Here is a 71,548-nt window from a genome sequence, read left to right on the forward strand (position 1 = left end):
GACAGTTATGAGGCCAACCATAAAAGGCCAGAAAGTGGGTGGTACCCTAACTCCTGGAAATCCCCACCCCTTCTCCAAGATAGTTAGAATATTCCTCCCACTTGTTAGCCTATGAAATTATCCAGCCCATAAAAACTACCCCGCCCCACTTCAGGTCGCTCTTGCCTTCTGAGATGGCCCACACTCTGTCTGTGGAGTGTGCATCTCTCTAAATAAACCTGCTTTCACTTTGCTATGGCTTGCTCTTGTATTCTTTCCTACACGAAGCCAAGGACCCTCACTTGGCAGCCCGTCCCAGGGACTCACCAGAGACCTGGGACATGACCGTCCTCTTGTGCCCCATTTTCCCTACAACACTATTATCAGCTACTCAGAAAGCCGAGAATCAGGAATTCCCTGGTGGTCCAGTGGTTAGGACTCCGTGCTTTCACTGCTGAGTGCGTGGGTTCAAAATCCTGCAAGCTGCAGGGCGCGGCCAAAAAAAAAAAAGCTGAGAGTCATCCCTTTCCCTCACCTCCTCCACACTCAATAGTACTTATTATGGAGTACTATTGGTTTTAACTCTAAAATTTATCTTGAATTTGTCTGCATCTCTCTGTCTCCACTATCACTAACTTATGCCAAACCACCACTGTGTCTTGTCTGAATTATTATAATAGTTTCCCAATCGTCTCTCTGCTTCCACTTTTGCCCCTTTATAATTCCTTCTCCACACAAGTAGGTAGAGTCGTCTTTCAAAAAAAAGTAAATCACATCCTTTTATCACCCTGCATAGAACATTTTCCACTGCATTTCAAATAAAATTCAAACTTCTTGCCATGACTAACAAGGCCCTTGCTGGTGTCACCCACCTCATCTCCTGTAGCTCTTTCCATCTCATACTAAGTTCTGTTTCCCTGGCCTTTGTGCCTGTTGTTCCTTTTCTTGGAACCATTTTCCTTGTCCTCCATCTCCTCCTTAAGAGCACAGCTTAAATGTTATATCCACAGAGGCGCTTTCCATGACCATCCTATTAAAAACTCTTCCTCCCTCCCCTGTTATCCTCAGTCACATTGTAAGCCCTGTGAAAGCAGAACCTTTGTCTGTCATGTTAGCTCCCCAGTGCTTAGTGCAGTGCCTGGCACACATTCAGCACTCAATCAATATTTGGTTAATGAATGAATGAATGAGTGAGGCAGTTTCTCTGAGGATCTGAGTACCTCAGTGTGGGGACTGAGATTGGTGTGAAGGACAAAATGCACTGGACAATTAAGGAGATGATTTTATTCAGGATAGTACAATAGAGAAACTGTACACTATGGAGAAATGTCTCAAAGAATATGAAGGGAGACTGGGATTCTATGGAGGCAAGTAGACAAGGGTAGATAGATGGTCTGGGAGCTTTATGGAGTGATGAGGAATGAGAGAGACAGGTCTTATCTGAGTCACTGAAGAAAGGTGGAGCTGAGCCTTATCTTGGACTACACAGGAGCAGGGGAGTCCTTTGCCCTTTCTCAGAGCACAAAAGAGAGGGAGAATTTTTGGACCATGCTGCTTTCCGGGAACATCGGGATCCGATAAGTTTCAATATTGTCACTGGTTATCTCAGTTTCAGTATAGGGGTTTAGTCTGAAGATTTCAATCTGAAAAAATCAGTTCAGGGGTCTAGTCCAGGCAGTCACTCTGCACACCTATATTTGGGTTCAATCTGAACAACACGAGTGGACCACCTAGGGCTATCATTGCATATAAGTCAATCTGGAATCTTAGCCCGAGGGACTCAAAGTTGGGACCTCAGTTTGGCAGATCAGTTTCAGGGAACTCTATCTGGGAATTATAATCTGGAGAACTCAATGTGGACTCATCAACTGGGGTACTCAGGCTACCAGGCACAGCCAAGGGGCTCACTCTGGATGTGAGAGACTGGTGCTCCATCTAGCAGTTTATTCTGATGTTACTCTGATGTACTCTGAGATTCATTTTGGTGGGGGGCTCAGTGTGGCCTCAGTATGGGGATCTGAAACTTCATTCTGTATACTAAATCTCTTGTACACAACCTGGGGAACTTCTTCAGGGAGCTCAGGCAGGGTATTTGTTCTGGGGACATCATTTTGGGGGTTTGACCTAGAAACTGTTTGGTCACCTACCTTATGGTTGCCTGTCTAGGGGCTCAGGCACTGCTAACTTAGTATCAGGGATCAGTCTCACGTACTGGTCACTCAGGAGCTCTATCTGGATCATTCACTGTTGGGTGCTCAGCATGAGGATTTGGGTTTAGAGTGCTGACTCACTGTGGCTCAGACATCACCCTCCCACCCCCACCCAGGAGGGCTCAGCATCTCATCAAAGATGTGATTGCAAGCAACAGAAAACCACCTTATAAGGATGACTTGAACAAGACAAAAGTCTTTATTTCTCTCAGGTAAAAACAGTCCCAAGGAACTGCCCCTCTATTCCATTTAAATCTCCTTGCCCAAAGCGTGTATCACATGGCTGTAGCCAGTTGCAAGGAAGACTAGGAAATGTAGTCTTTTAGCTGGACTTTTGCCCACTCAGCTAAAAACATGGATTCTGTTCCAAAGGAGGAAAGGGAGAGTGTAAATTGGAGTGTTAAGCTAGCAGTCTTGCTACACAGGTGTCTCATCCTGGGTTTCTCAGTCTGAGCCCCTGGTTCTGTGGATATAGTTTTGGGTACTAATTCTGGGGGTATGAATTTAGAGGCTAAGAGATTGGAAGTTCATTCTGGGGAATCAGTTTCAAGATCACAGTTGGGGGACCTTGGTCTAGAAACTTACTCTAAAGGCTTCCGTTCAATTTTGAGTCTGTAGGCAATATGGTAGATTCAGTCTATAGAATCCCATTCTTGGTTTTCATTTTATAAGGGGCTTAGTCTGGGGGTGCTCAGACTGGGGGTCATTCTAGTATTTTAGTATGAGAGTTCAGGGTCTTCCCTGGTGGTCCAGTGGTTAAGATTCCATACTTCCACTGCAGTGGGCGCGGGTTTGATCCCTGGTTGGGGAACTAAGATCTCGCATGCCGTGCTGTGCAGCCAAAAAAAAAAGAAAAAATAGAGTTCAGTCTAGGAGTCTGATTCTTGGGGTTCTATCTGGGGACTCAGTGCAGGGTCTGTCTGAGCTTCTGTATCACCAGTCTGGTGCTTCATTCTGGGCTTTGGGTTTGTTTTGTGGGCCCAGAGGTTGGAGGTTCAATCTAAGGAAACCAGCTCAGTTTTGGGGATTAGCCTTCAGTCATCACTTTTAAGATTCAGGGTAGGGTCTTCAGTCTGGATTGCTAGGACTCCCTCTCTGGATACTTGTCTGAGGATTCATTTTTTAGCATATGTCTTGAAAGCTCAGACATTGGTAGTTCAGTCTGGGGGCTGTGTGGGAGCTTTCTTGGGGGGTCAGTTAAGAGGAGCTCATTCTGGGGCACTTAGACTGGGCGCTCAGTTTTGGCAGCTAATTCTGTGAACATAAGCCTAAAGTTTTCAGAGTGGGAGATCCATCTGGCAGCCTTTGGGGTCCACCTGGGTTGCTCCCTCTTCCATACAAACCTGAGGACTCAGACTGGGTTATTAGTTTGAGGCTGAGACCCTGGAAGCTCATCTGGGAGCATGCTGGCTTCTGATCTCAATCTGTAGACTTATTCTGAAAATGGGAGTTGTGGGTCTCAGACACTGGCAGCTCAGTCTGGAGCAATTAACCTCACAGTCTCATGCCTGGGAGCTTGTGTTAGTTCTGAGAAGCAGACATTAAGATTGGATTAGTGTCACAAAAGTGAGCAACAATTTTATCAGGGGAAATGCCAATGAGAGAAAATGGGGTGGGTGCCATGGAAGGCTGGGAGAGCCATTGGAACATAACGCAGTCTGACCCAGACTAAGGTGAGAAAGAGGGAAGGTTGAGTGAAAGTGTCCTAGACTGCTGTGCAGTGCAAGGGAGTTTTGGCAAGGCTGTGTGGGATTCCTTGAACCAAAGTCACCCAAGTATCCCTGCCACACTCAGTCATTGGCTGGGAGTAGCTCGTGGGAAGTATGGTCTCTGCACAAATGAGGGGAATTCAGAACACAGCAGCTGGGGCTCTTGATCAATTATGCATCCTGAAGTTTAAAGTCTATGAGATGCATTCTCATGACTACCATGGGATGCATACTGGTTGTTCTCTCTGGGGATTCTCTCTAGGGCTCATTCTGGGCGTGTTATTTGGGACCTCAGACATTAGGTTTTCAGTCTGAGGGAATCTGTTTCAGAAAGAGGGCTCAGTCTGTATTTTCAGTGGGGGCATATCTGTGGCCTCAGTGTGTGAGGGGTCCTTCTGGGAACTCAGTTTGGGCTCACTTCCAAGATACCAGCCCCATTCTCCTTCAAGGAGTTAAGCTTGAGGTCTTAGTCCTATGGCTCTGCCTAGAGGTTCATTATGGGGAACCTGACTTTGAGGGTTTAAATGTTGACAGTTCACTCTTGAGACACCTGAGGATTCAATATGGGAGCCTGATTTTTGGTCTAAGATATGACTGAGTCTCTCACCAAGTGAATGCTAGGCTCAAGGCTCTGTCTGGGTGGCGGGTCTGGCCAAGTTCGGGAGGCTCAGATACTGGGGGCTCAGTCTGGGGTATTTTAGCCTGAGGAGTCATGTGTAGGGTATCTCAATGTGATGACCTTACCTGGGGATTTCTGTCTGGTGGGCTCTGTCTTGGAATCCTAAGAGGGGTCCTAGTCTGAAAAGTTTCATCTGGAAGCACCCTCTGCATTTACACCCTAGCAGTTCAGTTTGGCAGTTCAACCTTCATTTCAATCTTGGAGCTGTGCCTGAGGTCTCATGCTGGGGATTGAATTTTGGTTTAGGTTTTGGGAGTTCAGTCTTTGACACATCAATCTGATCATCTTCATCTGAAGGTCTAAGCTAGCCTGAAATGTTCCCTCTAGAGTAGGGTCTAGGAGTATTTAACCTGGGATTCATGGATTTATAAAGTGTCATGCATAGAATTTGGAGTGTCTGTGTATTTGGATGCTAGAAAAATACATCTTATTTTCACCAACCTCCGCTGAAACTTGACATTTCTTTCAATAATGAAAGTAGGCAACCAACCACAGTAGTATTAGCAGTACATATGACTTTGTCACCAATACACAGATATTTCTCATAGAAGATCTCTTAAAGTATTGTTTACATTCATCCTTAATTTGAAATCACAGTAGTCACTTAACCTGTTCATGAAACTGTGCAACTCAGGTTGGGACTTGAACCCTCGTGCCAGGACTCGAACTCAGACAAAACCTACAGTCTTTTAATTGAGATCACACACCTGGTCTCAGGACTTATTGAAGCTCAGGTTCTTTATGTCTTATCACAGAAAGAATTCAGTGAGAGACAAAGTGATAGGTAAGAAGTAGATTTATTTAGAGAGGTACACATTCCATAGACAGAATGCAGTCTGTCTCAAAAGGGGGAATGGCCTTGGGAGAAACACACACCACAGACAGAGTGTAGGCCATCTCAGAAGGCAAGAGGCCCTGAAATATGGGGTGGTTAGTTTTTAAAAAAATATTTATCTATTTATTTATTTTATTTTGGCTGCCCCGGGTCTTAGTTGCGGCACGTGGGATCTTCGCTGTGGCATGCGGGCTCTTAGTTGCAGCATGCATGCGGGATCTAGTTCCCTGACCAGGCCCCCTGCACTGGGAGCACGGAATCTTACCCACTGGACCACTGGGGAAGTCCCCCACGTGGTTAGTTCTTATGGGCTGGGTAATTTCATAGGCTAATGAGCAGGCGGATTAGTCTAACTATTTTTGGGGGAAGGGGGCGGAGATTTCCAGGAATTGGGCCACCGCCCACTTTTTGGCCTTTTAGGGTTGGCCTCAGAACTATCATGGCACTGTATTACAATGAGTGTATAATGAGGCTCAAGGTCTACTGGAAGTCGAATATTCTGCCATCTTGGACCTAATTGGTTCTAACCGGTTTATGTTATGTCCTCAACTGCTGTCATTCTTTTAAAGGTTGTGCCCTTCCCTCTTCCCTCCTGTTTCATTAGTAGATCGTGGTATTTAATGCATTAATAAAGAAATATGTATACTGGGAATTCCCTGGCAGTCCAGTGGTTAGGACTCAGTGCTTTCAATGCCAGGTCCTGGGCTCGATCCCTGGTTGGGGAACTAGGATCCCACAAGATGCACGGCATGGCCAGAAAAAAATGTATATTACAATTAATTTTTATATAATTTTGCTATTTTAATATAATTGGTTTCCTTTGTAATTCTATATTTTAGTTTATGTACTTAAAAACATTATTCTGGCAAGAGGTATATTGGCTTCACCAGATTGCTAGATGGGTTCAAGTCACAGAAAAGGTGAAATCTTAGTACACTCAGCTTTGCACTTCAGTCTCAAGATGAAATCTCAGGGTTCATTCAGCGGCCTTGGTTTGTTGGAGCCCAGAATTGGGCTCCCTGTGTGGGAATTTCCAGCAGGCCCATCGTGATATTGTGATTTATAATAAGAAATACAAATTGGGTCTTCAACCCATTCCTGACACAGAGCTCCTACAACCTTTGGAATTTCCTCTGAGATGAGGGTGATAAAAAGTGTCTTTTGTTACGTTAATGAAGAGACGTTTGGAAAGCCCCTAGGTAACCAAGTATGGGGGCTGGTTATCTGTGGCGCCAACCACGGGGATTAGAGGTTTGGCACTTTCAGTCCCTCCCCTCCACCTCTAGGAGGGGAGAGGTGCTGGAGTTTGAGTTCAATCACTAATGACCAATAATCTAATCAATCGTGCCTCTGTACCGAAGCCTCCATAAAACCCCAAAAGAACAGATTCTGAGAGTTTCAAAGTTGATGAACACGCAGAGATGCGAGGAGAGTGGCATTCTCAGAGAGCTTGGAAGCCCCTTGACCCTTCCCACATAGCTTGTCCTATGAATCTCTTCCATCTGGCTGTTCCTGAGTTATATCCTTTTTATAATAAACTGATAATCTAGTAAGTAAAATGTTTCTTTGAGCTCTGTGAGCCGCTTTAGTGAGGGGGGGGCATAGGAACTCTGACCTGTGGGCCTGTGGGTCAGAAGCACAGGTGACAACCTGGACTTGGTGATTGGCGTCTGTGGTGGGGGCAGTCTTGTGTGACTGAGCCCTTAACCTGTGGAATCTGACTCTATCTCCAGGTAGATAGTATCAGAACTGAGTTGAATTGTAGGACACCCAGCTGATATTGAAGAATTGCTTGGTGGTGTGGGAAAACTCAAGACACACACACTGCAACTGGTAACCGGAATCTTACCTACTCTCTCCCCGTACGTAACTCTGAGGTCCTGGGAACTCACGCGCAAGTGCTTAATCTCAGTTTCTTCGTCTGGGCTTCTTTGAACTCAATTTAAATTGCTGAGTCTGCAGGAATGAGTCTCTAGAGCCCCGTAGGAGTTTATGCCTCCTGAGATTATCAGTCTGGGAATGCTCATGATTATCATCACACACCACGTTGTTCCCTGCTTCTGTTTCTTTGTATAGATTGTTTCCTCAGCATGAAAGGCTCTTTCTCTCTTTAGAAACACACCCTCACCCTCATCTACACAAACTCCTCATCACCCAGCAAAATTCCTCTCAAACTTTAAGTCTGAGGCATTATCTCTCAGAGGCTTGCCATAATCCCCAAGGCTGTCTCAGGAAAACCCTCTGCTGGACTCCCATGGGCTCCTGTGGTCCTTTCTCCTCTAGCATTGCACAGAGATGGATTTATCATAGAACTAATAATGTTTAAGCCTCCGCACCTCACACTTACACAGACCACTTCCAAGTCCCTGGGTGTTGAGCATTGTCAATTTGAGAAGTACTTAAGATTTGTCACTGCACAAGAACAGGCAAAATACCATGAAATTTTACAGCTCACATGTAAAAGAAACTAAATAGAAGTTTTCCCAAATTTAACAACAATCTTAAATTTTGTGTTACTAATAACAAGCTGTGAAGTTGAAATTTTTCTAAACAACCAATAACAAAATATTTTGATCAACCGAATGGAATTGAATTCAATTGAATTCTTTTTATTCTCTCTTGAAAATGTTATTATAAAATAATTGCCATTTACTTACAGGAGGATATCAAAGTGTTTGCAGCCAAAAAAAGAGGAAAAATTAGTAGAGAGATTAGTCAGTCAATTAATAAATATATTTTATTTCTCTAGTTTTGAGGATGTTTGTGGCATTTGTCAGTTTATTTTATTTTATTTTATTTTATTTATTTATTTATTTATTTTGCCGTACGCGGGCCTCTCACTGTTGCGGCCTCTCCCGTTGCGGAGCACAGGCTCCGGACGCGCAGGCTCAGTGGCCATGGCTCACAGGCCCAGCCGCTCCGCGGCGTGTGGGATCTTCCTGGACCGGGGCACGAACCCGCGTCTCCTGCATCGGCAGGTGGACTCTCAACCACTGCGCCACCAGGGAAGCCCTGTCAGTTTTTTTTTTTTAATTGGAATTTGTAAATTTAAAAATTTCTTTTATAAATCTAAAGCAATACTCACTTTCATTCCTACATTTGTACTGTTTTTCTTAAAGACTGCTTGCAAAATTCTATCTGCCTCAGGCCTTTCAAAAATCTGCATTCACCCTGAGCACTGATCATACTCTATGGTCCTTGGAAAATCTTGCATGCCAGACTGTAAGCTCCTTGAGCATCTGACCAAACCCCATGACCCAGCAGCACTAAGCACAGGGCCAGACACAGAAGTATCATGGACTTGTCCAAAGTTTGCAACCTTTGCTGTGAGAGGGAATCACCTATAATACTTTTCTAAAAACAGCTTTATTGAGATATTATTTATATACCATAAGCTTCACCCATTTAAAATGTACAATTAAATAGTTTTTAGTATATTTTCAGAGTTGTGAAACTATATTAGTTTGCTAGGGCTGCCATAACAAAATACTACAGACTGGTGGCTTTAATAACAAAACTTTATTTTCTCGAAGCTCTAGAAGCTAGAAGTTTGAGATCAAGGTGTTGGCAGGTTTGGTTTCTTCTGAGGCCTTTTTCCTCGTCTTGCAGATGTGTGTTCATATGGTCATCTCTCTGTGCATGCGTCTGGTTTCTCTGGCTTAATCTCCTCTTTTTTTTGGCCACGCTATGCGTCTTGTGGGATCTTAGTTCCCTGACCAGGGATTGAACCCCCTGTGTCCCCTGCAGTAGAAGCACGGAGTCCTAACCACTGGGCCGTAATCTCCTCTTCTTATAAGGACACCAATCATATTGGACTAGGGTGCACCCACATGGCCTCATTTTACCTTAATTACCTCTTTAAAGGCTTTGCCTCCAAATACAACCACATTCTGGGGGTTAGGGCTTCAAGTATGAATGGGGGTTGGGGGTGGGACACAACTCAGGCCCTAACAGCGGATGTCACCACATCTAATTTTAGAACATTTTCATTGCCCGTAAAAGAAACCCTATACTCATTAGGAGTCAGGCCACATTTCCCCCCTTCCTCTATCCTTAGGCAACCATTAATCTATTTTCTGTCTCCATAGATTTGCTTGTTCTGTACACTTAATATAAACGATACCATGCAATATATGGGCTTTTTTGACTAGTTGATAGTGATGTCACCTCTTTCATTCCTGATTTCAGTAATTTGAATCTTCTCTATTTTTTACTTAGTTAATGTAGCAAAAAGTTTGTCAATTTTGTTGATCTTTCTTAAAAAGACTGAGTTTTGGTTTTACTGATTTTCTCTGTTGTTTTTCTATTTTCTGTTACATTTATTTCCTCTCCAATTTTTATTATTTCCTTCCTTCTGCTTGCTTTGGGATTACTCTGTTCTTTTTTTTCTAGTTTCCTAAGGGGGAAGGTCAGGTTATTCATTTGAGATCTTCTTTTTTTAATAGGGACGTTTACAGCTATAAAATTCCATTTAAGCATTGCTTTGGCTGCACTGCATAAATTTTGGTGTGCTGTGCTTTAGCTTTCAAGTCATTTCAAGATGTCTTCTTATTTCTCTTGTGATTTTTTTCTTTGACCCATTTGTTATTTAGAAGTGTTTTAATATCCACATATTTGTGAATTTCACAAATGTCTTTCCGTTATTGACTTCTAATTTCACTCCACTGTGGTCAGAGAACGTACTTTGTATGATTTCAATCCTTTTAAATCTATCGAGGCCTGCTTTAGACTTAACATATGGTCTGTCCTGGAAAATGCTCCACGTGCACTTCAGAAAAATGTGTATTCTGCTGTTATTGGGTGGAGTGTTCTATAGATGTTAGGATGCATTATTAAATGCAGATTTTTAGGCAATGCTACATGAGGTTGCTTCTTCTGTCCTAGGGCCTGAAGTGTGCCTCTTTAATAAGTTCCCCACATCTTTTCTGCGCAGTACCCATGGGTCCGGAACTCATGGCCTCAGCCGCCCTCCCCTCCTGGCTTCCTTAGATTTAATTATTACATGTGAGTGGCTGCGGTGGTGTCATCGATTGCTCGACAGACTTTTCTATTGCTCTAGTCTTGCTGCCAGGTCTGCGGAAAGGCGAATCTGCGTTCTCAGGCTGGGCTTCCGACTCCTTCTGCCTGGGCGGTGCTACGCAGGTATTGGCCCGCCTGGAAGTCACATGCTCCGCGGCCGGATGATGGCGGGCGCTGCTGAAGATTCGCGAGCGCTCTTCGGGGTTGCTGTCCGCGCGGCGCTGGAGGCCTGGCCCGCCTTGCAGGTGAGCGGGGCCGCGGCTGGGACAAAGGTTAAAGACCGGGGCAGAACAGGAGTTGGCCCGGCGAGCCGCCCGAGGCTTGATTGGGCGGTGCAAGCAGCGGCCTCCTGCGCCCCCGTAGTCCGGCTCCCAGGCTGACGTGGTGGGCTTGGGCCTGTGTTCGCAGATCGCTGTGGAGAACGGCTTCGGGGGTGTGCACAGCCAGGAGAAGGCTGAGTGGCTGGGGGGTGCAGTGGAGGAGTACTTCTTCCGCAATGGTGAGTGAATGTGAGGCGCTAGGACGTGTCTCTGTGGGGGCGTGGGAAGGAGGAGGCCGATCCTAGTGAGTCGGTACTTCCTCTTGAGCAATTGACGGTTAGTACCTGAGGGCGAGGTGGAATGAATGCAGGTTTTGGAGTCAGAATCCTGAGTTCGAATGCCTTACGGGCCGTGCCATTGACTCAGGGTATCAGGCTGGACAAGTCGGTTTACTCCCCTGAGACTCAGTTTCATAATTTGTAAAATGGATATAAAAGTACCCACCAGCGCAGTCCAATAGAAATACAATGCTAGTCGCATCACGTAATTTAAAATTTTTCAGCAGCCACTTTAATAAAGTAAAAAGAAGCAGGTGAAATTCATATTATTCAACTCAACATATCCAAAATACTTCAACATGTAGTCAGTATAAAACATTATTAATGAGATGTTTTACATTTTTTTTAGCATTACGTTTTCAAAATCTGGTGGGTATTTTTCAGTTTTAGCACATCTCATGTTTTTGGCCTAGCCACACTTTAAGTGCTCAATAACCACATTTGACTATTTGGACAGCAGAGATCTACATCTTTGGTGTGTTTTGAGGGTCGTTAAGAATAAGGGGCCCTGCAGGGAGTCTTTTGCGAAGTATGATTTTTACAGAATTTTTCATATAGTTTTTTAGTCTTGGAGATGACATTAGGCAGTGTCCTTTCTCTCAAGGAAGTTTACCATCTAGTGAGGGATCCAGATAAGTAAATAGGCGTTTACACATAGGGTGATAGGTGTTCTAGTAAAGAGGGGCTCGGTGCTTGGGAAGGAGGCGTCTTTTGGAGATCGTTAGGGGGTGGTGGTGATTGGGCTGAATCTTAAGGGATGAGAAGGAGTTAACTAGGTGGGGGAGGCAGAGAGAGCAGCACTCAAAAATAAGTCCTGTGGTATGAGGAGATGATGTGTTATATTTGGAAAGTGGTGGGGAGCTCAGTGTTAGAGTAACGGTGTGTGTGTGCTTGTGGGTGTGTGGAAGGGAGGAGTGGTGGAGAATGGGGGTTGGAGAGGACCCTGGAAAGGGGTGAGACATGGAAGGTCTTATGGGCCTTTGATTTTTGTCCTTTAAGCTAGTGTTTGCCAAAATGCATGCTTTGGAAGACTAGTTCTGTTAGATGTTCAGCGAAGAAAAACCTTCTCCAGTCAAATTATATAAGAAAAGCTCTTTTCTTCAGTTCTTACTTAAGAGTCACAGTAATCATTAACATATTAAAGGCTTGGATAAGGTTAAGAATCACCAAAAAGAAACCTGTTTACCTTTGGTTCCCATTAGTTTTCTGTGAATAGCTTCCCTTAAAACCCAGCAGGACAGTTATTTCTCAGAAGCAGAACATGGAACACTGCAGTAGGTGATTAAAAATTCATGAGCAGGATCTAAAACGATGGGGTTTTCTGGCTAGAAAGTAGTCAGTGTGGAGCATGGACTGGAGAGGGAAAGACTGATGAGAAAGCTGTTTCTGTCCAGAAAATGATGAGGCCTGAACTAGCGCAGTGGCAATAGTCATGGAAAAGAAGGGGTGGCCCTAAGGAAGTTGTTTGGCTGTAGAGGACGAGGGGAAGGGAGGCAGGTTTCAGGTTTGAGTCGCTGGGTGGCTTAGGTACCTTTCATGGAATAGAAGAACGCTGGGGAATGAGAAGTAGGTTTGCAGGGTAAGGTGATGAATCTGGCTTTGGATATGGAGGGTCTGAGGCACCTGTGAAACAGGTGGCGAGTAGTCTGGGTTGGAGACAGATTTGGGGGATATTAGAGTGTTAGGGAAAGCCAAGGGGGTGAATGAGCTCTCCCAGAGGGAAGAGAGAGCAAGGAGCTTTGTGGAAGACTTTCTTGAGTTATTCTCTAATTCAGAAAAAGTAGAGCATGGGCCTATAAGGTAACTGAAGCCAACAGTCTTAGCCAAAGTAACACAATAGGATGTCAGGTCAAGGCTGTGATTTCATCGTGGCAAGTACTTACATCCATTTCTTCTTACCTATGCCATTGGTCTATGGCCTCCTGTGTCGGTGGAACCACAGCTGGGAAGTCTCTACATTTCAAAAACTTCAGCCCTTGAGTGATGGAGGTGAACATGGATTATGGGTCTCCCCTGTGCTAGGCATTGTTTGGGTGACTTCTCCTAACAGACCTTCAAGGAGGTTACTATTAACGTCACTTTGCAGATGAGAAAACTGAGGCTTGGAGATGAGTACGTCACATGCTCAAGGTCACACAGAGAGGAGGCTGGTTAAAATAGGCCAGATGAAAGGGGGCGAGTGTGGCTGGAATGCTGCAGGAAGAGAGGGCTTAGTAGAATGCAGGAGATTGGAAATTAGGTATTTTATTTAGTGTTTGGTTTTTTTCTTTTTAAAAATCATGTTAAAACCCAGAAAGGAGAGCACTTTAGCAAATAAAAGCCTCACTGAACCTTTACCCATCAACCAGATGAGGATCCACTAAGCAGGTATTGAAGGGTAGTGGGCAGGGGTGATGAAGTTGGCTGGTCTTTGATCAGGGGACCCTATCCTTTCCTACTCAGCTGACTTGGAGCTAGATGAGGTGGAGGACTTCCTCGGGGAGCTAATGACAAACGAGTTTGATACGGTTGTGGAGGATGGGAGTCTGCCCCAGGTGAGCATATCGTGGATACAACTGCTGTCTCCCTGCCTGCAGCCTTTCTTCTCCCTAGCTGTCTGTTTTAGACCAATACTCTTGGCTGTAACCATTCTTTTCTTGAGTCCTGTGCAAGAATGTTCTATGACTCCCTATTGCCTGAGTCTAGTCTTCCCAGGCTTTTCAAATCTTGCCTCTTTTATTTCTCTCTATACATCATTCTCAACTAGGTCTGTTCGTCACCCCCATCTCAAGGGCACATCAGGCCAGGTACATTTCCACCCCTGCTCTGGTTAACATGACTGCCCCTGCTGGGATTGCCTTCCCTTTTTACATCTTCCATCTTTCAAACCCAGTTCTAGTGCCTTCCCTGCTAGGAGGCCCTCCTTCAATGCTTCAGACCCTTACTGAGCCCTTCATATGTGGTTGCTTCATTAGTGAACTCCTTGGGGAGGAAAGGGCCCCATTCTCTTCTGGAAAATTCCAGACCCCTGCCCACTCTTGCTGCAAACACGTGCTGGTTGTATTGTAGGTTCTCTAGAAAATCCAAGCTGGTTGAATGTTTTCTTGGTAGGTGAGCCAGCAGCTACAGACCATGTTCCACCACTTCCAGAGGGGTGATAGGGCTGCTCTGAAGGAGATGGCCTCTCTCATCACCCAAAGAAAGTGCAAGGTCACAGCCACCGCACTGACGACAGCCAGAGAGACTGATGAGGATGATGATGCAAACAGCGTGGAGGAGATGGAGGTGAAGGGGGTGCCTCTTGGGTGTGGAGATGCAGATATTTTCAGTCTTTTGGAAGATCAGCTAGTTTCACAGGGGAGTGATGGGGGTGGTGGTGATGGTGGTGGTGGTTGTATTATCCAGAGAGGGCAGGAAACTTTCCTAAGGTCTCACAGCCAGTCCTGGCAAAGCTGGGAGAGCCTGGGTCTCCATTGGCCACAGTTGGGAGGTGTTGTCTTTAGCTCTCTCTTGTATTTCTCCTCCAGGTCGCAGCTACGAATGATGGGGCAGCTACAGATGGGGTCTGCCCCCAGCCTGGTCCAGACTCCCAGACTATTAAGGAAGAGGAGATAGTGGAGGATGGCTGGACCATTGTCCGGAGAAGGAAATGAGTGGGGCTGGAAATAGTCTGGGTCCTTGTTTGCTAGTTGTTTGGGGCTTGTCTGTAGGGGTTTTTTGGAGGGTCATGGACCTCTGGACTGGTTACCCCATCTCCACCCTCTCCCATTCCCCTGTCCAGCTCCTTCCAGGGGAAGAAGAGCCCAAGGGTCTTTGGCCTTGGGGTGGTCTGAGTGATGAGGCCTGGTTTCCCAGCAAAGTGCCACTTGGGTGCAGTCAGTGTGAAGAGGGAGGGATAAGTGGGTATGGGAGTGACTAGAGGAAACACTAAACGCTGGCTGGTAGTAGGCAGGTGGATGTGTGAAGGGAGAGGACCAACAGGAGAACCATCATTCCCGCTGGGTAAGGAATGTTGAGATGAGCTTTGCTCATGGAAGAGAGGTTAGTTGATGATGTGAACGGAAGTAGCTGTGGTAACCTCTCCCTCGCTTCCCCCTGCCCCCACACAGAGCAGCTCTGTGCCCCTGCCCAGAAATTGGAACCTCCCAGGAACATTTCCTTCCTGCAGCCCAGTGTCCAGCCCTGGGCTCCTTCAGGATGTCTTAAGACCTTGTCTAGGCAGTGAGCTCGGGGGACCTGGGCTTTGTTTTCTGTCTCCTTCAACCTCTTTTCAAACTCCTCATCCCATTGAAGTCCAGGGATGAGGCTTAAGACCTCAATAAATAATACCTTATTGTTTACTTCGTGGCTTGACCTGTGAGTAGTCTTGGAATCAGCCTCCTGGGAGCTGAGCTTCGGAGCTCAGCAAGGGAACAGTTTCTGGGCCCACCCCAGCAGCCTGGTACTTTGGACAAACAAACAGATGGACAAATGGAGCACAGCAGCGCTCTGAACGTTTCCGTAAGCCTGAAATAAACTGTATTTTTCTTTAAAAAACAAAACAGAGTATTCATTGTCCTCCCCCCCCTGTTCCCCTGTCCTGCCCGGTGGCCCTGCCATGGGTCTGGACGATAAAATACTGGGTAGCCTGGGGCCAGGTAGAAGCTGTAAGCCGTGGGAGAGGCAGGAGGTCACCACCCCATGTAGCATCATACACGTGAAGACACTGGTTGAGGGGGCAGGGGTGGGCCAGGACCATGGGGTCAGTGGCAGAGCTGGCACTTGAATCCAGACCTCCTGCCTCTGGTGCTCTGGGGGGAATTGGGTGGAGGCAGGATCTGTAGGGTATTGAGGGGTTGGGGGGAAATGGCCTAATTCAGGCAGGTCTAGCAACAGCTCCCACCCTCCCTGGAGGACAGGGTTTAAAAAAAATTAACATCACTGTAGGAATATTTGTTTTAAAAGCCCAGGTTTTGTGAAAAGGTGAATTAAAAAACCCAAGACCCAGCATTCAGGATTGAAAGTGCCCATGATGGGAGTTCAAGTATTGACTGAGCTGGGAGAGAGTGGGCTGGGGCCCTCAATTGGACATGGGCAGCTAGAGTGTGGGGCAGGGGGCCCCAGTTACCCACAAACCCTCTAGGTCTTGTCTCGGGTCTGGGGGGCTTCGGAGGGTTCCGCCGTGGCTCCTGAAGCTGCCACTGGTGCCTCCTCCATCTCTCTGTCCTCAGACAGTGTGGGCCCTGGGCAGAACGTGTCCCCACGGCCTGCCCGGCCGAGCACAGCCATCCAGCGCCGCTGCAGCTCCTCTGTCTCGGGACTGAAGTACCAGCTCAGGTGGCTCTGGGTGATCTTGAAGACATGCCGTCTGTCAGGCCGTTCCCCAGCCTCTGGAGGCCCCACCTCAAAGCCAATGAGGGGCAGGCTGCGCTGGGCTTTCACATCCTGGGGAACAGGGACAAAGCCAGGGATCACCTAGGGGTCGGGCCTCTCACTGGTTTTTGTATCTGCTAAATCCCTCTTTTTCTTCCCCTGCTCAAGAACCTTACGTGGCTTCACTGAGCAACAGGAAAATGTCTGAACTGGGGCTAGAACGCAGGCTGGTTCAAATACCTCTTTCCTTCCACACCCCAAACCAGGTGGGCTAGTCTCTTTAGCATATAATGTTTTCCGGCCTTTGGGCCGTTGCCCCCCATCTACATCTTCCCCACTCCAAATTGGATTAAGCAGTGCCTTGTCTCCACTACAGCTTCCTCCAAGAAGCTAGCTCCCCCCACAAGTCACCGACTTTTCTCTACATAAGCTGACCTACAGTCACTCCTTGTCTCTAGCCAGTCTTTGTCTCACAGGGATGGGGGCTTCTGATTTCTCCTTAGGTTCACCCTATCCTCCATGGTCAAGGAGAGGTGAAGGACTGAGGTGAAAGGAGGGCAGCCTGGTTTTGCCAGGTGGCTGAAAGGACCCAAAGGAGTAGTATACACACCTGAGGGGCTCCGTAGATGTACAGCACCAAGGGTTCGTTCTCAGGGACCACAAACCATGCCTTGTGCCAGCCTTTCCCGCCCTTCTCCATGTAGTGCAGGAAGCTGCAGATGACGCTGTTCTCCGCAGCCACTGAGGCCTGTTTCTGTGGCCAGAGACATGGGGGGCATCAATGTTGATAGGAGGCCTAGGCTGGCTCCTCTTGGCTTCAACACCCCCTCAGCACAGGGATTGCTATTTCCATGTCTCAGAGGAGGACGCTGAAGCTCAGGTGGCGGGAGTGATTTGCCCGTTGTCACTCAGTGAGTCAGAGTCGAGATTCAAAGCCAGGCTTCTCTGCCAGATTTGGGCCATGGCTGCTGCCTCTAAGAGTTGGTGGGAGGGGTGTGTAGCTCTCAGTGGGGGCACCTAAATGCCAGTCAGGCATTCTTCCATCAGTCCATTTATTCCTCAAGTCATTTATGCATTTACACTTCATCTTTTTTTTCATCTTTCATCACATGCATTCCCTACACTCAGCGAGAAGCAACCTAGCGTTGTGGTTAAGGGGTTGGGTGGGTGGGTAAGGCAGTCAGTCCCAGAATCCCAGCCCTAGATGGAAATATATTGAGTTGGAAGCAGAGCATACAGGGCTGTTGTAAGGATTAAATGAATTAATACATGCAAAGCGCTCAGAAGAGTGCCTGGCACAGTTAGCTTTCTTTAAGCATTAAATAAAATAAACACCTCAATTTAAAAAACAAAAGCAAAAGCGTGTGTATGTGCACGCATCTAGAAAGATAGGAAGCACAAGTGTTAATGGTGGTAATCTCTGGGTCAAAGGAATACGGTGTTTTTGTTATTTTTGTTGATATTGTCTAACTTTCTTCAGTGCATATATCCTACTCTGTAATAAGAAAGCAGTCACTCACTGTGTAACATGGGCAGATAACCTCCCAGGGCCTCAGTTTCCTCATTTGTAAAACAGGAATAGGAATAGCATTGATAGGTAAGTTACTGTGAAGAATAAAGCACTTAAATAAAAATTACTCTTTCATTCACTCATACTCACTTTACTCGCTCCAAGCCTGGGTCACTTGTTCAGTAGATACACACGGTACTACGATTTCAGAGGTGCCCAGGCCTCAGCCACCACTGCATGGGTGGCTGGGGCCCATGTGGTCAGTGTGGGTGGGTTAGTTGGGGGGTTGGCTCTTACCTCCAGGATGGACCTCCGGCGCTGGGGTGTATGCTGGCTGCAGGCTGGGCTGCTCCCGGGCACACCATGCAAGGCCACGTAGCAGTCAGTGCACACACGGTTGGAGCGGTTGTTGTCGTAGACAAGGCGGGCCCGGAACTCGGAGCACTTCCCACAAACCACCTGGGGTGGCAAGTGGGTAAGAACAGCCTGATTCCAGCGGGCCTTCCCCTTCAGTGTACCAACTCCCACAGCAGACTCACAGCCTCCCCCCACTTAGTGCCCATTTAGAAGTGGGCCTTTGGGCTGCCAGCCCGTCCCCTCCCTAGCTCTGCCCCTGCCTCCCAACACTCACATGCCCGCAGGCCTTGCAGTGGTGCCTGCGTTTGGTGATGGAATTGAAGGGCTCCTGGCAGCGCATGCACATGGTGACTTCCTTTTCCCGGATGGGCGTAGGTGCCCGCTTCCCAAGATCCACATTCTGGAGAGAGGGCCAGGTCTCAGGTCAGAGACAGCTACTCCCCAGTCCAGTCCATCCAGCCCTTGCCCCTGCCCCTGCCCCTGCTCCGAGGCTCGGATCATCACTGGGAGGCAGCAGATACATTCAGAAGACCTGCCTTTGAGTCCTGGCTCTGCTGTACCTCACTGTGCGACTGACGACCAGTCACGTCTACTTTCTGAGCATTGTTTGCCCAATGATTTCTCTGTGGCCCTACCAAAAGAAGACCGTGCTCCTGAGGTCATGCACTGCCTCTCTGGGCTTTACCCTCTGGGAAGGGGAGAGGAGCATCACAAGGTAAGGTGGGCACCTGGAGGCCCGGAGGGGGTCCCGGTGCAGGAGGAGGGGGTGGGGACTCTTACCGGAGAGTTGGGGGGTGTGTCTTCATCTTCCCTGTTTGTGGAGTTCAACAGTTTGAAGGTCTCCAGCGTCTGTTCATGCTTTAGGAGGGTAGAGTTGATGGCCTGGGAGGAGGTGTAAGAAATAAGAGGTCAGAACACCTCAAAACCCACCCATTTCCACCCTTACCTCACCTTCCTATAACCTAGCTTGGAGTCAGAAAAGCTGGGTTCTAGTCCCAGCTCTACCCCTTGCCAGGTGTATGACCTTGGGCAAGTCCCTTCCCAAAATCCAGGTCTCAGTTCTTATATTTGTGAAGTGGGGGAGGGGGATCAGCGGCTGAAAAACCACAGAAGGCCTTCCTGGCTATTACTATCTGGGATTAAGGTTTTACAGGGCTTAACTCACTGGGGTTACACCCTCAGAGGAGCCAGCTTTCTAAAGGAAAGAATTGGTCAGTTTCTGCTTAACCTCTGGACCTCAGTTTGCTTATCTGTAAAATGGGGATGATAAAGTTTATTGGAAGGCAGGTGTCCAGGCCCATTCTGGTGAGATGTGAATTTTAGGGGAGAGCCCACCACCCCCTTGAAGACCTGTTAATACTCTTCCAGCCCCCTACCACAAAGCCTTCTTGGATGTTACCTGGACCCAGTCTTTCTTCTCCTCCTCAGTCCTTGGGTAGGGAAGGTGGTGGGGGCGGGGGGAAAGAAAGATGTTGGGTTAGGCAGGCCAACCAAAAGCAATTGTAGTGGTAAAGAGCAGGTGTTTGGGGGTTGGAAAGACCTGAGTATGACCCTCCGTTCCTTCACTTATCACTTGTGACCTTAGGCAAGTCATATAACCTATCTGCGTTTATTCAACAGTTATTAATACTCTCCAGAGCCTGTGCTAGGAACTTGGGCCTCAGAGAGGACCCTACCATCAAGGAAGGAGCTCACGGTCTAGAGGGGGAGACAGGGACAATACAGGGGGATCAGTGCTGTGACAGAAGGAAAATGGGGCTGAGGTGATCTGTAAAGCGCCCAGCACAATCCTTGATACACTAGGTGCTCAATCAGTGTGAGCTGCTTTTTGTTTAAGCTTTAAATAGTATGTTACTATCCATCAAAGTTTATATGGCTGCTTCATATTGTTCCATAGAGATATCTAATTTCTCTACATAATTTCCCTCATGAACTGTATTTACTGCTTTTGTCTTAAAGTGTCCATATATGTATGCATCTATTTTTGGACTCTGTTCAGTCTGTCTAATTTATATCCTTCTGCCATAAAACACTTTTTAGTAGTTTTTTGCTAAGTCTTGAAATCTGGTAATGTAAATCTTCAAACTTTGTCATCAAGATTGGTCCGGCTGTGCTAGGTTCGTTGCATTTCCATATATATTTAGAATCAATATGTCAACTTTTACACACAAAAAAATCTACTGAAATTTTGATTGGAACTGAAGCTGTAGATCCATTTGAGATCGTCATAGTCCTAGCAATACTGAATACTTCAGTACATGAAATGATAAATCTCTCATTTATTTAGTTCCTTTTAAATGTCTCTCAGCAAAATTTTATGGCTTTCAGGGTAGAGGTCTTGAAACTATTTCATTAAATTTGTTTCTAGGTATTTGATACTTTTGATATGATTGTAAAGAACATTATTTTTCTAATTTTATTTTCTAATTGTTGCTAGTATGTAGAAATACAATTAATTTTTATATCAACCATATATCTGGTGATCTTGATAAAGTCATTAGATATAGTACTTATTAAATTGGTTTGGATTTAAAAAAAAAAAAAAGGCAGGCTCCCACATGCCACGGAGCAACTAAAAATCAGACGAGGCCAGGCAGGGGTCAGCCAAGAAGCTGGTCCTACTCCTAGTGAGCAGTTGATGGGCCTGCACCAGGGTGGAGGCCTTGGAGACTGCAGGGCAGACCAGAGAGTTGGGGAAGGAAGGCAAAAATATATACTGCTTCCTAAGTCAGTGGTTCTAAACCCTGGTGCACACATTAAAATCATCTGGGGAGCTTTTAAAACTCCCCATGTTCAGGCTATACCCCAGACATATTAAACCAAAGTCTCCAGGGGTGGGTCCCAGACATCAGTATTTTTTAAAAGCTCCTCAGCTGATTCCTATGTCACCAAAGTTGAGAATCAGTTGTCTAAATGGTGGGCATATGGGTATTTGTTGTATTTCTACTTTTCTGGATATTTGAAAATTTTCATTAAAAACAACTTTTTAAAGGGCAGTAAAAGCAACTGCACAGCAAATGCTCCATGCCTTCCCTCTGCCACGAGGAGGAAACCCTACACTGCTCGGTGCACCCTTTTGGGCCCAGCATCCCTCTGCAGCCCCCTCCTTCCCAGCCTCCCGGCAGACGTGGCTTATCACTTAGGCTCTGCTGAGGCCTGACTGGGCCCCACACCTGCCCTCCCCTGGAAGTGCCTGTTGTCGCCTTTGTTCTCACTTTCCTGGCCACAGGCCTCTGAGATGCTCTCTCAGTCTCTCAGAGCATCAAACCTAACTCCCTTCTCTCATCTTCCAGGAGGACACCCTCTAGCGCGCATTCATCTCTCTCTCCCGTCTCCACACAGTTCCAGCAATGAGGGTTCTGACTCTCATTTCTTAATTCCTTGCAGCCTGTCAGAAGCAGATCATCTACCCATGTGCATCCACTCGCTGGCCCTGATCATGGCCTCGATACCCTATCACCTGGGCCCTCAGAAGGCAATTCCCGCTCTGCTGCTTTTTAGCTGTGGGATCTTGGGCAAGGTGCATAACTCTTCTGTGCCTCAGTTTCCTCATCTGTAAAGTGAGGTTGATGGTAACAGTGGCTACTTCAAGGATTGTTTTAAGAATTTGACTAGTCAATTTAAACTTAAATTGTTTAAGTTAAAATTAACTTAAAAACTGCCTGGCAGGGACTTCCCCGGTGGCACAGTGGTTAAGAATCCGCCTGCCAATGCAGAGGACACAGGTTCGAGCCCTGGTCCGGGAAGGTCCCACATGCCGCGGAGCAGCTAAGCCCGTGCGCCACAACTACTGAGCCTGCTCTCTAGAGCCTGTGAGCCACAACTACTGAGCCCGTGTGCCACAACTACTGGAGCCCGTGCACCTAGAGCCTGTGCTCTGCAACAAGAGAAGCCACAGCAATGAGAAGCCTGTGCACTGCAACGAAGACCCAACACAGACATAAATAAATAAATAAATAAATAAATAAAAATCAAAACAAAACAAAAACTGTGCCTGGCATAACAGCAAGTCTTCATTAAATGTGAACTACTATTATAATCATTCAAGTAGAGAATGGATATGAAGGCCCCTTTGTTAAATAGCTAGGCATTATTTTAAAATTTGTTATTATTTTTTTATTATGAAAAGTTTCAAGCATACAGAAAAGTAGATAGGATAACACAAGTACATTAAATATATACCCACTATACAGATGCAAATTTTAAAAATATTTTGCTATATTTATTTCATATATATGTATATATTAATATATATTTATATATGTAGATATGTGTGTATATGTCTATATTTTTTGGTTGATAAATCATTTAAAAATAAGTTACAGATATCATGATACTAAATCATCAGCATGCATCACCAAAAAACGAGGCCATTCTCCTATATCCTCCTATACCATTATCACACCTGAGAAAGTTAGCAATAATTCCCTGATAGCGGATGCCCAGTTCACAGTTAGGGTTTTCCCTATTGTCTTGCAAGTGTCTTTTAGGGCTATTTTTCTCAAACCAGACTCCTATCATGGACCAAGCATTGCATTTGGTTGTTATTTCTCTTAAATCTCTGAACCTACAATAAACTATTTGTGCTGTTGTTATTTATGTTTGGTTTACTATCTCATTCTTCCTTCTCCTCTAACAAAGCCCATCAGAAGAGCAAGCATCTTTGGGGAAAGGTACCCACCCTTTCTCTGGAACAATCTCTCCTCTAGGGAGGTAGCCTCTGCCCTGGCACTAGGCCTAGAATGCCTCAGGATATCTGAAGGGAAGAGGGGGCTGGAGGGAAGATACAGGCAAGGGCAAGTACCTGGCCTGGAGCTCCAGGGAGCGCTGCTTTCCTGACACCAGGAAGGTCCGAGGCAGATTGAGGTTGGAGCTTTCCTTTAGCTGAATGGAGAGAGAAAGGGGCTTGGTGAGGCCTACTGAGCTCTACAGGGCCCTCGCCCTCTGCACATATGCCCACACTTGGGGTCAAAGTCAGAACGTCTTTGTTCCTCCCAGCACCAAGGCCCCACTCCAGGTCCCCATTTCCCACCTCCTGGCGCTCACCTCCATGCCATCTACATCGATGCGTGCCCGCACGCTAAACTTCTGGCCAAGGAGCCGCAGCCTGGGCACACAGTAAAGGAGGCGGTCGTTGAACTAGGAAGGAAGAGGTTTCAGATGTATGTGTGGAGGACCCACAAGGGGTGTGGCCCAGCTCCCTTCCCATATTACTCCCGAAGCTTTACTGCTAGGGACTCAAGGCAACAGGTGGAGAAAACACAGTCCAGACTGGGCACAAAGGTTGCAAGGAAAGAGCCTAGGCATGGGAGTCCCTTCCTAGTTGGGTGGCCTTGGGCAAGTCACTTCTCTCTAAGTCTTAGTTACATTATCTGTAAAGTAGAGAGAAAAAAATTCCCGGTAAACGTAGTGAAAAGACAATGAGTTAGTAGAGGAAAGAACGGAGAGCAGGAAGTATAGCCTTGAGTGAGTACCAGGTCAGTGTGGCGGGCGGGGGTGGGGGGCATGCACCCCTACCCGTGGCACTTACTAGGATGAGGTATCGGTCTTGAGTGGTCCCGTTCTTTGCTGACAGCTTAAGGATGTGGCCTTCTTTTATGAGCTCTTTAGTGGGGCTGACAATGTCTTCCTCACCCCCTAGCAGCTCATATACCTTCAGCAGCTTGTGCATTCGCTCCTGGCAGGAGACAGTGAATAAAAGGCAGGGCTTGGGGTGCTGGCCTCCCCTCAGATGTCCACAAGTCGCAAGCCCCCCACCCCGGAATGGAGATCGAGATAGGTGGCTTGACCAAGGAAGGGCAGGGGTTAGAAGGACCACTCACCATTTTGCGGATGGCAGCATTAGAGTGCTCTGCTGCTGTGGCTATCAGCTCCAGAGACTCTGCGGGCGGAGTGGGAGGTCAGATGGGGGGGTGGCTAGCAGAGAAAAGCCTCTTGGGAGCTTCTCTGCTCCCTGACTACCTCCTCCTGGCCTGACCACACCCTCCCCATTCCAGAAAGTGCCAGCCTCAAAGATGTCCATAGCAACAGCACTTAAAATCAGAAACTGACTCAATGAATGCCACAATAGCAGAATCACAGGACATGAAATAGCTGGCAGCCAATAAAACGCAAGCTTAAGATTATTATTACCATTAAAAAAAACAACAATAATAGGTACACATGTAACTGGAAGGAAATATACCCATGTTTAACAAGTTGTCTCTGGATGATGGGACTATGGGTGATTTTTATTGTCTTCTTTTTTCATATTTTTGACAGAGAACACGTATTACTCTTATAATTAGAAAAAAGTCAGATAAAGAAGCAAAGAGATGATCCTGTTCTTTGTCTCAATAATTCTGATTATAGGAATCTATACTAAGAAAATACACGTTTTATGTACAAATACACTTTCATTGCAGTGGTGTTTACAACAGTGTCAAACCAGAAACAACCCAGTTAAATAAATGTGCATTCATATAATGCAATACTAAACAACCTTTGCAAATGATGCTTTGGTAGGGTTTTTCATAATCTGTGAAATGCTCAGGGTATTTTAAGAAAAGGAAAGGATACAAACTTGTATATACCGAATGCTCTCAATTTCACAAATATACGTGTATAAAAAACACCAGGAAGAAAATATGTCAAAATGTTCCTCACGCTTATTCTCTGGAGTCTCGTATCATAGGTGATTTTCTTCCCTGCCTCTTTCAGCTTTCCTGTATTTCCATATTTCCTATTGTGACCAGGTATCAGAAAAAAAACGAAATAAGTCCCTATGCATCTCCACACACTAACAAATCTTGCCCATGCTTGAGGCCCAGCTGCACTGCACCCCTCTCTTGTCTGCACGGTGCTGTATTTTCCCACTCAGAAAACATGCCTGTAATGGAGGAGCACAGGTGCTTCTGAAGAGGGTCCACATGCTTGGCAAACCAAGTGTTATTTTCCTAGGGGAAGAAGACCAAGGAAAATGACCATGGAAAATGACCTCCATGACCAAGTCTTAGTGCTCAAGATCTGTGGCCCCTAACCCAGTTCAGGCCTTTCAGGTGCCAGTCTCCAAGCTCCCAGCCCTTTTCCATCCTAGCTGCCAGAGGGAGCGTTCTCACATACAGCTTGCTGTCACTCCTCTGTTCAAATCTGTCAGTGGTTTCCCTTTGCCTGCAGGGTAAAGACTCAGTCCTTTAGCCTGGCATTCAAGGCCCTTGGTGATCTGGCTTCTGTTGACCTCTCCAGCTTTCTCCACTTGCACCTCTCTAAACATGTCCTGTCTTGCTTCACCTGGCCAACTCAGTCTTCTGAATTCAGCTCACCTCCTCCGATAAGCCTGCCCTGAGCTCCCAGGCTGGATTAGGAGGATACTGTCTGGGTTTCCACCTTCCCCTTTGCTCCTCTCTGTCCCACCAGTCACACTACGTATTCATTGTGTATTTATATATCTGCATCCCTCAGCAGACTAGGAGCTCCCTAGGATGGGGCCAAGGTCCCACCATCCTCTCCTGGGCTCCTGAACAGATGCTTTGCATGCCATCATTCAATTGTCACAACAACCCTATGTGCCCTGTTTGTCCAATGAGGAAACTGAGACTCAGAGAGAAGAGGTGCCGGCCCTAGGCTACCTGCCTGGGAGGCAGCAGAGCTGACATCAGAGCTGCCTTTTCTCCCACACATTCTGCATCTCCCCCACCCCAGGGCAAGGGGCATGCTGGGTCGTGGAGGTAGGCAGTGCCCCGGGAAGGGTACAGGAAGAAGACCCTGGCAAGCTGTGGGCATATAAGTTCAGGCCTGTGGAGGCCGCTGGACTCAGACTGCTTTGCTATCAAAGCGTATTGTGTGAGGTACAGACTGGCATTTCCAGGGGTCCAGTGCGTGTAGGCTCTGTCTGGGGATTCGGTGTGGGGATTTCAGTCCAGGATTTCATTTGGGGGCTCAGGCTAGGGAGTGTGCTTTGGGGAGCTTTGTGTAGGAGCTTGGTCTGGAAGCTCTGGTGGGCCTGGTCTGGGCTTGGCAGTCTGGGATCTTGGTTTGAGTTCAGTCTTGGGCTCGGGGTAGGCTGCTTAGGCCAGGAGTTCCAGCTGGCCTGGTTTGGGGAGTCTACGGTCCAGGCTGCAGAGTTCAGTCTGGGAAGTAGAAAGTGGGGGAGTCAGTCTGGGGAACCAGGATCCAGTGGGGGCTCAACCCTGGAGGTACTTTCTGGGGCTCTACCTGGGGATTTTAGTCTTGAGGAGTAAAACAAAATTAGGGAGGTCAGCTTAAGATCTTGGGCTGGGGAGCTCAGTGAGCACATCTCAGGCTGGCTGTCATTCAGAGATTTTCATTCTGAGCAGCTCAGAAAACTGGACTCGGAAGTTCTTTCTGGGGGGTTCATCTTTGAGCTCAGTGTGGGGAGCTCAGCTGGCCAAGCTCAAGCTCTGAAGTTCATTCTAGGGACTCAGATAGGGCTGAGATTGGTATAAAACAGGAACCTAAGTTAGGTGAACTCAATCTGGGGGCTGATTTTAGGGGCATTCAGTATGGAGGGCATTCAGTAATAAAAACAACTAACATTTATTGAGTCTTTACCATGTACCAGGTACTGTGCTAATAGCTTCACCTGGATCATCTCATTTATCCTCAAAACAATTCTGTGAGGTAGGTATCATCATCATCTGGAGAGTCATTCTTTTGGGGTCAAGCTAGAAGTCTCAGTCTGAGCGACAGTAAATGGGGGGGGGTGTAATCTAGGGTGCTCAGTTTGGCAATACCTGTTTATAAAATGGTGGCTAAGGAGATGAGACTGGGATGCTCTTTTGGGGGAATCTCCCTCTGGGACCTCAGGCCGAGGGCTGTGACTGGGAACCCACGCTCAGCGCCCCGGGTGGGGAGAGCATTTTGGAAACTCAGTCTGGGGATGTTAGTTTGGGGAAACCAGTGTGGGGGATCTATAACTGGGACCTCAAACTGGGTTCAGCCTGAGGGCTCAGGTTGGAGATGTCAGTCTATGGGACTCATCCCGGCTAGTCAGTCTGGAAGGCTTTTTCTAGAGGTTTAGGTTTTATAGTTCATCCTGATACCTCAGTGGGGATTCTCATTCGGGGAAAGGACTAAGGCACTTAGTCTGCAGAGGTCTGTTTGTAGAGTTCGGCTATCAAATTTTCTAGTGTTCTAGCTCGCTCTAGAAGTCCAGGCTTGGTAGCAAAGTGCCCCATCTGGTGGGGTGGAAGGGGCTCAGTTTAGGAAGTGGACACAGCAGTGGACACAACTGTCTGCTCCTGACCCTTGTGGCTTCCAGGACCCCACGTTTTCTTGGTTTTCCTCCTACCTTTAGGGCTCTTCCTTCTAAGTCTCCTGTGCTGATTCCACCTCCCTCAGCTTTGTCCTTGGCCCCCTTTTCTTCTCCATTTACACTTAATCCCTTGGTGACTACGGCCAGCCTCATGGCTTTGCATACTATCCCTGTGCTAGTGACATCCAAATCTCTCTCCCTGGGATTCTAGGCTCATCTAACTCCAAATCAAAGTCCTACACTCATCTCAGGAACCATCACCACCAGCCAAAAATATGCATGCAAGTCATTCTTGACTCTTTCTCCCAAGCCCCACACCCATTCACCCTAGTTCTTTCAGTGCTACTTTCAAATATAATATATTCTGAATCCAACCATTTCTCACTACTTCCAGTGCTACCATTCTCATCAAGCCAACCTTTCCCACTTAGATTATTGCAAAAGGCTTCGAACTGGTCTCTCGGCTCCCTTTCTAGCTCCTCAAGTGATCCTAATCAAAACCTTGCCATGGCTACCCGCTGCACTCAGAATAAAATCCATCTCCTCATCTTGGCCTTCCAAGTCTTGCTCCTGTCTCCAGCCCTATTTCTTCCACCATTCTACCTTCACTGGTCATGCTCAGGTCACACTGGTCCTCTTGTTGGTCCAGAGATATGCAAGCTGCCGCCCCCTGCCCCACTCCCACCCCCCTTAGGAACTCTGCACCTGCTGTTGCCTCTGCTTGGAACGTGCTCCTCCCTACTCAGCACGTGGCTCCCTTCTTCCTATTCAGATTTGACTCAAGTATCCTCTATTCTGAGAGGCCACCCAATCTAAAGTTGACCCCCCAGTCACTGTCACATTACCCTCTTATTCTCTGAATCACACATAGCACCTATCTAATGTTCTCCAGTGTATTTATGACTTTTGTCTACTGTCTATCTCCCCGAGTAGAATACACACTCCCTGAGATCAAGGACCTTGTCTGTCTTGTTCACCTCCATGTCCCCTGTGCCTAGGACAATGCACAGAACACCGAGGTGCTCAGTAAATAGCTGTTATATTAATGAAGGAATGAATGGAAGTAACAGCCTGGGGAGAGAAAGTTGGGGAGACTCTGGGCAGCACTCTCTGGGGTGTGACCTTGAGGAGTGGGTCTCATACTGAAGAAATCAGAATGAAACACTTTTCTAGTGGTTCAATGTGTGAGTACTTGTCTAAGGAGGTGGTATCTCAGCCTAGAGATCCAAATCTGGGAGGCAGAAAATATGGAGTCCAGTCTGAGGTGCTCAGTTCTGGAGAGGTGATTCTGTGGGGTTCTGATCAGACATGGGGGTTCTTTTGGCAGGGTCATTCTGGGTAGTGGCTGGTGGATACGGAGTGAAGCTCTAATGTGGAGGATGGAAAGTCAGGGGCTTGATGAGACAAGCCTCTTTCTGGGGAGCTCAGCTGTGGAGATTCAGTAAAGAGGACTTGGCCTGAGAGGGTCAGTCTGGGCTCTTAGCCTGGTGGCTCAGTCCCTGGGGGTTTAGACTCAGTTTCACTTTGCACTTGGGACAACTTCATTTGAGGACAAGTCAAAGGGTCAGCCTTGGGGTCTCAACCTAGGAAACAGATGGCTCCCTTTAGGGGATCTTTCTGGGTATGCCCCTCAAACTCTGGAGTTCCAGTTGGGAACTTCAGACTGGGGGGGACTCCTGAATGTTCTCTCTGGGTGCTCAGGTAGAGATCTCAACCTGGAGGTTCATCCTGGGGTCTCATTCCAGACCCGCAAGGTGGGCCTTTCAGCTTGGAGGTCCTATTCTGAGATCTCAATTACGTGGCAATGGAAGGCTGACCCTGTGAGTTAAGTCTTGGGGTGGGGGGGGCAGGGCCCGTTGTGTGCACTCACTTTGGGCATCCTTGCTGTCCGGGGAGCCATGGGGCAGCTTTAACAGATAGTCCTTGAGAAGCAGCTCATAACGGGGGATGCGCTGCACAGGCTCCAGCATGTGGTGCTGCAAGGTCAGGTTGCCACAGGCTTCCTCCTTCTGTGACAGGCAGAAGCAGGAGGGTTCAGGTCTGGCCAAAGACCCCTGACTGGGTCCCTGCAGACCTGTCCCCCCCAGTCGGCCCCATCCAGCTTCACTGCTTACCTGCACCTCATGGATGATCACTTTAAACTGGGTAGAGCGCTCTGTCCAGGTGTTGACCAGCTCCACGGCCCGGTCGAAGTTCTTCACATACTCGCCGTACATCTTGAGGAAGGGTGCCAGCTTCTGCAGGATGTCTCCAATGCGTGGGTAGCGGTCCCTAGGGGGAAACAGGGGCTGATGTGGTCCTGCTGATCCTTGTCCCCCACAATGCCCCCACCCTGTAGGCCGGTCTTATCTCAGTCCTGGAAATCTACCTCTCAGCCAGTCTGCTCCTTTGGAAATGCTACTTATACTATACACAAAGTAGGCCAAAAGGCTCAGTTTGACCTGAGACCACAGCCTGGGCTGCCACCCACCCCAACTCTGCCCTGCCTTGAGCACAGGGGATGACACGTCCTGGAATACCCGCTCTGACCTTACTGCAAGGGCCACTTCATACACTGCTTTTTGATTCTGTGCCCAGCCTTGTGCTGGGTGATTCTGGGGACACAAATGAGTCACACTTAGCTGAGCCCTGAGAGGGTCACTGTCAGGTAGGGGAGGGCAAAGTAACCAGGCCTGGTTGCACTCCTCAGGAGTCACAGTCTACTGGAGGACACAGAGGACCAAACCTGGTCCCAGCCTTCATTGGTCACAGTCTGCTGGGGGAGACACGAGAACCAGCCCTGGTTCAGCCCTCAGGGGTCACAGTAGTTGGGGAGATGTAGGAAGTGACTTCATGCCAGCCGTCTGTGGTCACACAGACACGCTTTATCCTGTGGGTGTGGGGAGCATGGAGATGATTTAATCAGGAAGTGACATGGTCTGATTGTTGTTCAGAAAGACCATTATGGCAGGTGGTATAGACGCTAAAGGATGAATTGGAAGAGGAGAGCTTGGAAGCCAGGAGACTGCCTATGAACCTTGCCCTTCTACCTCAGGACTCAGCTCAGATCTCGCCTCCTCCCTGAATCCTTCTTTAACCCCCAGGCTAGTTTTGGTCCCTTTATCTGGATTCCCACAGCCTCCCATTCTCAGCTCTATCATAGCACTGATAAAAACAAACAAACAAAACAACAAAAAAATTGCTCACATTCATTTAGCACTTATTACATACCAGGTACTGTTTTAAGCTCTCTACATGTATCAACTCATTTAATCCTTAAAATAACCCTACAACGTAGGCTATTACTATTACCCTCATTTCACAGCTGAGGAAACTGAAGCAGAGTTAATTTAAGAAATTCGCTTAACATCATAAAGCTAGCAAGAGGCAGAACTGGAATTTGACCCCAGCCAGTTTGGCTCCTAACCTCATACTCTTTAGAGCTTTGCTATTATTCTGTTGTAATTTTCTGAGTCCTGATCTGTCTTTCATTATAGATTGGGAGGGCCCAGAAAGCAGAGCTTAGGCCCGATTCTTTCTGTGAAAGGTGGTGAGGGGAGAGGGCAGGCAGGAACGAACTCTCGTGCACACATCTGGCCTGGGCTCGGCAGGCAAGAGGACAGGAAGGCGGGCAGCCTAGGTCTGGGGCCCCTCACCATTCCTCCATGCGCTTCTCTAGCTCAGGCAGCAGGAATTGCTGGTGGAAGCAATAGATGGAGCAGATGTTAGAGAAGATGCCATGGACGACGTCAGCCGGGAAGGAACTGCGGTTCCGAGCTTCTTCCAGCAGCCGGGCGCAGAACACCTATGGGGCAGGGCAGGAGAGATCAGCCCAGTGGGGCCTGGGGCTTAGCTGGGGAAGGGGCAACTGGCAGGTGAGGGCAGTGTCTGTGGGCAGCTCTGTGGAGTTTTGGGATCAGCACTGATCTTGAGACTGAGGAGTGAGGGAATGGAGTTTGGCTTATAATGTGGGGTTGGATTTCAGGTTGTCAAGGTTAGGATCTGAAGGTAGGCATTGGAACAATGAGAAGTCAGGATCAGGGTCAGGGTCAGAGAGAAGTTTGGAATTAGATCCATTCATTTAACAAATATTTTTGAGTGTCTACTGTGTGCCAGGCAGTGAACAAAGCAGACAAAAATTCCTACCCTTAGGGATTCTAGTGGGTTTGGGGGTCAGGAATAGGTCCAGGGTTAGAATGAGGTTCAGAGTGTGGTTCACAGCCAGGGGTTACTTCAGGATCTGGGTCAGAGTTGCAGTCAGGGCTGGTATACCTACCCAGGTTTAGGAATGAGGGTTGATACAAAGATCAAGCTTGGGGTCATGAATCAGAGTTGGCTTCAGGGATAGGATGGGGGTCAAGGTCAGAGGGGAGCCTTACCAAACTCTAGATTCTGGCCCCAATGGTAGGGTTGGGCTCAGGTCCTATCACTTCCTCCTTGGCACCCGCCTACCAGGTCCTGGTGCCCCGGCACCCCTGAGGGACCATTCACCTGATCCAGGAGGTGGAGCCTGGAAACATAGGCTTTCTCGGTTTGCAGGAGCTCGTTGGCAATGTGGAACACCTTCTGCTGCACAGTCAACTGGAGAGAGAAGAGGCAACTGCTGGTCCATCAGCCTGTACCCTAATCTTCACCAACCCCCCAGAATTCTCAGATAGTGCAAATGCTACTCTAAGCCTAATGCCACCCCGAGATAACCCTACCTCCCATCCCTGAACCCATAAGCCCCACAGGTTCACCCCTAACTCCCCCGTGTTTTGTAAAGGTCACCCCTCAATTCTGATGCCGTGCACTCCTCATTCGGTCACTCATTCACCCAGCCATCTGCTCCCTCTATTCACTCAGCATAGTGTAGTGGTTAAGGTGTGGGCTGGAAAGTCAGACTTTCTGGGTTCAAATCCTAGCTCTGACATTTACTAGCCTGCATAAGTTGTATAAATGCTCTGTATTTAAGTCTCTTCATCTATATATACAGATAATAATAGGACCTAAGTCCATTTGTAATTGAGATAACAAAATGACTTAATATAAATAAAACATATTAGACTACGGATTAAGTAGACTATAAATGTTAGTTATTCACCCACTCAGTTCACTGTCAGCAAAGGCTTACTGAGTACCTGGGGTGTGAGGAAAACCCAAAAGTATAAAAATGTATAAAGCTCATTGCCTATTGGCCCACTTGCCTGTTCACTGGACACATATTTGCTGAGTCCCAGACCTCGGCCCCCACATTTGAGCCGGGTTCTGGCGGGGCAGGTATTCTGGCTGCGACCTAATTAAGTGCAAGGATGCCTTTGGAAGCAGTGTTAGGCTGCTGGGGCACAGAAAGGGATTCCTGCTGCTGAGAGCCTTTGTCCCACAGCCTCAGGTTCCTAGGGGGCTCTAAGCTCTTGTGGCCCTCTGGAGGCCAGCTGTCTGGAAGTCTCTCTGGATGTGAGACTTTCCATTTTACAAATAAGGAAACTGAGGCTGTGGCAGGGCAGCAGAGACTTGCCCAATGTCACATAGCTACTGAATATGTGGGATTTTCCAGTTGGAACAGGACTTTAAAGATCCCCAACCATGATACCCATCTTCAAGATGGAAAAACTGAGGTCCAGCTAGTGGTTCTTGGATGAGGGTAGAACAATTTTCCTAGTGGGCATTTGGAACTGTGCATGGTCATTTTTGTCTTTACAGTGATGGGGGGACAGTGTACAGGTCTGCTACTGATATTTAGTACCAGGAGACCAGGGAAGCCAAACATTCCAAGTGGAAACAATGCCCTGTTTCAAGAAATACTGAGCTGGGGGAAGAATCAAGTGTAAAAGCCAGGCTCCTGATTTCTCCACATAGTCCTGCCTCTCGGTGAACGTGGGTCAGTACCTCCACAGACTCTTGTCTCTCCATCGGGGGCACTGGGATTTCTCTGTCCTTCTCATCCTCCTCCTCGTCATCCTCCTCCTCCAGGTCACTATCAACCTCCTGGGAGCTGGGTCGGTGGGGGTCGGCCAAAGCAACAGGGACACTGGCCAGGGCAGGGAGCCCGGGGCAGAGGCTGTGGCTGGGGGGCCCATCATCACTGATGAAGCAGGTCTCCTCGCTGTTGGATGGTGAGCTGATGCTGTCAATACCGCTGTCCCGATTGGGCACCTTCTCGCCGTCCCGGGGCCCGGGAGCCAGCAGGAACAGGCAGCGGGAGGCCTCGCCCTCGGGGAGCTGGGGCACTGGTGGCTGCAGGGGTGGCTGTGGCAACATGGCTGGCTCTGCGGGACCTGGGCTGGGGCCAGGGGCTGGCCTATCCGAGGCGACAATCACAGGCTCTCTGAGGTGGGTGGTGGACACACATGAAGGCAGGGTATGAGCTTGACTGAGAGGCCTGTCTTACAACTGTCCTTTCTATCCCAGGCCCACCCTACCCCCACAGGGTCCCCTGGGGACCAGACTCACCTTTCAAATTTCTCAATCAGTGAGGATACTGCTGCAGAACTGAGGCTGGCCTCTGCCCTGGAGGCCAGGCCCTTGGCTACTCGGGGGTCTGCAGGCAGTGGGCGTGATGGCGGGGGTGGGATGGGCTCAGGTGGTGGGGGCATCCGGGGCATCTGCAGGTAGCTGGGCTTTGGGGGGACTAGAGAGATGGATGGGAAAAAGAGGGGAGATCCCAATGGGCTGAGTTTGGAGTTGGCTGTCATAGCCAGACCACAGGCCCCTCCACAAACCCCCAGTCTGTACCTTTGCCTGAGGTAGGCACAGAGCAGGCCTGAGGTGAGATGCCAGTATGCACATGTTAGCCCCAGGTCACAGCCCTTTGCCCCTAGACCACAGTGCTTCCTGTCCTTCTAACAAGCCCTCTCCTCTCCCACTGGCCAACCTTTCCCCTCTTCTGTCCCCGCTCATGGGCCATTCCTCTGCCCCTCTCTGGACCCACTTACCCTGTGGCTTTGGGCCCGGTGCCCGCTTCAGTGGTGAAGGACGCTGGCTGGGGGTTTCAGTGGGGGGACCTGGGTCTGAGCGAAGTCGCTGGGGACCTTCTGGATGAGGCTCAAGGCTCTGGCCAGGGTCAAGGGACAAACTTTTAACCAGGATACGGTTTCCCTGGTGCAGCCCTGCAGAAAGGGAGAAACTGGGTGTGAAGCAACTGATTACCCCAAAGGAGACTGGGAAGTTGTATGTCTTAGCAGGTACCTGTGGTATCGGGCTTTCCTGAGCCCCTTTCCTGGCCACGCTGCCTTTCTGGGAAGCCTTTACCCCAGCCATCAGACGGGGAGCCAGGCCCAGGGTTGTGGCTGGCTGTTTTCAGTAACAGACAAGAGTTCTTTGTGATTAGTACATTGATTTCTTGTATGTCAGCAGGCATTATTATTGGGGAGTTTAACCAGGCTGGGGGTGAGCACGAGCAGCCTATGGTTTGTGTACATGCTTGCACTCTTGTTTATTTAGCCACAGTGAGATGCTGAGCCTAAACCATTCTTCACCTTTTTTCTTAAGGTCCTGAGGATATCTGGACTTCCTTTTCTACGGTTTTATATAGCTGAAAATGATGAAATTATATTTCATGAACAAAAGTTTTGCTCCTTAAAATGCCAGCTTCTCACTAATCTGCACTATCCTCTATTTCCACACCTACACACACAAATACACAGCCAGCACCCAGAGTTCAGGTCACAGGAACAGCTTTAAACAGGCAAAAAAATTCAGAAAAGGGAGGCCTTTTTGCACCGTCCCTCTTCTTTCACTGTGGGCTCCCTACCTACCTTTGTCTTTGGGCCTGGGGGAGATGATGGTCACACTGGGGAGAGAAGATTCAGTCTGGGAGGTGTGAGGGACACCCCCCCGCACCAAGGGATGGCATGTCCTAAGGGAAGGAGTGTGGCCTGGATGGGCAGGGAGCTGTGGTGGGTCTCAGATGATAGAGAAGAAGGGGACGGGGAAGAGTAGAGTAGAGAGGGCAAGCCCTGGATGGCAGTCTGAGGAGCTGGGTGACCATCCTGTGGGCAGAAGGGAGCCATGAAAAGCCGTTGTAGGGAAGGATGCAGGCAAACAGGTGTGAGGACGAGAGGGTGAGTGGCAGCCAAGAGCCCCCAGAGCTCCCACCCACGTATGGTGCCAGTTTTGCTGTGCCACAGCCACGTGGCCTCTCCCAGCCACAGAGAGGCTGTTAACCTGTGTCACACAGTCTCATACATGACCAGTCACAAGTGGGCCCACTCAGTCACAGAGACACATGGGGTTATTTACACCGTTTCACTTAACTTGGGGGCCGCACAAATTCAAACATCCAATCACGTGCCATCACGCTTCTGAAAGCCTGGTCACACACAGTCACAAAGACCCACAGTCACAACTTCACATATTATCACACAGCCTCACGGTATCTCATGCACCGGCAAACGTGGCCATGCACAGTCGCAAAGATGCAAGTCACACAGTGGCAAATCTACAGTTTCACACACAGCCTCATACAACAATCACCCAACCACTTACCATCATATACCCACTTACATACTCTTCAAATATGGTTCCACTGAGTCACAAAGATATACAGCGCCATTTATGCTGTACCTCACAATTGCAGGGCCACAGGGTGTCATAAACACCAGGATATGGTGTTGCAGGTTCACACACCTGCGAACGGTTCACACAGTGACAAGACTATAGCCACACAGGGTCATTATACCATGTCAGACACAACCTTGCACAGTGGCAAAACAGCACAAAGTCACATGCCACCATGTACCCAGAAACACAGACACACAATCACAGACACATGGCATAATTTACTATGTCATACTCATGAAACAAACATGTCCATGGAGTCCCTGGGTCTTAGGGGCTCAGGTATACACACCCACATGACACTTGCCTCGTGGTCTAAATAGTCACGGTTTCACATGCAGCCTCTGTTGCAAAAACATACAGCTACAACACAAAGATACCCTACCGGGTCACAGGCAGAAAGAGCAGCAGGGAATTTTAGCTCTCCCAGTCCTGGAGGGAAGGGAGTAGCCCAACCCACAGGGTTCCAGCAGCTTCCCAGGGTCTCTGACTCCATCCAGGCTACAATCCAGTCGCAGAGGCCCCAGGGACCTCAGGCCATGGTCCCCTCCCAGCCCTGAAGGAACAAGGTGCCCCAGGCCACAGGCTGAGGCCCCCACCCCCACTCTGTACCTGGCTTTGGGTGCAGTTTCCTTACTTCCTTTCCCACCTGAGCAGGCAGGGCCCTGGCTGGGAGGGAGAAGGTGCTCCTCTCAGCTCAGCTGGGCTGCTTAGCCTGCCCTGCTCAGCACATCCTGGCCTGGTCCTGCCCTGCCTTCCCCCTGGGCTTGGGGTTGAGGGGGATGAATCACCTGGAGGGCGGCACATGCAGAGACACAGTGCGAGAGAGACAATATGGCTAGAGAAAGTGAGAGACACAGAGAGCAGCTGAAAGGACCAGAGATCCAGAGAGCAAAGCCAGGCACCCCACCGTGCAGAGACCCCTCTCAGGGTTACGCACGTAGGTGCCAGGGTCCCAGGTGCCCCTTGTCTGCCTCCTTGGGCCTGCAGGCGCCCACCTGGCCCTGTCTCCACACCTCAAAGCAGGCAGGCCTCCCTGGGCAAGCCCTCCCACCCAGTTGGTACAGGGCAGTGGGGCCCCTAGTTGGGGCCTCTCCCTCTCTCCACTGCTTGTCCCAGGGATAGGGTGACCATGCCACCCTCTGTGGCCTTGCTCTGGCCCAGTCTCTGCTCCCTCCTCACCCACCTCACCTGGGAGCGCACAGATGGGCCTGCCCCTCCTTTCTCTCTGCCTCCTTGCAGGCAGCCATGCAGAATGGGATTCAAATATTCGGGGACACCCTGGATTCCCAGGTGAGAGGGGCAGGGACTGTGAGCCCAGTTTCTAATGAAGAGATGAAGGCAGCGAGAGGGGCAGTGACTTGCCCGAGGTCACACAGCAAGTCAGTGACAGACTTGTAGCAGACTGATCTGAGACTGGACTTCTTAACCCTGCTCTCCAAGAGGAAGCTCGGAAAGAGGGGAATCTAGAGGGGCAGAGGTGCACGTCAGTGCTTCCGAAAGTCATGAGCTAGTGCGGCTAGTGAGAGCAACACCCCCAAGCCTGCCCACAGATTATGACAACAGGGCTTCAGTTCAGGAGCCTAGGCCTGGCCAAGAACCAGGCAGGGCTCCACTGAGGGAAGAAGATTCAAGATCCATCTCTCTCCTATTGCAGGGCTCCCCCTCCCTGTCCCTCTGCCTACATTTCCCTGTTTCCTCCTCCGTTTCCCCTTAGTGGCCCCCTTGGCCCCAGGTCTTGCTCCCTTCGGGTGGCTAGATGGACCTCCAGCTCAGGTAATGCCACTTATCTGCGCAAGAACCTTCCATGACTCCCCATTGCCCATGGGGAAAATAGAAGCTTCCCAGCTGGCTCTCTATGGCCCCTCAAGACCCTGCTGAACTCCCTGGCTTCCTTCAGCTTAGTTTAGTCGCCCCAATACTTCTGAGCTCTGCTCTGAGCCTGGTAGATTCTGTGCTGGGGGAGTTGAAAATCCTATCTCTGCCCTCAGGGAACTCCGAAGGGAGGTCCTTCCCCTCCCCTAGATACCAGAGCCCTTCCCACTTCCCCATCCCATCCGCACCCCCCTTAAGTCCTGCATTGATTTTCTCCAGTCCATTTTTTTTACATTTAATTTAATTTTTTTGGCCAAGCTGCTCCGCGTGTGGGATCTTAGTTCCCCGACCAGGGATGGAACTTGCGCCCCTGGCAGTGGAAGTGTGGAGCCTTAACCACTGGACCACCAGCGACGTCCTCCAGTCCATTTTTTATGGTTGAGAATCCACAACATTCTCTCTTACACATGCACGCACATCCACACTCACACCCACACACCTGACAAGGTCTTCCACCAGCACTGCCCCCTTGACCACTGGCATTAGAACAGAGGCCACAAAGGGCATCCCCCTCCCCCACCACGAAAGTCACACCACCAAATGCTTCCAATGCAGGGGGCACGGGTTCGATCCCTGGTCTGGGGTGGGGGGGGCGGGTGGAGAAAACCGCAAAGACCTGGTGAAAACCACAAAGCTGCTCACACGTCCACATGCAACACGCTTGGCACAGGGTGTGCACACACAGCCATACTCAGGCGTCTCTTGTCACTGATGGGGAACACGTCCTGGGCACCCCAGGATGCCTGGGTGTGGCCCTGGCTCTGCTGTGGGCGTGGGGTGTGCCCTCCGACAGGCCCCTCAGCAGGCCGAAGGGCAATCTTGATCCTGACCCTGAGGGAGCTCCCAATCTCAAAGACAAGAAACTCTCATTCAGGAAAAGCTAAGTGCGGCTCAGGAAGTGCAAGGGGGTCAGCCTGTCGGGACTGGGGAAGCTCAGGGGAGGGAGAGGCCAGGGACAGGATGGCCAGATAAAATACAGGATGCTCAGTTATGTTCGACTTTCAGATAAGCAATGAATAATTCCTTAGTATAAGCATGCCTCATGCATACTAAAAATGTATTATGCTATACTAAAATTTTTTTGTTGTACATCTGAAATTCAAATCTAACTGTACTTTTTTCGGGGTGAACTCCAGAAGCCCTGGTCAAGAAGGGATTCTAGTGAATGAGGTGGAGCCAGGCCTCTGAGGTGGCACCAGGCAAGCTGTGGGCTCTACCCAATTTCCCTGCAATGGGCACCTGAATGCTTATGACAGTGACATTATTTCAGGGATCACCTTGAATCTGGTCTTATTTATTAAAAAAACAAAGTCAATAATTAAAAACCTGTGGTACTTGGACCATTCCAAAGAAGGGTGGCATGATCACACTCGCTGACCAGACTGCATGGGTTAAGGTGTTGTGAAGCCTTCACTAAGAGCATCTGGCTCAGGAGTAACACAGACCTCAGTTAAATCCCAACACCCTCACTTACAAGCTGTGTGACCCTGGGCAAGCCTCTCCATCTATCTGAGCCTCAGTTTCCTTGTGTGGAAAATAGGATAATAATCACAGCTCCCTGGTTTTGAGGAGTCCATGAGACAAAGAAGGGAAAGGGCATACTGCTCCCCCACCCACAGAGCAATGTGGCCTGAACTTGAAAGCCAACAGAACCGCACATCCAGAAAGACACAAAACTACGCACACAGATACATAAACCCACAGACCACAGGCTGCAACCCAACACAAAGCTATCAACACAATGAGAAACGTGTGCAAACCCAGCCAGAGATGGACACAGAATCCAGCCCCACTCTCCTTGGCAGCTTCTCAGATCAGGGCGGGATTCCTACTAGAGGCAGAATGGCAGAGAAAAGACAATGGTACCCCATCCCCCATTCAAATTCAGTTCAAATATAGAAACCAAACAAAACCATAAAATAAGTGTCAAGAAGTATTACAGAGTTTGGAATTTTCCCATGACAACTGTTAGTGAAATAGCAAACTCATTCCAAAAATTGTTTCTGGTAGCTTCATGCCCCTGCTTGGCAGGTGCCCTGAGCATGTGCTTCTGGGCTTACTGGCAGAGTAGGTCTACCGTCTAGCTGAGTTTGAGGACAATGACTTTACCACTGGAACTGGACCCTTACCTCTTTCCGAGAATTTCAGCTCCCAGCTCTCCCCATCCCTGGCCAGCAGCACTCCCTCTCCCTTCTCCCAGCTTTAGCCTGGGCTTAATCTCAAGACAGCTAATAGGACCCCAGACTGGACCTCAGCCATTAACGCCCCGGTGACGTGGGGAATCGCTTCACAACTCTGGACCCCGATTTCCCCCATCTGCAAAATGGGGAGAATATGTGTGTGCTTCTCATTGTGAGGAACCGGTGAGATGCTACTGTGGGCAGAAGCCAGCCCTAGCACTCAGGCCTCCTGACCCCCAGGGCATGGTTCTCCCAGCAGCCCTCAGCCTCCAGGCTGAGAGGTAGGCCCCTGGGACAGTTGAATTCCTGGGGGTGGGGTGGGGTGGGGAAAGGGAGCAGAGGGAGTGGAGAAGAAAGAACAGCAAATAAGAAAGTGTCCTTTGGGCAGCCAGCTCTGTGGGGGGGTGGGGGGGGAGGGGAGTCCCTTAGCTTGAGAAAAAAGCAGAGGATAAAGGTGCCCCACCTCTTCCCACCTGCCCCTTGAATGTGAGGTCCAGCCCAGCTGCCCTGCTCCACCTCTGCAGCCAAACTTGCTTGGCCTGGCAGATGTTCCTTCTGAACATTTAAACACAAAGCTCTGTCAAGTATGAGAAGCGCAGGGGGAGCTGTCTATAGGAACCCTGTGGCTAGCCCGAAGATCCCTTCCTTGAAGTGGACTGGTCTTGTGAACATAAGGACTCTGAAGAAAAATGGAGGCACCTTTTGCAGAGTGAAGGCATTTTTGGAAAGTGGGAGCCATTCTGGCAAGTAAGGAGCTTCCTAGAGTGTTCCCTCTTGAAAACTGGAGAAACTTTCTGGAAAATGAAGGTCTTTTGGATAAAAAGAAGGCTCCTTCTGCAAAGGGAAGAAGCTTCTGCAATATGGAGGCGCTTTCTTCAAAGTGGAAGGACATTCTGTAAAGTGAGGAGAGTTCTATAAAGACGCTTTTGTAAAATGGATGATGTCTGTAAATGAAGGACTCTTTGACAAAATACAAGAGTTCTGTAAAACGGAGGACCTCTTTTGTAAAATGAGGCTCCTCTGTAAAGTGAAGAACGTTTCTGTGAAGTGTGGACCCTTGTGTAAAGTGAGGACCTTTTTGTAAAATGGGACAGTATAATGCAATAGGGGATGGTGAAGACGGGGGTAAACTGGAGAGCACATGCCTCACTTAAAGTAGGGATGGCAGCTTCTCCCCTCTATCTAATTGTCACCTTGCAGTAATGGGGGCCCTGCATCTTCAGGTCTTCCAGTATTTCAAGAGAATTAGAAATCCAGGCTTTTATGTGAAATCCCCTAATTTTAAAAACAGTGAGTAGGCCAAATGAAACTTGTGAGTCAAATTAAACTTGTGGGCCACCCGTTTGCAATACCTGACCTAGATGGTCCTTAAGGTCCCTTCCACCTCTGCCATTTACCTCCTGCTCTATCTGATGTGCTCTGGCCCTAGGGCGGCAGCTTTGGAGTCCCTCCTCTACCCCCTTGAAGGGCCCAGTCTCTTCTGGGCCTGAGCACCCTCAGGGAGCTGGCTCATGCAATACTTGTCAGCAGTTCCGTGAACTGGAATCTGCCTTTCGTTCTGTCGGGTCTTCTGCCTTGTGCAGGATGCCTGGTGAAAAAAGCAGGAGACTGCAAGAACTTTTAGAACTCTCTGGAACTCAAGGTGTTCAGTTTTTTGTGGAGGATATAAGGTATGAGGATTCAACTGTTTGTTGAGCTCCTATGCTGCACCAGGCATTTTGTTGATGCTTTCCTGCAGGGCATCCTCCTAACAACCCTGTGTGCTATTAGCTCCATTTTACAGATGAGGAAACTGAGGCACAGAGAAACAAAATAACTTGCCTGAGGATACACAGCTAGAAGTGGTTGAACTGAGACTGGATCCCAAGTGTGTCTGTGTCCAGAGTCACAGAGCACATCCTCAGTCAATGTTTGCTGAATTGCGAAAGACATCACATTGGGGGCGGTTGGGGGGAGGTCAGAGAACTTTCTAAAGGAAATGGCTTTTGAGTTTGGCCATCCAGGTTGTGTTTTTTTAGGTGTAGATAGACTGGGCACAGTCCTGCAGGCAAGGGAAGAAAAGTGAGCAAAGGTGTGGATACTAGGGGTGGGGAGGTGAAGAGTGTGTTTGAAGGGCACAGTGACCAGAGTCTTGGGTTTGTAAGAACAGGAGGAAGGGGCAGAAAAAGCCCAAAGACAGGCAGGCACCCTCCTTCTCCACCAACCACTACCACCAAGATACAGACCCATAGGGGCCATGCAGAGGCAGGCACTGGCACAGAAACACACACACACACAGAGTCTACATACAGAGACCCACACGCAAAAACATCTGGAAATGCCCCAGGGGCTTAGAGCCAAGGTGTCATAACACAGGAACACATAACATATACAGACCCAAAGACACACACAGACACACATGGATATATAATGACACACACTCAAACATACACATGGATATACAGAAACAAGAACATTAAGATATACACAAAACAGACCCATGGGGACAAAGACAGCGAGGCAGCCAGGCACATGTGCACGCATGCGCACGTACACACACACACACACACACACACACACACACACACACCCCCCACAGCCACATGGGAGCACAGACAGCCCATCTCTCTTCCAGTTGCTTGATTGCTGTGAGGGCCTGGCCACCTCCTCCCAGCATCTCTGGACCTGAGGCCAGAGAAGGCTGGGGGTGGTAGCTCCACCCCCAGGGAGGGGCTGGGGACTTCAGAGGACAGGAAGGGAAGGGAGTGGAGCTGCAGCTGGGAGCACTGGGGGCAGTAATTACCCAGTGCTGGGGCTGCCACGCTGGCTGTGATTTCCCTCCCCTTGAGGACAAAGCCGCTAGGGGATGGCCCCTCTGACCCCTGCTGTGTGTGACCCCAGAGCCCCCAACACCCACCCCTCTCCCCTCCCCCCTCCCCCCCACCGAGGCCTGGTCAAAACCGAGAGTTGGCAACACAGAAAGATCATGACGGAAAAGGACCGAGAGAGACTGGGACAAAAACAAGGAGGAAGAAGACAGGAAAACTACAGAGACCCAGAAAATCGGACAGCTAGAGAGGGAGACCGGAAAAAATGGGCGGGGGCGGGTCAGAAGGGAGACAGAGACAGTGAGGGATGCAGGCCCAAAGAGGCAAAGGGGACAAAAAGAGCAGACCAGGGCCACTTGTTGAACGTGGCTACAATGTGCCACGCCGCGTGCTCTGCTCTACCTGTGGCATTTAATCCTAACAACCCTAGGAGGTGGGGATGCTAACCCCAGTTTGTAGATGAGAAAACCGAGGCTCAGAGGGCTGAGGTGATTCACTCAGGATCACATGAAACTAGAAAGTGGCAGAGCTGGGTCTGGGGGGCTCTCACCACTGCCTGCCCCTGACAGGGACATGGGGCCCAAACAGAGATCCCCTGAAGGAATTCTCCGGAGACAGAAGCTGTCTGGGAGATCTGGAGACTTGGAGCCCCTAAGAGACGCAGAGTGAAAGAGCCCAGCACCTTCCCTGCCCCCTCCCCTGCGCCCCGGGTCGGGGAGGGCCGCAGCTACACCTGGAACGCATTAGGCTGGGAGGCCCCGCCTGGGGAGCAGGGAAGACGCTGGAGGGGGGGGGGGGCAGAGAAGGTGAAGGTGAAGTTGAAGGCAGCGGCGTGGGCGGCAGAGAGGGTCTAGCAGGCCCAGGCAGAAGGGCTTCTACGCCAGCTTCAGCTCCTTGGGGCCAGCGCTGCCAGTCCTGCCTTTCCCGCTTTCTACAGGCGCCTTCCCTCCCTGACTTAACCCCTTCTCTGCACGGGCCACGGGGAGGTGCTGCGGAGGGCTGCAAGCCTCCAGCAATGGGAAGAGCCTTCAGTTCCCTCTCTGGGCCTCGGCCACACACCTGTGCCCCTCAACCCTCCTGTCCTTAGTCTGGGGCCCAGATGGACACAGTTGACGCCTACTGGGCACTGCCCCTTTTTCAGGCTCCTCAGACTCAGTGCATCTTAAAACCCAGCTCTATCGCAGCCCCTAGTGGCTCTTCCTCCTGTTTCCCCACCCCAGGAACGGCACCTCCAGCCACCCAGTTCCCTAAGCCAGAGGCTGGGCTTTCTCCACGACTCCCCCTGCTCCCTTAACTCACACGTCCAGCCAGACCCCAAGTCCTACAGACTCAACTTCTTAGGAGGGCAGGAATCCACAGACTATTTCTCCCACTCCAGCCTCCTAACGGGTCTCCCTCCCATCCTCAGGGCCCTCTACAAGGTATTCTCCACACCACAACCCGGTTATGAAAACAATCCTCTTCAATTTCTGTAGCCCGGTGAAGGGCTCCCCTCGCCTCGGGGGTAAACTCCAAACGCCTGAGCATAGGGACAAGTAAGGCCCAGCTTGAAAACACTTCCCCACCCCCACCCCCACCCCCACCCTCCAGCCACAAAGGCCTCTTGTCTGTTCCTCGAAAGTGCTCTCCTCTGCCTGGGGCTCTGGCACATGTCATTCTCGTGGGCCTCAACAGCTTTCCTGCTTCTCCTTACCTCTGGACTATTGATCCGTGGGATCTCAGCTCAAGTGTCCTCTTTTCCCTGCCTGCCCCCTCCTCATCTGTTCCTTCAGCATCTGTGCTTGGAATGACCTGTCATGTATGTCTTCCCTGCTAGAAAGGAGCTCCATGAGGACAGGGACTGAGCCTGCCTTTTGTTGCCCACCCAGCAATTCACACAGGGCCAAGCACAAAGTAGGTACTCAATAAACATTTGTTAAGTGAAGAAATGTCCTCCTTCTTCCCCTCTTGCACTCTCCCTTATCTGCTCACCAAGTACTTATGGATGCCCTACTATATGCCAGACAAATGCGATGAACAGGGCCTTGATGTTACAAATGGGGAAACGAAGGCCTTGAGGTGGGAAGGGAAGCCTGAGGGCACAGTGAACCAAGGGCAGAGTCAGGAGTGCATAGGTGCCTTCTGCTATTGCCTTCATCCTTGTCTTCAGCCCTCTGTGCTTTGAGGTACCTTCTGGAGGTGTGATGCCTTCCAGGTCCAAGGAACTGGGTACTGGAGCCTGGAGAGGCTGGACTCACTGCTCCAAGGATGTCTGCTCTCTCCAGATGAGGGCACTTAACACTTCTGGGCTGGGCAACGGCAGAGTGCACTTCCTGTCCTCATTCCAGACAGGTCCTAGCCCCACCCAGCCAGCGTCTGGCCAGCTCCACATCTGCCTAAGGCATTTAGCTAACTGGTCCCCAGAATACCATGGTTGGCATCTGTCTGGAGCACTGGTAGCTGCCGCTCACTCTTGAAGGAGCAAGTAGCTCCAGCCCGGCTGTCCCCTAGGGGCAGAGGCACGTGAAAGGGCCGAGGAATGGGGATGCCAACCATCTGCAGCTGGAAACTTCGATTCTTTTAGTCCTGTCTGGAGAAGTCCTTATTGCAGCTACCCAGTCTTTACACTTCGTTGTGTTTGTTTGGGAGGCCCCAGCTGACTAGAAACCAAATCTGGGTCTTTTCCCAGACACTCCCCTGGAATCTCAAACTGCTGCTCTCCAAAAATCACCAGCAGAGCCCACCACCCCCTCCTGTCATGAGTCCCCTCTTCTCCTTTCCATGAGCAACCTCCCTCTATGGCCTCTCAGGATGCCCTCAACAGGGAAAACACGGAAGGAGCCACAGGAATTTACTTCACCAATGTTTGATTTGCTTTTCAGGAGTACTCCCTCCGTTCTTTGCAGCAGCCACTACCCTGGGTATATGTGAAATGGGTCTCAGCTTTATGCAAATATACTTTAAAAACTGCTCTTCCCCCCACCCCACCCCCAAATGACATTTCTAAGGCAAAGTTTGGGTGACTCTGCTGACCTCACTATCTGACCTCACTATCTATGTCTTCAAGGATGGGACTGGGGCTTCCCTGGTGGTGCAGTGGTTAAGAATCCACCTGCCAATGCAGGGGACACGGGTTCGAGCCCTGGTCCAGGAAGATCCCACATGCTGCAGAGCAACTGAACCGGTGAGCCACAACTACTGAGCCTGCACTCTAGAGCCCGCGAGCCACAACTCCTGAAGCCCACGCGCCCTAGAGCCCATGCTCTGCAACAAGAGAAGCCAGAGCAACGAGAAGCCTGCGCACCACACGAAGGGTAGCCCCCGCTCGCCACCCGGATGTCCCCCCAGGCCTCTCAAATGCAACAGGTTTCAAACGTACATCAGTATCTCCCCCCAAACCTGCTCCTTCTCTTGCAAGCAGGTGGCCCCACCAGCATCCACCAGGTCACCGTAGTTGGTTTCAGAAAACAACCCAGACTCATCCTGGACTTTTCCTTCTTCCTCGGCCTCTACGTCCAAGACACCACCAAGATCTGTCCATGTTAGCACCAAAATCTCTCTCAGATCTTACCTTCCTCACCTACCATCACTCTAACCCAAGCTACTATCACCTCTTGCTGGGATGACTGCGACCCCTACCTGCCGGTCTCTGACTCCACTCTTGTGCCCCTACCATCCACTCTCCACATACAGCCGTGGGGATTTCTCAAACACCCATATCTGAGCACATCATTCCCCTTCAAAGGTTCCCCTTTGCCCTCAGGATTAAGTCCCTTCGCCAGCCTTCTCTCTCTACTTCTCCCAATACCAGCCCCTGTCTGAGGATGCCTCATGTCTCAGTGCCTTTGCTCCCACTGAACTTCCTACCTGAACTGCTCTCTGTGTTCCTCCTAGCTCTGCAAACCTTGCTGGCACCCCTCTAGAGCCCTTCCTTTGGGCCAGGCCCTGTGCTGGGTGCTGCTGATGCCAGCGTTTCCTCTGCCTAGAGTCCCAGAACTGTAACTGGCTTCCAGCTTAAATTGCCAAATGGCAGCCATACATAAGAGCTAGGCATAAAGGGTAAACTGAGGCTGCCAGTGTTTGTGCGTATGTGGGTGAGAGGTTGACTCACTCCCTTTAGCTTAGATCCCAGGCCTCCCTTCGGGGTTGGGAGTTATGGTGGGAGGCCCACACAAGGCCCTGGGGAGAGGGCCTCAGAGTGGAGGCTGATGTGGTATCCTAATGATGCTGACTCACTGTAGGACCACAGCTTAAACTGCCTCTCAGAGTCTCCACTGTCCCAGCTCAAGGATGGTTCCCACTCTAGGCTATACATCAGAATCACCTGAGGAGCTTTCAAAATAGATTCCCGGGTTGCAACCCTAAGATCCTGGAGCTTTGAGGTAGAGTCTGGGAATCACATTTATTTTTTCAAAATCAACAAGGGGGATTCTGATGTTCATCCAGTATAGGAAACCCAGAACCAGACGGTGACTAGGGGTCTTTCCAGCTCCAATTCTTACTCTTAGAGTGTCAGATGATGGCCCAGGCTCCAAATCAGGAGGAGCCAGCCCCTCCTGCTGCCCCCCTCAACAGGCTGAGTCCTTCCACTACCCACAAAAAGGCTTTAACACCAGGTGCAACTCCTCTGACTGAGCTAGGGTCAAGTCCCAAGCTACCCCCCAATCAGCATCTGGAAAGATATTCCCAAAGCTGAGGAAGAGGGCAGGGCTCCCCCCAGATCTCTATGAGCAAACCTACACTTGGGAACTCCTTTCTGACTCTCTCAAAGCCCTCTCTGGTATCTCAGAGAAGTTTAGTTATCTCAGTAACCCAATAATAAGGCCTTAGGTTTTATCAAACTGGGAAATGGGCATAAAAACAATCAACCAACCCCGCACTAGGAATCAGGGTAACTAAAAGAGAAAACACTTTGAAGCAATTCAAATCTTTCACATGGATAAGATACATTATTTTAAAAACCATCCCCCCCACCAGGATGGGCCACTGCCCCTAAGGATGGTGATTCTATAAAGGCCTCAGCAGTCTGAGGGAGGAAGCGGGGAGGCACACGGAAATCTTAACATGTGGACTAAAATGTTTCAGCCCTTTAATTGACGCGCTCTCTCTCTCTCTCTCTCTCTCACACTCACACACACACACACACCCTACAACTACCAACCCTGCCCTCTTTGGGCCAATTATAGGCAAGTCCTGTGGAGAGAGAAGCAAGTCACTTGTGCCTACCCCTGGGCTGGCTGGGCAGTGGGGGTGGCGGGCTCTCACGCCCCATGCTGCTGTGAATCACATGGCCCAGCACTTGTCTTGCCAGGGCCTGAGTAATTCCTCCGCCTCTTCTTCAGAAGGTTTTTCTCTTATTTTTTTTTAAATTTTATTTCATTCTGCAGGCTTTGCAACCAGTATCTCATAGACTTCTCATGGCATTCTCTAGATGAGGAAATTGAGGCTCAGAGAAGGGAAGTCACTCACCCGGGGTTCCACAGTGAGTCAGTTAGGAATGGTTGGATGGGAGGCCAGGTCCTTCCCTGACACCCTTCTTATTCCCACTCCTCAACTTGAAGTGAAAGAAAGAAAAAGACACCCACCAATTAGAGAGGCAGGGACTTCATTGGGAAAACGGATCGTAGGAACTTTGTGCTGCTTTTTGGGGGGAGGAGGGGAGTGGTTCAGGATGGGTATTTTGATTGTAATTTGGAAGGACTGATGGAGTAGAAAGAATCACTGCTGTGTATTGATCAGAGGCCAGAGACCAGGGGCCTAGATGCTGCCCAGCTACTGACTCCCATACCAAGAGTATCTGGAGGGCAGGAGCTCAGTTGTCCTTCTCTTAGACAATGGTTACTGAGGGCCTACTATGTGGTCCCTTCGTATCTGTTCAGGCATTTGTTCAAGGATTTATTGAGCACCTACTGTGCGCTAGGCACTATGCTAGTTGCTGGGGATACAACAGTGAACAAAACAGATATAATCCCCTTGCCCTCACGGAGTTCACATTCTAGTTGAGGAAGACAGGCAATAAATAAGTAGACACATAGAATAAGATAACTGCATATGTACTAAGCGCAAGGATGGAAGTGCAGTGGCAATTTTGATGGAGACCCACAAGGGCCCCTACCTAAAGTGATCAGGGAAGGTCTCTCAGAGGAGGTGACATCTGAGCTGAGACCTGAAAGATAAGAAACAAGCCAGGTAGAGAGCAGGGGGAAGAGCTGCCAGGCAGAGGGAAAAGCAGATGCAAAAGCCCTGAGGTGGGAGTGCTTGTGGCATGTTTTGGGATCTGAAAGAAGGTGCTGCAGTAAAGTGGGTGAGTAACCTGCTCCACACAGTGTCTGTCAAGGGGAGTTTGGAAAGTCAGCAAGAGCAACATGCAGGGTAGGGCGTTAAAGGCCTGTTGTCAGCTGGTTATCTCCAGCCCACACTGAGGGAGCCCCTGAGAACTCCCAGAGGTTCCACAACTAGCCCAAGGTCACAAGGGCAGCAAGGGGCACATGTTGCCCATACTTTTATGCTTTACTAATGCTACCTGGTACTGGGCCACAGTCCCCCCAAACCTGAGAAGCCTGGGATGTGGGCCCTGGGAGGTCCCAGAGGCTCAACAGCTACTTCAAGTGTTGCCCAGTGGAAGGTACTGCTCTTCCTCCATGGCTTCCGGGCTCAGGTCCGCATGGGATGTTCCCAGACGGGGGAGGCCCTGCTGGACTCCTCAGACACTCAGTTCTGTGCAGGGAAAAGGTCTCTCCAGGCAGTGATCTGTGGCCCCAGCCTGAACTAGAGCTGCTCCACCTCTGCAAATCCAAGTTCAAGCATCCTGGCTTCGCCTCACAAACAACCTTATAGCCCTGCACCTCTGCAGCTCTGCTACAACTGGCTTCTGCCTCCCCCATCACCACCTTTCTGCTGTCTCCCTACCTACCAGCCCCTCCAGCCCTTCCCTCCAACTTGACCCCCAAGGCCCACCTCTTCCACCTTTCTCTCTCATCAGCACCTTCTACTCCCTCCTTCCCTTGTCCTCCTGCCACATACACCTGGCAAAACCCCAACCTTGGATCAATCTACCATCCCTCTTTTTTTTTTTTTTCCACTCATACTCCAGAGCTGCTGAACAGTACAGGAGAAAATCACATAAGCAGAAGGCTTGGCTTTACTTTCATGGTCTCCAACCTCAGTTTGGGAAGCAGAAAGACCATAGACTTTGGACTCAAATAGATCTGGTTTGGAATCCTGTCTCTATACTAGCTGTGTGACCTTGGGCAAGTTACTTAATTTCTTTGAGTCTCAGTTTCCTCCCGTACAAAATGGGTCTAATGATACTTACTTCACAGGAGGCTCCTGAAGATGAAATGAAAACCCATGTAAAGCACCCAGTGCCTGGCAAAATGTAGGCGCTTGGCAAATGGGAGACTCGTTCTTTTCTCCCATTCCCCCAAACAAACCCCCCTTACTGCCTTGCAATCCAGCCCCTTTTTCTTACAGTGCTCCCTCTCCCATTAGCCTCAGCAGATAGAAGAGGAGGGTCGGAAGGGTTGAGGGGGCACAGAGGACAGAGAGGAGGCGGGAGGGGCTGGGGGTGGACAGGGGTTGAAAGAATTAGACGAAGGCCGAGGAGCGAGGGAAGGGGTTGCGGGTTGAGAAGAGACGAAGGGCTGGGGTGAGCGGGCCGGCCCAGAGGTGGGGCTTAAAGGGCCCGAGAACAAGAACCCGCTCCCAGGCCCATGGCTCGGGCTCCCATGCTTTCTCGATCACTCACCAGGCCGGGGTTGCGAGCCCTCCAGGTGGTAGGAGAAGCGCAGGGCCCGGTGGTGCTGTGGACTGGGGCCGCAGGGCAAGACCCGGGGGCCTGGAGCGACGCCCAGACTGGCGTCCGAGGGTCCGGCAAACTGGGGATCCAAGAGGCTTCCGAGAGCCGAGCCTGATCCCCTGGGCACCGGCAGTCCAGGCTCCGAGGTTCCAGGGTCCGAGTCGGCATAGGCCGGTGGCGCGGCGCTGGGGGAGTTCGCGGTTGGGTGTTCGGGCTCGGAAGGCCCGGCGCCCCCCGGGGCTCGGTGGCCGTGCATGGTCCGGGCCTGGGCGCGGGGCCCGGGCTCCCCGCTTGGCTCCAGCTCCTGGGGCGTAGGCGCGGGCGGAGGAGGCCCGGCGCCCGGCGGAGCAGCGGCCTCAGGCTCGGGGGGCGGGGCTGCGGGCTCAGCCCCACTGCGGAGACTTGAGCCCCGGGCCCGGGCCCGGGCCAGCAGCCGTGGCAGCGGTGGCAGTCCCAGCAGCAGCCGCAGTACCAGCAGCAGCCGCGGCCACCGCCGCTGCGGTGCCAGGCATCGCCGGCCCGGGCCCCGCGCGGGGAATGGGCTCGGCGGGGCCGGGGGCCCGCTGGGGAGCGCTGTCTATGCGGCAGCGGCTGGGTGAGGGTCGGGGGGTAGCGCTCGGCGCGGGCTCTCTCGTGAGCGTTGAGCCACTTCCGTGGCCCCGGGGCGAGCGGCCGGTCTGTTCCGAGTGCGTGTTCTCTTCTTTCTCCCCAGATGGGAATCGATCTGGGCTCTCCTGGCTGGTCGGAAAAGGTTCTTCCTCCCGCCGCAGCGGAGGCTGGGGGGCGGAGGGGAGGAGAGGAGAGGGAAGGGGAGGGAGGGAGGGAGGAGAGGATGGCGGTGGCGGGGGGCGCGCGTGTGCGCCGCGCGCTCGGGCTGGGGGTTTCCCCCTCAGCCAATGCCTCCCGACGATGCTCCAGCGGCGGGGGCAGGGGAACAGCCTGGGCCCGGCTCCGCCGTCCTCCCCAGCCTCGGCCTGGGTCTCCGCGGCGGCGGGCGGGAAGGAGCCCGGGGAAGGGGGGTGGGGAGGCGGGAGCAGTCGCTGAGGCAGCCGCAGCCACAGCGGCGCTGGGACCCAGTTGCCCGGGTCCCGCCCCCTCGCCCGGGATTTGCGCCTGGCCACGCCTCCTCACTTCGGCCGGCCTCAATTCTCGCTGCGACCGCCTTCAAGGCACTCCTTCTTCTTAAAAATTCCCCCTCAGCCTGTCCTCCCCATCTCCCCCTGGTCCCGCACAATCAAGTCTACGGGCTCAAACCCCCAAATCTGCCTTTCTGTCACATCTCAGTTCTGCCTCCCTCTGCTCATCGTTCAATCTCCTTTCCAGCAACCTTTCCACATGTTCCAGAGTTTACCTAGGGCTTGGCTCATAGGGGACTTGCCTTTGATACTCTTCACGCAGCTCAAACCAGACCTCATGGTTCTTTACTTCGCCACTCCTTGGCCAATAGCCTCAGTTCCCAGGATTGTCGCATCTGCCTGGCAACATTCCAACCTTGAATCAGTCCAACTGTCCGCCTTTTCCATGCCTGTGCCCAGGCAGCTAAACACTGCTGGAGAAAACTATTCAACCTCACAGATTTGTGCCACTATAAACTCATGGTCCCCAGCTTCTACCAGGCCCTCGGTGCTGACCCACAACCCTACTATGCGTTCCCGGGCAGCCTTCTCTCTCATGCTCTGCAACAGCCATTTCTAACCTCCCTTCTCCTCAAACCCCCAACTTCTCCATCTGTCCCCTGACCCTCAGCAGATGACCCCACCTCCTGCTTCACAGAGTAAACAGAAGTCACCAAAAAGGAAGTTCTTTCCTTCTTGCCACCAAACCTACAGAATCTGTCCCTTGTTCCTTCCCAACAGCATTTAAACATACCCAGGTCTCTTCCATCTAAAAATTACCAAAAAATCTCCCTCTCCAACCACCTCCCTCTCTTCCCTCTATAAACGTCTCAAGAGTCGCCTACACTTAACTGTCTTAATTTTCCCACTTCCCACTTATCTTTCAACCCACTCCAATCTGCCTCTACTATTTGCCTGATACTGCTCTCTTATCAAGGTCTGCCACGGCCCATGTCACTAAATCCAATAGAATTTATTCAGAGGTTATCTTACCTGACTTCTTGGTAGCATTTGGCACTAGTGACCACTCCCTCCTCCTTAAACCACTTCCATGACACCACACTCTCAGTTTTCTCCTGCTTCCTTGGTAACTCCTTTTTACTTTCCAGACTCCTCCTTGTCCAACTCTTAGATGCTGATGCTCTTTAGGTTTTGGCCTGAGCTCTCTTCTCTCTCTCTGCTCTTTCCTATGATTATTACATTCATTCTCATGGTTTCAACTATCATTTCTTTGCTGATGACTCCCAAATTGATACAAGTCCAGGTACTTCTCCTGACCTATGCGTTCAGCGGGTTAATAGACAGATAGCTCTACCTGAATACCCTGGAGACACCTAAAGCCTCAGCTTCTCTCCAACTCCAGGTATCCTCCTCCCAGCCTTTGTGTCCTTCTTTGTGCCTTACCTTAGCGAATGACCCCAGTCAAGGCAGAAACCTGAGCTGTACCCCTCTTCTTTCTCCTCCACTCCCATGCAATCACCAAGTCCTGTCATTCTTATCTCCTGAATATCTCCCAAATTTATTTACATAGTCTTTTATTTCTGCTGCTACTACCCTAATCTAGGCCAGCACCATTTCTAACCTGAATACTGTCACAACCTCCCTGTTTCAGTCTTATTCCCTGGAATCTAGTCTCTTCACTGTAGGCAGTATGATCTTTTGAAAAGGTAAACCAAAATCATACCACTCTCACGTTTAGAACCCTTCAATGAGTCCCCCACTTGCTCAGAAGGAAAACTACCTTCCTCAACAGGCAAAGTCAAGCTGGGCTCTTCATGATTTGACCACCACCAGCCTTTCCAGACTCCATGCTTGAGTCAAAGCTGAAATTATTGGACTTTTCCTTAGTCTGTCTAGCTTTGGAGTCTTTGCATATGCTGTTGCATCTGCAAGAAATTCTGTCCACATCTCCCCTGTTCCATTTCATTTGTTCTTCAGATCTCTGCTCATTTGATGAATGCCTTTTGAGCACACACTTTGGGCCAGGCACCATATGAGGCACTACTTATGCAGTGGTGAGTAAGACAGACATGAACAAGATCATGGAAAAACAAACTCGGCCCTCAGAATTTCAGTCTGGTGCTGGAGAGGACTTGAGGTAAACAAATACATAATTACAACATACAAACACACAAAATTACAAGTCGTGATAAGGCTATAAAGAGTTGGAACAGGGTGATAGGAAAGAGAATAACAGGTGGGGGCAATTCAGCCTGAGATTCAGGCAAGGCCGATACTTAAGGTGAGTAAAGGAATGGGAGTTAGCCCATGAAGAGTGGAGGCAAAAGTGTCCCAGGCAGAGGCCACGGCAAGTGAGAAGGCCCTAGGAAGAAAGGGAAAGGGTATACTTAGGAACTGCAGGAAGGCCAGTGTGGCTGGAGCATAGTGAGCTGAGGGCGAGAGGTATGGGATGTGAAGTTGAGGCGGTAGGCAGGCAGAAGCCAGCTTATGTTGGGCTTTATAGGCCATGGTGAGAATAGATCTTATCCTATGAGCAATAAAAAGGTACTGAAGCAGTGCTTTTAAATGTGGGTCAACCTGCAGAAGGTACTGAAATCAATTTGAGAAAAGAATAGAAAATATCAGAACGTATCATAGGATTATGTAGGAAGGGTAAGCATGTCTCAGTTTGCATCATATGTGATCATGATGAAATAGTATCTCTTTTGTAGATACTTCCTATCCCCCAAATGCTGAAATACACTAAATTGAAAGGTTTTAAGCTTGGAATTGACATGGTATAATTAATGTTTAAAGAGATTACTTTGGCTGTTGTGGATTGGATTGGAGGTGGACAAGATTAGGAGTCTACTGCAATCAGAGATGACGGTGAGTGGACTAAGGTGGCAGAGGCGGAGATGAAGAGAGGTAGATTTGAAAGATATTTAGAACTGAAGGGGCTTGGTGTGGTGGCTTGCGGGTGGGAGGGAGAGGGAGGAATCAAGGATACCTCCCAGGGACCTGGTGACGTGAGGCCAGGTCATTCATCGAGATGAGGAAGACAGAAAGAGGAACAGGTTTTCAGGGGAAGATCAAGAGTTCAGTTTTACATGCCCTTGAAATAGCCAAAGGAAGAAGTCAAGCAGATAGTGGTATATATTGTACATCCCAGAGAGGTCTGGTTTCAGATATAAATGAGAGTTGGCAGTATAGAGATAGCATTAAAAAACAACGAGAGAAGAAGTCAGTCTGAGACAGAACAAAGAGAAAGGAAGAGGATCCATGACTGAGCTCTGAGAAATTTCAAGTTTAGAGGTTGGATGAAGGAGTAGGAGGTGGTAAAGAGATAGGGGCATAACTAGCGACGTGTCAGGGATGTTTTAAGAGTGCTGAGAAGTCAACTGAAATGAGGATTGAAAGGGGTCCATTGGATACGGCAATACGGGTGTTGGTAGTGACCTTGATATAAGTAGTTTTGGAGGAGTGGTGGGGTGGAAACCAGAATGGATGAAGAGTGAATGGATACACCATTGGTAGGAGTGTAAACTGATACAACCACTCTAGAAAATGTTGGCCATTTTCTAGTAAAGCTGAGCTATGCACATACTCTAGGTCCAGCAATTTTAGGTGTCTATCCCAGAGCGGTAGTTCCCACAATGTGGTCTGGGGATCCTGAGGGCAGGGATGGGGGGTGGGGGAACCAAAGCCATAATACTAGAAAGATGTTATTTGCTTCTTTTACTCTCATTCTCTCAAGTACGTAGAGTGGAGTTTTCCAGAGGCTACATGACATGTAATATCACAACAGATTGAATGCAGAAGCAGATACGAGAATCCAGCTGTCTTCTATTACGCCATACAGTAAAGAGATTTGCAAAAATGTAAAACAATGCCACTCTTCTCACTATATTCTTTTTGTTTTGGAAAATAGAGTTATTTTTCATAAAAATGTTACTTTTGTTAAATGTAATTGGCTTATTATTTTTAAATTAATATATTTAAGCTTTCTCGGTTTTAATTTCTAATACAGCAAGTATCAATTGGTATAACCCACATACGCCAAAGCTTTTTAGGGTCTACATTGATTTTTAAGAATGTAAAGCAAGTCCTGAGACCAGAAAGTTTGATAATCGCTCCCCTAGAGAAATCCTCACATGTGTATACTGGGAGACACTACAAGAGTGTTCACCAAAGCCTGTTTGAAACGGCAAGAAACAGAAACAAGAAAATAAGATGAATAAATTGAGACATATTTATACAATGGAATACTATAATTAAATAAATGAATGGAGCTTCCCTGGTGGCGCAGTGGTTGAGAGTCCACCTGCCGATGCAGGGGACGCGGGTTCGTGCCCCGGTCCGGGAGGATCCCACATGCCACGGAGCAGCTGGGCCCGTGAGCCATGGCCGCTGGGCCTGCGTGTCCGGAGCCTGTGCTCCGCAACGGGAGAGGCCACAACGGTGAGAGGCCCGTGTACTAAAAAAGAAATAAATAAAACAAATAAAAATAAATGAATGAACTTCAGCTACATGTATCAACATGGATAAAACTCAGGAAACCTAATACTGATTCAAAAAAGTCATGAAAGAATATGTTTATATAAAGTTGAACATTCAAAATTATACAATATATGGATGCAGTAATATGTTGTAAAACCATACAAAAAAGCAAGGCATGAAAAATGACACTGGTTACCTCAGGGAGGGGAAGAAGATGTGACTGGGGAGGGCTACATGGCGGGTTTTGGCATTCAGAAATGATTTGTTTTTGAAGCTGGGTGACGGGTACAGGTACATAGGTATTTGTTTTATAATTTACTCAAACTGTACAGATATGTATATTATAAAATTTTTAATGTATTATCATGAAAAATAAATAAAATTTAAAAAGCAGGAATAATTGGATAGAGTGCTGGTGGGAGGGTAGATTGTTACAGGACCCTCCCCGAGGTCAGAGGGAATAAAACACTGCCCCCCCATCCTGCTGAAGTGGAGCTAGGTGTGTAGGCGATTTCCTTGTGAAACATGGCTGTGAATGGGAACAGAGCCCAGAGAGCTAAGGTGATGGTAGGAGGAGGGGCAAAGAATGATTTTTCTAAGATGGGAGATACTAGACTATGCTTGTTTGCTGCTGGGAAAGACCCAGAGACCACAGAGAGGGACCGGATGGGAACACAGAAGAGAAAGGGAATAATGGAAGGGAAAGGAGCGGCTGGGGTCTGGGGCACTGGGCCTCAGAGAGAAGGAGAGGTCCTCAGGCCCTTCATTGTAACAGGAAGGAATGAAACAAAAGATGAACACAGATACTGGGAGGTTTAGAGATTCAGTGGTGGGAAGATGAAGGTCCTGGAACAATTCTCCCATGTCTGATGGCTTTTATTTTATCACTGAAGCATGAGATAAGATCATTTTTCTGTAAAGAGAATAGAAATATTAGTCAGTCTTTCTTAATAGCACGGTTGATAGAAATTTTCTACTATTGATAGTTTAGAAAAGTTTCAGCTTTACAATAATGTACATTTTTAGGACTATTGTCAAATTTGGGAAAACCTGTTTAGTTTCTTTCATATATGAGCTGTAAGATGTCAGGGCATTTCAATTTTCTTATAGAGTGAAGAGTACACATCTTCAGTACTCTTTGATTTTTCGCTGATTGTTAAGCAGGGCCTTGGAAGAGACACATGAGGGACCCTGAAGCTTCACTGACCTCTCTGTAAATCTGTCTTTGGCCTCTTTGAACTACTTTCTCCTCCAGGAAGCATTCTCTTGATTTTCCCTGGCCGAGGTTCTCCCACAGGGCTTTACTCCTGTCACTCACAGGACTTTTCTCACTCTCTCTGAGGTAGCCAGGTCATCCTCCTTCGCTAGATAGAGGGAGCTCCAGAGGGTAAGGAGTCAGGACACACTTACCTTGGTTCAGCAGTCTTCCATCAGTCTGTGAGTGAGTCTTCACTGGAGCAGTGTGGCATGGTGGTCAAACATGTAGGCCTTGGAGGCAGGCAGACTGGAATTTGATTTTTTGCACCTTGGGTGTACAGAAAGAACAGGGTTCATCCTAATCCTTGGTTCATGACATACTCTCACCATTGGTCCAGGCTGGGGCTTCACTCCTAGCTCCTCTGTGTGACCCTGGGTAAGTTACTCATTGCTCTAAGTCTCAGTTTCCCCATCTGTAAACTGGGGATGATAACAATACCTACTACATCAGAGTTTTGAGGATTCAATAACATAATCCATGAAACGCATGCACAGTCCCCAGTACCTAATGTTTAATAAATGGTAGCCCTCCACATGATTGGGAGTATACTGTAGGTGGAGGATACAGTATTGCATAACAAAGGCCCAGGCCCTGCCTTCCTGAGCTCACAGCCTATTGGGTACCACACAGCCCAGTGCCAGCCCTGATATATCCGAGACTTGTGAGTGGTTGTTGAATCAAAATTACTTCATTCTGTGCCTCTATTTCTTTTATTTTTTACTGTCACCCCAGTTCACCATCACTGTCACCACCTTTCAGATGTCTCCCATCTCTTATTTGGCTCTCTCTTGTCTTTCTGTTTACATCTCTCTGGTGGTTTCTCTTTCCTATCTCTCCTATTCTCTCTCAATCTCTCCCCTTCTTGCTATTGCTCTCTCTCTCTCCATTGCCTCTGTTGGGGGTTGCCTTGTCTCTATCCTGTCCCCATCTAACTTATGGTTCTCCTCTTGGTCTGTGTCTCCATCCTCACGTATATAATACCATATTACCCTACCTCATCTGTTTCTGAATCTGTGTTCCAAAATTTCTGTCTTTTCGGTTTCTCTTTCAATTTCCTTTGGCTCCTTGGCCTCTTTTCTGTCCACCCCTCTGTCTCCATCACTCTGTACCTATTTATCTTATCTCTGCCTGTCTCCCAGTTCTCATCTTTCTATTTACGTTGCTGCATTCATCTGTCTCTGTTCCCCACCTATCTTTCTCTATTTCTATTCTCACCTTTCTGTTCCAGCCTCTGTCTTCACCCCAGCCTCCCATCCCCTCACAACTAACATTTACCTTCTCTTTGTTTCTCTCTCACACACATACCCCTATGTTGGTCTTCTTGCCCTTGTTTCCCTCTTTGAGTCTCTCCTCATCTATCACCCCTTTTCTACCTCTTACCATCTCTCTTGCTGGGTGGCTCTCCTCATGTGCCTGTCTCTTGTTTCCATCTTTCTGTCCCTATGTGTGTTTCATCTGTTTGCTATCTTGTCCCCAGATCCCTGTCTGTATCTCTCTGTCACTGACAGAGTAGTCAAGAGTATGGCCTCTGGTGTTAGATTGTTTGGATTCCAATCCTAGTTGTGCTGCTGACTTGCTGTGCCTCAGTGTCCTCATCTGTAAAACAGGGCCGATAACAGTACCTGCTTCAGTGTTACCAAGAGCATTAAATGAACTAACACATGTACAGCTTGTAGAACCATGCCTCAAATATAACAAATGCTCAAAAATATTAGCTCCTAAAAATAAATAACAAGGACCTACTATAGCACAGGGAACTGTATTCAATATCTTGTAATAACCTATAATGGAAAAGAATATGAAAAAGACTATATATACCTATATATTTACATATATATAATTGAATCACTTTGCTGTACACCTGTAACATTGTAAATCAACTATACTTCAATTAAAAAAACATTAGTTTTGGGGGCTTCCCTGGTGGCGCAGTGGTTGAGAGTCCGCCTGCCGATGCAGGGGACACGGGTTCGTGCCCCGGTCCGGGAGGATCCCACATGCTGCGGAGCGGCTGGGCCCGTGAGCCATGGCCGCTGAGCCTGCGCGTCCGGAGCCTGCGCTCCGTAACGGGAGAGGCCACAGCAGTGAGAGGCCCGCGTACCGAAAAAAAAAAAAATTAGTTTCTATATCATCAACCTCTTCCTCCTCAACACCATCTCCGTTTCTATCTTTGTCTATCTAATCCCAGTCACTCTCTTTATCTACCTGGCTGTTATCATCTCTGTGTCTCTATCCTCATGTTTTATGTAACTGCCTTTCTGACCCCAATCTCTGTGTCTCTGTCCCCATCTCTCTCTCTCCCTACATTCCAGCCTCATTTCTGTCAGTCCCTCTTTTTCTACACTGCCCATTCAATCCGTCTGTACATCTCTCTGTCCCTAACCTTCTTTGTTTATTTATCACCATTTCTGACTATCTGTTCCTACCATTCAGGCCCTATTTCTTGGTCTCTGTCTCTTTATCTCCTTGTTCTCATTTCTCTATCCCCCATTCCCATATCTATCTTTATCTATTTCTTTATAAAAATCGTATTCTGTTTCTTTCTCCTCATCTCCCTGTGTCTTCTTCTGGCCTCTCTGGACAATTTAGATTGGAATTGGTCTGGTAGATAATGTGGAGCTATAAAAGGGTTTAGGAGGAAGCAGTAGGCCTGGCAAGAGGCAAGTGGCAGGGTGTGGAATTTCATGGCTCTGCCAAATCCTCCTGAAAGACGTGGCCTCTGAGGTCAAGGTTAGCATAAACCCCCTCAACTCAGCCTCTTCAAGAAAGACAAAGAATGCTGCAGTTATTGGGAGGACCAGGAAGGGGTATTTTTCTGAGTGAAATTCCATCCGGAAGCTGGAATCCAGAGCATTTCCTGTTGTAATGTTTCTTCCAGACTTGGAGAGTCTGAACTTGCCACGTAGCATGTGCACTGCATACATTTATTTCTACAGTAAGACACAGAGATGCATACATAATCCCCCACCCTCAGAGATGCAGACATGTGCAGAGACATAAAGATACACATAGAATCAAGAACCCTCACAGTTGCAGATACTCCAAGACATGGAAAATCACACAGAATGAATTACCAGCTGGCAGAGATGCTGATGTACACAGGGACATTGAGAGAACCATGGAAATACCCCCATCACAGCTCACGGAACCATGCAAACAGATACAGAAAAATAACTACACAGAAAAATTGTTCTTTTCCAGCCTGACATTCATATAAACAGAAACACACCAGAGCATCATGTATGAAAACACACCTTTATAGAAGTGTGCACATTCATACATAATCACAAATATCCAAAGCAACAGAGAATCACATATAGCCATTGCTTTGCTGAAAGTGTAGAGGTAGCCAAACTTCCTCTGGCCCCCAAATGACAGATATGCTGCTCCTCTTGTGCCCCCCTCTCTGTGAAGGCACCACCAAGTACTCAAGCCAGAAATCTGACTGCTAGGAACTAGACAGAAATAATTGGAAAGATCTAGATAAAGTTTTTTTCCTAGAAAAATATAAAATAATAAAAATGGCAGAGGAAGTAGAGAACATGAATAGACCACTAGGCATTAATGAAACTGAAATGGTAGGTAAGGACATCCCTTCCCCCCAAATCCAGGCCCAGATGGATTTACAGGTATAGTGTGCGGGACTCTCAGGAGTTACTTCTCTTCTTATACAAGTTATTCCAGAAAATAGAAAAGGAGAGAAAGCTGCCTAGCTCATTTTATTTGTCTAGTAAAATCTTGAAGTCTTGATTTTAAAAACAGATAAGGACAATTAAAGAAAATTGTAGGCTCATTTCACTTATGAATATAGATGCATAAATCTTAAATAAAATATTAGCTAATCGAATCCAACAGTATTTTAAAAATACATCACAATCAAATGGAGTTAATTCCAAGAATGCAAGGATAATGCATTCAAACTCAGAAAAATCTATCAATGTAATTTACCACATGAATAGACTAAGGGAGAATAATCATATGAGTATCTCAATTAATGTAGAAAAAGTATGTTACATGTCTACTTACGATGAAAACTCTTTAAAAAATACAAATAGAAGGCAAATCTCTTAACTTGGTGAAGGTTACATACCAAAACTTTACAGCATATTTTGCAGTAAATGGAGAAATTTAAGATGCATTTCCTTGAAGATAAAGAAAAAGACTAGATACTTACTCTCACCAACTACTGTTTAACATAGAACTGGAAGTCTTGTTTAATACTATAAAGGGAGAAAAAGAAATGAGACATGTAAGGACTGGAAGAGAAGAGAGAAAACCAACAGATTCAACTGACATACTATTAGAATTAAAAAGAGTTCAGCAAGGTTGCCAACTTATAAAAATCAATAACGCTATTTACATTAGCAATAAACAACTAGAAAAAACAAGATACCTAAAATTAATCACTAGACCAAAGTATAAACTGTTCTAAATGTCAGGACAACTAAAAAAAATCAGAAAAAAACCCCATTCACAGAAAGATAGACAAGATGAAAAGGCAGAGGGCTATGTACCAGATGAAGGAACAAGATAAAACCTCAGAAAAACAACTAAATGAAGTGGAGGTAGAAAACCTTCCAGAAAAAGAATTCAGAATAATGATAGTGAAGATGATCGAGGAACTCGGAAAAAGAATGGAGGCAAAGATAGAGAAGATGCAAGAAATGTTTAACAAAGACCTAGAAGAATTAAAGAAAAAACACCAAGAAGAATCAAAGAACAAACAAACAGAGATGAACAATACAATAAGTGAAATGAAAAATACACTAGAAGGAATCAATAGCAGAATAACTGAGGCAGAAGAACAGATAAGTGACCTAGAAGACACAATTGTGGAACTCACTGCCATGGAACAGAATAAAGAAAAAAGAATGAAAAGAAATGGAGACAGCCTGAGACCTCTGGGACAACATTAAACACAGCAACATTCACATTATAGGGGTCCCAGAAGGAGAAGACAGAGAGAAAGGACCCGAGAAAATATTTGAAGAGATTATAGTCAAAAACTTACCTAACATGGGAAAGGAAAGAGCCACCCAAGTCCAGGAAGCACAGACAGTCCCAGGTAAGATAAACCCAAAGAGAAACACACTGAGACACAGAGTAATCAAACTGAAGAAAATTAAAGACAAAGAAAAGTTATTGAAAGCAACAAGGGAAAAATGACAAATAACATACAAGGGAACTCCTATAGGGTTAACAGCTGATTTCTCAGCAGAAACTACAAGTCAGAAGGGAGTGGCATGATATATTTAACGTGATGAAAGGGAAGAATCTACAACCAAGTTTACTCTACCTGGCAAGAATCTCATTCAGATATGATGGAGAAATCAAAAGCTTTACAGACAAGCAAAAGCTACGAGAATTCAGCACCACCAAACAAGCTGTACAACAAATGCTAAAGGAATTTTCTAAGTGGGAAACACAAGAGAAGAAAAGGACCTACAAAAACAAACCCAAGAAAATTAAGAAAATGGTCATAGGAACATACATATAGATAATTACCTTAAACGTGAATGGATTAAATGCTCCAACCAAAAGACACAGGCTCACTGAATGGATACAAAAACAAGACCCATATATGTGTTGTCTACAAGAGACCCACTTCAGACCTAAGGACACATACAGACTGAAACTGAGGGGATGGAAAAATATATTCCATGCAAATGGAAATCAAAAGAAAGCTGGAGGAGCAATTCTCATATCAGACAAAATAGACTTTAAAATAAAGACTATTAGAAGAGACAAAGAAGGACACTACATAATGATAAAGGGATCGATCCAAGAAGAAGATATAACAATTGTAAATATTCATGCACCCAACATAGGAGCACCTCAATACATCAGGCAACTGCTAACAGCTCTAAAAGAGGAAATCAACAGTAACACAATAATAGTGGGGGACTTTAACACCTCACTTACACCAATGGACAGATCATCCAAACAGAAAATTAATAAGGAAACACAAGCTTTAAATGACACAAGAGACCAGATAGATTTAATTGATATTTATTTATAGGACATTCCATCCAAAGACAGCAGATTGCACTTTCTTTTCCAGTGCATACGGAACATTCTCCAGGATAGATCACATCTTGGGTCACAAATCAAGCCTCAGTAAACATAAGAAAACTGAAATCATATCAAGCATCTGTTCTGACCACAACGCTATGAGATTAGAAATGAATTACAGGGAAAAAAAACGTAAAAAACACAAACACATGGAGGCTAAACAATACGTTACTAAATAACCAAGAGATCACTGAAGAAATCAAAAGAGGAAATCAAAAAATACCTAGAGAAAAATTACAATGAAAACATGACGATCCAAAACCTATTGGATGCAGCAAAAGCAGTTCTAAGAGGGAAGTTTATAGCAATACAAGCCTACCTCAAGAAACAAGAAAAATCTCAAATAAACAACCTAACCTCACACCTAAAGGAACTAGAGAAAGAAGAACAAACAAAACCCAAACTTAGTAGAAGGAAAGAAACCATAAATAACAGAGCAGAAATAAACGAGATAGAAACAAAGAAAACAATACAAAAGATCAATAAAACTAAAAGCTGGTTCTTTGAGACAATAAACAAAATTGATACACCATTAGCCAGACTCATCAATAAAAAAAGGGAGAGGACTCAAATCAATAAAATTAGAAATGAAAAAGGAGTTACAACAGACACTGCAGAAATACAAAGCATCCTAAGAGACTACTACAAGGAACTCTATGCCAATAAAATGAACAACCTGGAAGAAATGGAGAAATTCTTAGAAAAGTATAACCTTCCAAGACTGAACCAGGAAGAAATAGAAAATATGAACACAGCAATCAGAAGTAATGAAATTGAAACTGTGATTAAAAATCTTCCAACAAACAAAAGTCTAGGACCAGATGGCTTCACGGGTGAAGTCTATCAAACATTTAGAGAAGAGCTAACACCCATCCTTCTCAAACTCTTCCAAAAAACTGCAGAGGAAGGAACACTCTGAAACTCATTCTATGAGGCCACCATCACCCTGATACCAAAACCAGACAAAGACACTACAAAAAAAGAAAATTAGAGACCAATATCACTGATGAATATACATGCAAATATCCTCAACAAAATACTAGCAAACAGAATCCAACAACACATTAAAAGGATCATACACCATGATCAGGTGGGATTTATCCCAGGGATGCAAGGATTCTTCAATATATGCAAATCAATCTATGTGATACACCATATTAACAAACTGAAAATAAAAAGCATATGATCATCTCGATAGATGCAGAAAAAGCTTTTGACAAAATTCAACAAGCATTTATGGTAAAAACTCTCCAGAAAGTGGGCATAGAGGGAACCTACCTCAACATAATAAAGGCCATATATGACAAAACCACAGCAAACATCATTCTCAATGGTGAAAAACTGAAAGCATTTCCTCTAAGATCAGGAACAACACAAGGATGTCCACTCTTACCACTGTTATTCAACATAGTTTTGGAAGTCCTAGCCACGGCCATCAGAGAGGAAAATGAAATAAAAGGAATACAAATTGGAAAAGAAGAAGTAAAAGTGTTACTGTTTGCAGATGACATGACACTATACATAGAGAATCCGACAGATGCCACCAGAAAACTACTAGAGCTAATCAATGAATCTGGTAAAGTTGCAGGATACAAAATTAATGCACAGAAATCTCTTGCATTCCTATACACTAATGATGAAAAATCTGAAAGAGAAATTAAGGAAACACTCCCATTTACCACTCCAACAAAAAGAATAAAATACCTAGGAATAAACCTACCTAGGGAGATAAAAGATCTGTATGCAGAAAACTATAAGACACTGATGAAAGAAATTAAAGATGATACCAACAGATGGAGAGATATACCATGTTCTTGGATTGGAAGAATCAATACTGTGAAAATGACTATAGTACCCAAAGCAATCTATAGATTCAATGTAATCCCTATCAAATTACCAGTGGCAGTTTTTACAGAACTAGAACAAAAAATCTTAAAATTTGTATGGAGACACAAAAGACCCCAAATAGCCAAAGCAGTCTTTATTATTTTTTTTTAATTAATTTATTTTATTTTTGGCTGCGTTGGGTCTTTGCTGCTGCGCGCGGGCTTTTCTCTAGTTGCAGCAAGCGGGGGTTACTCTTCCTTGCGGTGCACAGGGTTCTCATTGTGGTGGCGTCTCTTTTTGAGGAGCACGGGCTCTAGGTGTGCGGGATTCAGTAGTTTCAGCACGCGGGCTCAGTAGTTGTGGTACGCAGCTCTAGAGTGCAGGCTCGGTAATTGTGGCGCATGGGCTTAGTTGCTCTGTGGCATGTGGGATCTTCCTGGACCAGGGCTCGAACCCGTGTCCCCTGCATTGGCAGGTGGATTCTTAACCACTGCGCCACCAGGGAAGCCCTAGCCAAAGCAGTCTTGAGGGATAAAAATGGAGCTGGAGGAATCAGACTCCCTGACTTCAGACTATACTACAAAGCTACAGTAATCAAGACAATATGGTACTGGCACAAAAACAGAAATATAGATCAATGGAACAGGATAGAAAGCCCAAAGATAAACCCAGCACCTATGCTCAACTAATCTATGACAAAGGAGGCAAGGATATACAATGTTGAAAAGACAGTCTCTTCAGTAAGTGGTGCTGGGAAAACTGGACAGCTACATGTAAAAGAATGAAATTAGAACACTCCCTAACAACATACACAAAAATAAACTCAAAATGGATTAGAGACCTAAATGTAAGACCGGACACTATAAAACTGTTAGAGGAAAACACAGGAAGAACACTCTTTGACATAAATCACAGCACGATCTTTTTTGATCCACCTCGTATAGTAATGGAAATAAAAACAAAAATAAACAAATGGGACCTAATGAAACTTAAAAGCTTTTGCAAAGCAAAGGAAACTACAAAGACAACGAAAAGACAGCCCTCAGAATGGGAGAAAGTATTTGCAAACGAATCAACGGACAAAGGATTAATCTCCAAAATATATAAACAGCTCATGCAGCTCAATATTAATAAAACAAACAACCCAATCCAAAACTGGGCAGAAAACCTAAATAGACATTTCTCCAAAGAAGACATACAAATGGCCAAGAATCACATGAAAAGCTGCTCAACATCACTAATTATTAGAGAAATGCAAATCAAAACTACAATGAGGTATCATCTCACAGCAGTTAGAATGGGCATCATCAGAAAATCTACAAACAACAAATGCTGGAGAGGGTGTGGAGAAAACGGAACCCTCTTGCACTGCTGTGGGAATGTAAATTGATATAGCCAGTATGGAGAACAGTATGGAGGTTCCTTAAAAAACTCAAAATAAAATTCCCATATGACTCAGCAATCCCACTACTAGGTATATCCCCAGAGAAAACCATAATTCAAAAAGACACATGTACCAAAATGTTCATAGCAGCTCTATTCACAATAGCCCGGAGATGGAAACAACCTAAGTGTCCATCATTGGATGAATGGATAAAGAAGATGTGGCACATATATACAATGGAATATTTCTCAGCCATAAAAAGAAACGAAACTGAGCTATTTGTAATGAGGTGGATAGACCTAGAGTCTGTCATACAGAGTGAAGTTAAGTCAGAAAGAGAAAGACAAATACCGTATGCTAACACATATATATGGAATTTAAGAAAAAAAATGTCAAGAAGAACCTAGGGGTAAAACAGGAATAAAGACACAGACCTACTTGAGAACGGACTTGAGGATATGGGGAGGGGGAAGGGTAAGCTGTGACAAAGCGAAAGATAGGCATGGACATATATACAGTACCAAACGTAAGGTAGATAGATAGTGGGAAGCAGCCGCATAGCACAGGGAGATGGGCTCGGTGCTTTGTGACTGCCTGGAGGGGTGGGATGGGGAGGGTGCGAGGGAGGGAGACGCAGGAGGGAAGGGAAGTGGGAACAGATGTATATGTATGACTGATTCACTTTGTTATAAAGCAGAAACTAAAAAAAAAAAAAAAAAAAAAAGACACATGCACCCCAATGTTCATTGCAGCACTATTTACAATAGCCAGGTCATGGAAGCAACCTAAATGCCCATCGACAGACGAATGGATAAAGAAGATGTGGTACATATATACAAGGGAATATTACTCAGCCATAAAAAGGAACAAAATTGGGTCATTTGTAGAGACGTGGATGGATCTAGAGACGGTCATATAGAGTGAAGTAGGTCAGAAAAACAAATATCATATATTAACACATATGTGTGGAATGTAGAAAAATGGTACAGATGAACCAGTTTGCAGGGCAGAAATAGAGACACAGATGTAGAGAACAAACATATGGACACCAAGGTGGGAAAGTGGCAGGGGCATGGTGGTGTTGTGATGAATAGGGAGATTGGGATTGACATATATACACTAGTATGTATAAAATGGATAACTAATAAGGACCTGCTGTATAAAAAAATAAATAAAATTCATAAGTCCAAAAAATAAAAGAAAACAAAAAAAATTGAGTGTTAACTGATTAAAAAATCACAGGAAATAGACTACATAGTAACATAATTTTAATATATAAAAATATAGCTAAAAAAGAAAATAAAACTTAATGTGACAATATTAACACCAAACATCTTTTGTGTCAATAAATATAAATGGTCTTAGCTCATCTATTTAAAGAAAAACGTTTTTCTGTTGGATCCCTGAGCAAAACCCAACTATGTATTCAAGAGAGTCAACTAAAACAAATAGATTCAGAGAGGTTAAAGATACAAGTAGGGCAAAGGTATACCAGTCAAATGCAAATAAAGCAAGCAGAGGTTGTAATCTTAATTATCAGCCAAGTTAGAAAGTCAGAATGAAAGGCATTAATTGACTGTCAATGTCATGAAAAGGAAAGACTAAGGAACTGTCCACAGGTTGGAGGAGATAATGATGACTAAATGCAATGTGGGATTCTGGTTTGGAGCCTGGAACAGAAAAAGGATATTAGTGGAAAAACTGGTGAAATCTGAATAAAGTCAGGAGTTTAGTTAATAGCAATGTACTAATGCTAATCTCTTAGTTTTCACAGATGTAGTCATATAAGATATTAACATGAGGGGCAACTAGATGAAGGGTTCTATAAAACTAAAATTATTCTGAAATAAAAAACTTATTACAAAAAAGCATTAATTGAGACAAAAAAGGCCACAATTCACAATGAAAATATAAAGTTATGAGTATTTTTGTATCAAATAACATAGCGACTTTCACAAAGCTGAAATATTAAGAGATACAAGGAGAAATAGATAATAGATTGAAACACACTAAAAACAGGAGAAATTTAACTCACCTTTCTCATTCCAGGACAGATCAAATGAACAACAACAGCAACAAAAACCCAGTAAGAATACAGAAAACCTAAACAACAAAATCAATATTAGGCCAAGAAGAAAACCTCAATAAATCCCAAAAGGTAGAACTAATACTGACAATGTTCTCTGATCACAACTGGATAAAAGTAGAAATCAATGTAAAAAAGATCTTCCATCTGAATATATAAAACTCTCTGTCAAACAATTCTTGGGTCAAAGGGCAAACTGAAACCAAAATCGCTGAACTTCTAGACAATAATAATAATGAAAACATTACGTATCAGAATCTATGGGTACAGATAAAGCAGCAGTCAGAGAAAAGTTCATTGCCTCAAAATACTTACACTAAAAACAAGGGAAAAAATTAAATGAACCCAACTCAGAAAGTTAGTGAAAGAGAAACAGAATAAACTTAAGGGGAACAGAAGGAAAGAATTAACAAAGAGAAAAGTTCAAATAAAAGAGTTAGAAAACAGGTAACAGTAGAACTAATAAATAAATAGATTAACCAATTCTGTGAAAAAGAAATATATAAGCCATTAAATAATAATCAAGAAAAGGAGAAAGCACAAAGACACAAACCAGGAAATGAAAAGTTGGACATAACCATAGTAAGAGGACATTTTTTTTTTTTTTTTTTTTTTGCGGTACGTGGGCCTCTCACTGTTGTGGCCTCTCCCATTGCGGAGCACAGGCTCCGGACGCGCAGGCTCAGCGGCTATGGCTCACAGGCCCCGCCGCTCCGTGGCATGTGGGATCTTCCCGGACTGGGGCACGAACCCATGTCCCCTGCTTTGGCAGGTGGAGTCTCAACCACTGTGCCACCAGGGAAGCCCCAGTAAGAGGACATTTTAAACGTTATAAAGGACTTCCTCATGCAACTCTATGCAAATCGTTTTAAAGATCTTGAAGAAATGGAAAACATCCTAGGAAAATATAATTTACCAAAACTCTAAAAGAGAAAAGTCCATATAGACCAATTTCCATGGAAGAAATAGAAAAAGTTATAAAGAGATACTTTCCCCCAAAAGCACTGGGCCATGATGATTTCACTGGGGAAGTCTGCTAACACTGAAAAGCAGATCATTTGAATGCTATTTTTATTTTCCTGATCCTAGATAAAGAAGGAACACTTTCATATTCTTTTTATGAAGTGAGTATAACATTGATATCAAGATCTAACAAAGATTTCACAAGAAAAAGATATAAACCAATCTTCACTTATGAATATTGATGCAAAATCCTAAATAAAATATTAGCAAACAGAATCCCTGACTATGTGGAGTTTATTTCCAAGAATGCAAAAATCATTCAATATTAGGAAATCCATTAATACAATCTAACATATTGTTGAATCTAAGGAGAAAAATCGTATCATCATTTTCAGAGATGCCAAAGAACCATTTGACAAAATTCAATACCCATCCTTTACAAAAAATTCTTTATAAAAATTTCTTCCTTAATATAATTATGTCTGCCTATCTATCTATCTATCCATCCATCCATTCCCAAATCCAGCAATCCAGCACTTCACTTAACCAGTAAACACTAGCAGCATTTATATGCTAAACTCACGAGGGTATCTACTCTCTCCACTACAATTTAACATTATATTGGAGGTAGCAAAAGCATTGTGATTAGAAAAGAAAAAGAAATTAGAAATTACAATTGGAATGGAGGAGGTAAAGCTATCATTCCTTATAGATAAGACTGTAGAGCCAGAAAGCCCGAGCAAACCAATAGAAAACTATTACAAACAAGAGAACTCAGCAAGGTAGCAGGATATAAAATTAGTATATAGAAATCATTCAGTTAGAAGATATATGGAAGAGAAGGCTCCATTTATCATAGCAACAAAAAAGACAAAATAATGTCTTAGTCTGTTGGGGCTGCTATAACAGAATACCACAGACTGGTTGGCTTATAAACAACCGAAATTTATTATTCTCAGTTCTAGAGGCTGGGAAGTCCAAGATCAAGACACTCAAAGATTTTATGTCTGGGGAGGGCCCACTTCCTGGTTCATAGACAGCCATCTTCTCGCTGTGTCCTCACATAGCAGGAGTGGCAAGGGAGCTCTCTTGGGTCTCTTTTATAAGGGCACTAATCCCAGTCATGAGGGCTCCAATCTCATGATCTAATCACCTGCCAAAGGTCCTACCTCCGAACACTATCACATTGGGGATTAGGTTTCAATGTAAAATTTGGGGGGTGGGGGCAGACACAAACATTCAGTCTACAGCAAATACGTAGAAACAAACTTAACAAGAAATGTCTAAATCCTTCAAGAGAAAACATTTGTAACACTCTGAAGAAACAAATAGAAAGGCACCCCATTTTCTTAAATAGGGAGACTCAAAATCATAAAGATGTAAAATTAATTTATAAATTTAGTATAAGCTAATTAAAAATACCATCTCTTTTCTTTTTCTGAAACTAGACAAGCTGAATTAAAGATCAAATGGAAAAATAACAAACAAGCACAGCCAGAATATCTCTGAAAAGGAAGAACAATGATGGGGGACTATTGCTACAATAATTCTCTATAAAAAACCAAAATGAATATTTAGATACCCAAACTTAGACAGAGTCTATGGTCAGCTGAGAGGTTCTACGTGCTGGATCAGGCTCTGTTGATCTCAACTCTGCCAGCTCATGTGTCTGCACTGAGCTGGTGGCTTGGCTGGAGGTTGGCTGCTATAGGATGCCTTGGCTGGGAGGACCAGGCTCATTTCTATATGTCTCTCACATCCCTCCAG

The 71,548-nt window shown here is 47.2% G+C and overlaps 2 protein-coding genes across 5 annotated transcripts; one reads left to right on the forward strand and one right to left on the reverse strand.

The window, feature by feature from the left end:
* Positions 1–10,592: 10,592 nt before the first annotated feature.
* TSR2 (TSR2 ribosome maturation factor) lies at positions 10,593–14,669 on the forward strand (the record flags this gene model as incomplete). Of its 4 annotated transcripts, none has more annotated exons than XM_079727702.1 (5): positions 10,593–10,676; positions 10,840–10,930; positions 13,472–13,563; positions 14,120–14,302; positions 14,536–14,669. In XM_079727702.1, the coding sequence occupies 5 exons, from the start codon at positions 10,593–10,595 to the stop codon at positions 14,659–14,661; spliced, it is 576 nt and encodes a 191-aa protein (XP_079583828.1). In that variant the 3' UTR covers positions 14,662–14,669. The 4 variants fall into 4 exon arrangements, with proteins under 4 accessions (XP_079583828.1, XP_079583827.1, XP_079583826.1 ...); XM_079727701.1 differs by having other exon boundaries at positions 14,120–14,293; XM_079727700.1 differs by having other exon boundaries at positions 10,594–10,676; positions 13,448–13,563; positions 14,120–14,293.
* Positions 14,670–16,110: 1,441 nt separating this feature from the next.
* On the reverse strand, positions 16,111–50,892 carry FGD1 (FYVE, RhoGEF and PH domain containing 1; the record flags this gene model as incomplete). The annotated part of the gene is made up of 18 exons (XM_079727698.1): positions 16,111–16,432; positions 16,971–17,114; positions 18,168–18,329; positions 18,502–18,627; positions 19,008–19,109; positions 19,627–19,657; positions 23,032–23,111; positions 23,274–23,366; positions 23,758–23,904; positions 24,050–24,108; positions 29,351–29,489; positions 29,595–29,751; positions 31,116–31,264; positions 31,951–32,040; positions 33,328–33,766; positions 33,892–34,069; positions 34,374–34,547; positions 50,586–50,892. 18 exons carry the CDS (start codon positions 50,890–50,892, stop codon positions 16,127–16,129), a joined length of 2,883 nt encoding a protein of 960 aa, XP_079583824.1. The 3' UTR covers positions 16,111–16,126.
* Positions 50,893–71,548: the final 20,656 nt, after the last annotated feature.

Source organism: Hyperoodon ampullatus (assembly GCF_949752795.1).
Source record: "Hyperoodon ampullatus genome assembly, chromosome: X".
Lineage (NCBI taxonomy): Eukaryota > Metazoa > Chordata > Mammalia > Artiodactyla > Ziphiidae > Hyperoodon > Hyperoodon ampullatus.